At 37.8% G+C, this 72,089-nt stretch overlaps 3 protein-coding genes across 4 annotated transcripts; 1 reads left to right on the forward strand and 2 right to left on the reverse strand.

Moving 5' to 3' along the window:
* Positions 1-5,819: 5,819 nt before the first annotated feature.
* Positions 5,820-16,163, reverse strand: LOC132155354 (uncharacterized). Its single transcript, XM_059564233.1, has 9 exons — positions 15,894-16,163; positions 15,435-15,486; positions 15,007-15,168; positions 13,820-14,005; positions 13,033-13,287; positions 11,966-12,068; positions 11,849-11,893; positions 8,664-10,955; positions 5,820-5,965 (listed from the first exon to the last, which is right to left on the reverse strand). Exons 1-9 carry the CDS (start codon positions 15,953-15,955, stop codon positions 5,820-5,822), a joined length of 3,303 nt encoding a protein of 1,100 aa, XP_059420216.1. The 5' UTR covers positions 15,956-16,163.
* A 4,563-nt stretch (positions 16,164-20,726) lies between these two features.
* LOC132154323 (desmoglein-2-like protein) lies at positions 20,727-53,924 on the reverse strand. Of its 2 annotated transcripts, none has more exons than XM_059562872.1 (14): positions 53,785-53,924; positions 52,526-52,648; positions 52,037-52,192; positions 50,437-50,575; positions 40,265-40,425; positions 39,188-39,322; positions 38,810-38,992; positions 34,680-34,942; positions 34,451-34,593; positions 33,553-33,762; positions 33,112-33,333; positions 24,538-24,665; positions 23,323-23,622; positions 20,727-21,735 (listed from the first exon to the last, which is right to left on the reverse strand). In XM_059562872.1, exons 1-14 carry the CDS (start codon positions 53,830-53,832, stop codon positions 20,917-20,919), a joined length of 3,030 nt encoding a protein of 1,009 aa, XP_059418855.1. In that variant the 5' UTR covers positions 53,833-53,924; the 3' UTR covers positions 20,727-20,916. The 2 variants fall into 2 exon arrangements, with proteins under 2 accessions (XP_059418855.1, XP_059418854.1); XM_059562871.1 differs by having other exon boundaries at positions 24,526-24,665.
* Positions 53,925-60,180: 6,256 nt separating this feature from the next.
* On the forward strand, positions 60,181-68,273 carry LOC132155298 (protein SSXT-like). The gene is made up of 10 exons (XM_059564178.1): positions 60,181-60,339; positions 62,732-62,808; positions 62,965-63,049; positions 63,205-63,331; positions 64,122-64,346; positions 64,444-64,608; positions 64,685-64,762; positions 65,661-65,783; positions 67,244-67,374; positions 68,187-68,273. Exons 1-10 carry the CDS (start codon positions 60,271-60,273, stop codon positions 68,211-68,213), a joined length of 1,107 nt encoding a protein of 368 aa, XP_059420161.1. The 5' UTR covers positions 60,181-60,270; the 3' UTR covers positions 68,214-68,273.
* The last annotated feature ends 3,816 nt before the right edge of the window (positions 68,274-72,089 follow it).

Here is a 72,089-nt window from a genome sequence, read left to right on the forward strand (position 1 = left end):
AACCTCCCGCTCTCTCTCGTGAGGCCAATAAGGAAGTGACTAAAACTGCAATTCATCGACTGGCCGCTTGAGGCTGGCTGCAAAAGGGAGTCAGTCCCATAGACTCCCCATGTTAAAATGCCCAACTTTACAGCAGAAAAAAACATGTTTACAGCCTGGTTCAAAAAATGATTTTGGTCTAAATAGCTCATTTTGCCCTTCATGACAACTGTGAGGGGGGTGAATTTTTTTATAACTCATCCGTTTAAATTATATTAAGACTTAAAGTTCTGCATAATTAAGGGCGTGGCCACTTGAGTGACAGGGAGATTGCCGCTGCTGACACTGCCGTCGCGCTAGGTGGGCGTGGCTACAGCAACTAGCTCCCGCCTTTTTGCCCATTTTTGATTGTCCGGAAGAGTCGCGCGGTGACGCGCTGCCAAGATGGCGACGGCCCGCTCTACACACTTTAGGCTTCAAAAACTCTCTTCAGTAGTCTACGGGTGACGTCACGGACACTACGTCCATATTTTTATACAGTTTATGCTTTTGCCGCTGCGTTCTGTGACGATTACCAGCGCGACCAATAGGATCCAAAACAAGCACGGAAATCAAAATGAATGAACGGCTAGTACAGTACTGTGTGTGTCAGAATTTCCTGAGCTGTACGATACAAGTTTGAGGTAGTATAGGGACATCGTCAGGAAAGCTGTGTCATGTAGACATATCTCCATTCAAGGAACAACAGACTATGATAGAGTTTCCGCTAAAGTTTTTAAAACTCTGCCTACGTCATAGCGCAGCGCAGCGCAAATCGCATTGTATCTGAAGGGCAACGCTGAACCCAGCGGCAAGCGCCGCGCATACTGCGTCCTGTGTGAAAGGCCCACTCTGTAGTGGAAAACGTAGGTTTTAAGAACATGCTTAATGTAATTGAGCCCCGTTACAATATTCCTTCACGAGCCCATTTCAAACAGACCGTAATTCCTGCTTTGTTCCAAAAAACATAAGCCCTATAGAGAACCAATTGAGTAAAAACACACTCAATATAAAGAGTTATAGAGTTCCATATAAAAAGTTACATCTTTGTATTTGTTCATAACTACTACAATAATATAACATTTTCATTTTTTTATAAGGAGCTGTTTTTGTTTTATACAGTATGCTGCTAAGAAAACACTATAGAAGATGGGTAAAGAATAGCTCCATCATTGTTCAATGTAAAAAAAAAAACATTGTTAGTTTTAATAAATAAAACATTTTTTAAAAATCAAGGAAATTTATCTGCCAATTTTTTCTTTTTGCTGTATCTAAAACGTACCGAACCGAACCGTGACACCAGTGTATCGTATCGAACCGAACCGTGAATTTTGTGAACCGTTACACAAGAGTGGCGCCGATACAGGATGGCTGCCTCCGTGACGTGCTCTGCAGTTGTTTTTGTGTTTTTGTTAGTTTGTCCTGTCTTTAGTTATATTCCTGCAATCAGTTTCACCAGGGACGAATTGCTGGATATTCGGCAACACACATCTCCCGATATTTCACCGGTTTTCGACTATTCTGATGTTTTGCTGGACATTCTTGTCGGCGGAGCGGCTGCGCTGATCACACGCTTCAAGAGGACGCGCAGGCGGGGAAAGCGAGCGGGAGCGCTCGTGAGACTCAGAAAACGCGGATTTCGAACGCCGTTGCCTAGCATCCATCTGGCAAATCTCCGCTCTCTACCCAACAAAACGGACGAACTGCTTCTGCTCTCTCGGACAAATAAAGATTTCTCTCACTCTGCTGCTCTGTGTTTCACGGAAACTTGGCTGAATGACACCATACCGGACAGCGCACTCCATCTGCCGGACTTTCAGCTGTTTAGAGCGGATCGCGACGCAGAATCAACGGGGAAATCGCGCGGCGGCGGGACATGCTTTTACATCAATGAACGGTGGTGTACAGATGTAACTGTGTTAAAGAAGACGTGCTGCTCAAATCTCGAAACGCTCTTCATTAACTGCAAGCCGTTCTATTCGCCGCGGGAGTTTCATTCGTTCATTCTGGTTAGTGTTTACATCCCTCCTCAAGCGCACGTGAGCTCAGCTTTACAGAAACTCGCTGAGCAGATCACAGAGACAGAAAAACAACACCCAGACTCTGTTTTAATCATTCTTGGGGACTTTAATAAAGCCAATCTCTCCCGTGAACTGCCAAAATACAGACAGCATGTTACTTGTCCCACAAGAGACAGTAATATATTGGATCACTGTTACACCACAATAAAGGATGCATTTCACTCTGTTCCACGAGCAGCTTTGGGACGTTCTGATCACCTTCTGGTTCATCTTATACCGACCTACAGGCAGAAACTAAAATCAGCTAAACCTGTATTAAGGACCGTAAAAAGATGGACTAATGAAGCAGAGCAGGATTTACAATCTTGTTTTGACCTCACTGATTGGAGTGTTTTTGAAGCTGCTGCCACCGATCTGGACGAACTCACAGAGACCGTAACATCATATATCAGTTTCTGTGAGGATATGTGTATTCCTACCAAGACTCAACTAAATTACAACAATGACAAACCGTGGTTCACTGCAAAACTCAGACAGCTCCGTCAGGCCAAAGAAGATGCTTACAGGAAGGGGGACAATGTCTTGTATAAACAGGCTAAATACACACTGGAAAAGGAGATCAGAGTGGCAAAGAGGAATTATTCTGAAAAAATAAGGACTCAGTTCACCTCGAACGACTCAGCATCATTGTGGAAAAGTCTAAAGAAGATCACCAATTACAAGACACCACCCCCCAGCACTGTGGAGAATCAACGACTGGCAGACGATCTGAACGAGTTTTACTGCAGGTTTGAAAGAACACCCATCACCTGCCCTGAACACCTCTCCACACAACCGTTCACACCATTCACAGCTCCTGCAACCAACCCTGAATGCCTCTCCACACAACCGTTCACACCATTCACAGCTCCTGCAACCCATCCTGATCACCTCTCCAATCAACCGCTCTCACCATTCACAACTCCTGCAACCCATCCTGAACACCTCTCCAATCAACCGCTCTCACCATTCACACCTCCTGCATCCCCCCTCTCCCCCACACCTGCAATACAGATCAGCGAGGATGCGGTGCGCCAGGTCTTCCGGAAGCAGAAAAGGAAAAAAGCACCAGGCCCAGATTGTGTTACACCAGCCTGTCTGAAATCCTGTGCTGACCAGCTGGCCCCCATCTTCACAAAGATCTTCAACAGATCGCTGGAGCTGTGCGAAGTCCCTTCATGCTTCAAACGCTCCACCATCATCCCCATCCCCAAGAAACCCAAAATTACAGGACTAAATGACTACAGGCCTGTGGCTTTAACATCCGTAGTCATGAAGTCATTTGAAAAACTGGTGCTGGCTCACCTGAAGGACATCACTGGACCCTTGCTGGATCCTCTTCAGTTTGCCTACAGAGCAAACAGGTCTGTGGACGATGCAGTAAACATCGCACTGCATTATGTTCTGCAACACCTAGACAGACCGGGGACCTATGTGAGGATCCTGTTTGTGGACTTCAGCTCTGCCTTTAACACGATCATCCCAAACCTCCTCCTGCCCAAACTAACTCAGCTCTCCGTGCCCACCTCTGTCTGTCAGTGGATCAACAGCTTCCTGACAGACAGGCAGCAGCTAGTGAGGCTGGGAAAATACACATCCAGCACCCGTACAATCAGCACCGGAGCTCCCCAGGGCTGTGTTCTCTCCCCACTGCTCTTCTCCCTGTACACTAATGACTGCACATCTAAGGACCCCTCTGTCAAGCTCCTGAAGTTTGCAGATGACACCACACTCATCGGCCTCATTCAGGACGGTGACGAGTCTGCTTACAGGCAGGAGGTTAAAGAGCTGGCTGTCTGGTGCACTCTCAACAACCTGGAGCTTAACACGCTCAAAACAGTGGAGATGATCGTGGACTTAAGGAGAAACCCCCCTGCACTCCCCCCACTCACCATCATGAACAGCACTGTGACTGCAGTGGAGTCATTCAGGTTCCTGGGCACCACTATCTTTCAGGACCTGAAGTGGGACATTCACATTGACTCCATTGTGAAAAAGGCCCAGCAGAGGTTGTACTTCCTTCGCCAGCTGAGGAAGTTTAACCTGCCACAGGATCTGCTGAAACAGTTCTACTCCACCATCATCGAATCCATCCTCTGCACTTCAGTAACTGTCTGGTTCAGCTCAGCTTCTAAATCGGACCTCAGAAGACTACAGAGGGTAGTCCGGACTGCTGATCGAATCATCGGTTCAACTCTCCCATCAATTCAAGAACTGTACTTATCCAGAGTGAGCAAAAGGGCTGTTAAAATCACTCTGGACTCCTCACATCCAGCACACTCCCTCTTTGAACTGTTGCCATCTGGTCGACGCTACAGAGCACTGAGCACCAGAACGACCAGACACAGGAACAGTTTCTTCCCTCAGGCAATCCATCTTATGAACAGCTGATACACACTGAACACACTACACTTTATATTTATATACACATACACTTAATTTATCTAACACACATACTTAGTATACACTTAAGTTTTGCACATAATATACATGTACATACATAACTGCATTTTTGTAATATACCTGCCTACAATTGTAAATTTGTATATTGTCATTCCTTATCTACTTATTTGTATTTTTTGTATTTTTATATTCTTTTATTATGTGTTTTATGTTCTGTCGCTGTCATTCTGTTGTACTGCGGAGCTTCTGCTTCTGTCACGAAAACAAATTCCTCGTATGTGTAAACATACCTGGCAATAAAGCTCATTCTGATTCTGATTCTGATTCTGATTCTGATTACACCCCTAATATATATATAAGGCAAGGTGACCAGATTTTCAGAATATTTTTTATTTTCTAGTTCAAATCACACCAGTAAAATCTCATTGTTATTAGGCCTACAGTATATGTGACAATATATTTTTTCTTTGTTTTAGTTTTCATATTCTCATGGGTTCCATATACTTATATTATAAATAATAATTATCTTGACGTTTGTGGTCAAACTGAACATGGTTTTAATACAATTCACCAAAAATCACATTGTGGAAAAAAAAGTAGATAGCAACTATTGCAAATAGCAAACTGATCACAACAGTATTATAACAAACTTATGATTTCACAAAAAACAATATGAGAAATATACGAGTATGTATTTTCTGCAAATGTAATTGTTTTATCTTTTATTTTTTATTATTCATTCACATCAGAGTATATGTATATATATATATATATATAGCAGGAGTCTGATAACATCTGTTACTGTCTTAATGTTTTGAAGTGTTTGGCAAATCAGTTGTTCCTAATGGAGCAAGGTATAACTAGTAGTTAAATCAGAGATTGGTTGTCTAGCTTGCTATAGTCTTGATCACTCACTATACTCACATATAGGCAAAATTTGGTGCAGTAAAAGAATGAGTACACAATGAATAAAAAACATCAAAGAACAAGACAAATCTACATATTAAAAGCCAAGAACAAAAAAAAGATGCATTCTGAGACGGTATTTGATAAAGTGGAAGCCTTTCTAATGTGATTTGGTAGGTTATTAATAAAGAGTTGGAGCAGCCACAAAAACTGCTGGTTTTTAGGTGAGTTCTTTGGATCTGGAGGAGAAATTTGCCCTTCGATCTTAAGTTTGTCAAATAAGAAGGTGCTTGATTAATGATTTGTAGACAAGTAGCAAGATTTTAAACTTGATTCTATTGCGAATCAGGCAGCCAATGTAAGGATCTCAAAAGGGGATTGACATGATCAAATTTTTTACATCCCTTCAGAAATCTAGCTGCTCATTTTGAACTACTTGTAGCCGAGAGATTTGGGTGATGCTGTAATAGAGAAGGTGGCAATGATCCAGCTGAGATGTAAGGAACTGAGAGGCTTAAGGTCAAGTTGATTACTTGTCCTGGAGTCTGAGGGGCCGAAGACAATAACTTCCATATTATCTGTTCAAAAAGAGAACATTTTTGTAAAGCCATGACTTGACATCATCAAGACACGCTGAAAGGGTTTTAAAAAGGCACACTTATTTTTCCTAGTCACAGGCAAGTGAAATTGTATATCATTGGCATAACTGAAATACGAAATACCATGTTTCATAAAGATAGACCCCAGGGGAACAGATCAAGAGAGAAAAGGGCAGGTACTAAAACAGAACCCTGAGGCACACCGCAGTTTTAATTGCCTAAACATGAGATAAAGCTTCATATTTGGCACAAACAATTGGATATGTGCCTAATAGCACACATTTTTAGGTTAAACACAACATTGTGATATGTTTAAAGTGTTTTATATCTATAGATTTAAATTTTGGCAAGTCGAGATGATTTGAGAAATATAACCACATTGTCATTAAAAACAAAACACTTTGCACACTCTTTCATTGCTCTTTGTATATTTTCCCCTTTATAGTTAAAACAATTGTGATAAATCTGTAAACACTTAGAAAAACTGTTTCTTATCTTGTGTGTGTTAAGCGAGCAGTTATTCGTTTGGGGCTAATTGAAAATACACCATGTGCATTTGATGACATGACAAAGTACAGTTTTGTTCGTTGTGTTTGGACAAATGGTACCTAAGAAACTTTAATTAATGCTGTCACGTATAACAAATCTGCTTCAGAATAAAAATAATTGCTACTATACTCATGACACTGAAAAATACAAATCCTGTACGAAATGTTACGTATTAGAACTTGTATGTCTTTTTGCTCACTAGGCTGTTTCCTTGATCTTAATTATATGATGTCTAGCTGCCAGACAATCACTGCCTTGCTGATCATGGTTTCCAATGAACGTCAACACACAGTAATCAGACAACTTCATCCAGATATTTTAATCCAATCCACTAACTTGTTCGAAGAACCAATTTAGCCAGAGATCAACTATCACAATTAAAAATATGGCATCTGTCAAATAATCTCAGATGTATTAAGCGAGGTTTGAAGAATGGATCATATTTTCAACTCATCAGTTTTAGTAGAAACTTCAAGACCTCAGATGAGAGGGACAACCATATTGTGTTGGCCTACTGGTAAGATTTCTACATGACCAGGCAGAGGAGGGAAGCACTGGAGCTGAGTTTATGTTGGCATTAGAAAATCCGCTTGCGTAACCAAAATACAAAGACTTTCCAAAACAGAAACAGACAGCAGGGTAAAACAAAAGTAAACAATGGCAGTGTTTTTACAAGACGGAGAAATATAATGGAATGTTTGAGTTTCTTTATGACAGGTTAGCTAAACTTCAAGTTAAAAGTATTCATAATATGTTGGAGCTTTTAATTAAAGTAGCCTTCTTTTACCTGTTGAGACATGCCGTCGCTTTATAGGCCAGTGAGAGCTGTTCGTAATGTTTGAGTTGGGATAGACATGATGTGCATGTTTGCCAAGTTTCTTTGAAAACATGCCTTGTTTTTGTAGTTCTGCTAAATGAAACTGCCTACCCTAGCTTTTATGCACACAGTAATGTCATTTATACTACTGTATAGTGCATAATGTGTAGTTATTTTCGTAAAATGTTGTTTCTGTATAACTGAATTTAAGGGTGACCTTTTGAGTAAACTCATGGTAAAGTCTGTTTAGCGCACTATAAATGGCAAATTATGGCTTGGACAGTTCCCTGACCTCTATCTTAAGCATAACATTTGATGAAACTCCATGTTTGATGAACTGTTTGGAGGTTAGTAATACTGTAAGATTTTTAATATCATTATTAATATATTTTTAATAATGCAGTGATGTCTCTTCATGTGTTTTGGGGAAAATCATCTTTTGGTGCAGTTGCTTGAGAAAAATAGAAATATATCTATGAAATATTAACATAAAATCTAAGCCACGTAATAAGTAAATACATAACTTGGAAGTCTTGTTTTGTTCCACATCTGTTCATTTACTTAAAATTATTTTGTTGATAAATATCACTTATCTGTAAACACATAATATACATGCACTGCATTGTAATAATATTTCTTCTGAATGCATTTAGTGAAAATAATCTCAGCATTCATGTTGAAAGGACATAACTCCTTAATCCAGCAGAGGAAGTTTAAATGTTACATTTTTATTATGCTACATATCAGCAGTTAGTATTTGGCTATAATTGACATTTAAAAATAAATAAGTGAAAGTGAAGTGACATTCAGCCAAGTATGGTGACCCATACTCAGAATTCGTGCTCTGCATTTAACCCATCCGAAGTGCACACACACAGAGCAGTGAACACACACACACACACTGTGAGCACACACCCGGAGCAGTGGGCAGCCATTTATGCTGCGGCGCCTGGGGAGCAGTTGGGGGTTCGATGCCTTGCTCAAGGGCACCTAAGTCGTGGTATTGAAGGTGGAGAGAGTACTGTACATGCCGGCCCGGGACTCAAACTCACAACCTTTCGATTGGGAGTCCGACTCTCTAACCATTAGGCCACGACTTCCCCATAAATACATTTATGGAAACACTACATAACTAAACAACAATTAGAAATGCATCTACAAAAGTGAGTCACATGAAGTTTAGAAACTTTGACATTTACAATCGTTTACTCTTTGACACTTATTTTTTAGCCATATAACAATGGAAAAGTCATGAAAATGCAACTGTTATTTAATGAGACCAATTAAAACACAATGGGTGTGAAAACTAACAACTGTGTTGCGGCTTTTCAAAATTCCAGGGGTAAAAGCTTGAGGTGTTTGGATCAGCGCCGAATAACATCTCGGCAACACTCTGTTGAACAAAATCAGATGAACTTGAAGATACCATTTTACTGAGCTCAGAACAGAAATAGTCAATTTCAGTCAGGTCGGTGTTTTTCAGTACTTTTCCAGCAACATGTGTATTCTCTTCAACTTGTTGGTTTACATCGGACACAAATGAGCCAACATCCATTGTATTAAAATCAAAAATGTTGTTTTTCATTGGGTCGAGCATTTCAGAGTCTGGAAAGCTCGTTTCAGAGGTTCCCCACACCGAGCCACAGTGAAATACTTGAGAGGAATCACTAGCATTTGACACTATAGAGCTAGGTTTGGATTCTCGTGAAGCATCAGATCCTTCTTGGTTTGGTTCAATGATTTTTTCTTCACTACCATAAGCATAACTCTCTTCATTAGATGGGCAAGAACCAAATGGGTAACAATCACTGAGATGATCACTTAGGATGTCACAGGACACAGATATCTGCTTCTCCTCCAGATGATTTAAATCTGTGTAAAGTGGTTGAGGATTTATGAGTTGACATGTCGTAAACATATTACCAGACTCACAGTTTTCTGTTTCCGAGTCAAATATCCATGTATCGACTGATTCAGGGCTAAATGGATCAGGGACTAGGATTTCAGAGTTGCTCTGCTTTCTGGCTTCCAAACCTGGGCTTTGAAGATCAATGCTACATTTGGTTTTGTCAGCAGGTTCTGGACTTAAAGGAGAAGGAGTACCAACTTCATGATAACCAGAATCTAGTCTTGGAGCTTCATGACAAAACGAGTTAACAGCGTTCATTTCTTCTAAATCAGACATGCCTTTGACTGGCTCAGCAGGTGTGGGACTAAACGGGTCAAAATACTGGAGTTCAAGTTTACTCATGACCAAGCATTCAGAGGATGATGGTTTGATGGTTTTATTGGCATAAAACTGGTCAGTAGCTGATCTCTCTGTGTTACTGAACAGACAAAAGAGGTCTTGAGATGTAGAATTAGGCGGGTTGCTTTCTGTGTTTGGGATGGATGAATCGGGAACAGGTTCAGCTACATCTGGACTTGCCATGCATTGGTCATTCCACTCTGAATCAAGCACATTTTGACAAGCATTTGAATCCTCAAATTTAAGACTTGGAATATCTAAAACCACCTTTTCACAATCAGGCACTAATATTTCCTCATGTTTAGGAGGGTTACTGCTTGTCACGATCTCCAGCTCCACAGTGTCCTGGTCATTGGTGATAGGGTTGTGTTGTTCTGTATCTTCAGGCTTTGGACTGGAACATTCAAATTCATCTATATCATTGAAATCAGGGCTCAAAGAGGCGTCCTTCCAATGCTTTTTGCCATGGGACTCATCTTTGGGCTCAGGATAAGCCGGACTTTGATTATGTAGTTCAGGGCTACCAGGATCTAATCTCACAGTGAAGAAGAACATATCTCCATATTTGTAGTCATATTCGTCTGAAGCAGAAGGTTGAGTTGGAGAAATGGAAGGAGAGCTAGAAGGATTACTATTTATATCATGCAGCTGTTCACACAGAGGACCTGGACTGTTGTCTAGAGATAAACTTTCAGTATTTCCGAGTTCTTTGGCATTTGTAGCATTTTTTTCAGAAGTGTTAATATGATGTTCAAAGGTCTTCTGGAAATGGCCTGGGAGTGGATCAGGGTCACATGGACTTAGATGAAAATCAGTATAAGACCCTGCAATGATGCTCTGTAGACCACACAGTGAGTTAGCTCTTTTAATTAAACCAGATCCAGTCTGAAAGTCAACCCTGTCCTCCTCTTCAGCAAATACATTGGAATCAGCATCAATGGAATTAAACACTATTGAACTGTGACTCGAGTCTGATTCATGGACCCACTCTTCATCCAACTGAGGACTGACAGCTTCAGCTAATAGATCTGGTTTCACAGCGTCACAATTTTGGTCTGGTGTGGCGTTTGTCCCAAACTCAGAATTTACATCGCTGCCAGATTTGAGACTCCTGCTTTCAGTGGACATGGACACACCACTATCACGCTTTCCAGTGGACTTTGGCCCGTTGATGGGAGTGTTAAAAGTTCCGTAGTCTTTAACGACAGACTGGAGAGGGTAGTGTACAGTTTCTGGAAGACTGTTCTCTGCAGGGATGAAGTCAACCTGACAATGCGTTTCTTCTGACATGTTAACCAAGAGAGCATCAGAGCCAAAAGGGTCTGTGCCTCTAAAGGGGTCCCTGGGTAATTGCTCTGAGAGAAAACAGCACCATATTAGTAACGGTCTTTCAATAGATCGATTCTTTTGTTTTCCTAATCTAGTGCATTTCTGTGTTGGGAATGGCTAAGTAAAGAAGAGTTTTAGCCAAACCATGGTCCTTGGTAATAAATAAAATGCAAGTCAGTGGCCTGATGTGCTTTTTCTGACTCTAAAAGTGACTATATAAATTTTAGGGTAAAAAAATCACAGTATATTGAGATCAATCTACAAGTCTACAAGTTATTCAGTCACTTTCAGACACCTGCAGTCACTCCAACTGGAAATGAGCCAAAATAAGAATATAAACAGTTCAAGAAACAGTTAAGACTCTAATTAAAGAACTGAGGAGCTGATGATAAGCACGTGTGTGATCGTTTCGCTTCATAAAACCTCAATATACAGTATATCGTCATTCGCCACAGGTATTAATTTTGTGTTCCCTGATATGCTTTTTTTAGACACTCAAAAATGCTTGTAGCCACTGACTTGCATTTTATGAATCACCAATCACCACATTATCAGCTAAAAATCTTCTTTACTGTTCTACTGAAGAAAAAATCACCTGTATCATGGATGGCCTGAGTATAAGTAAATTAACAGCAAATTTTCATTTTTAAGTGAACTTCCCCTTTAATCTGGGGTCAATATAAACCACAGGTTAACATAACTCTGGGTTATTTTTGATTAACAATGTTCCCTTGGTTAGAAACGAATCTTGGGTTTTTAGGTTTCAAAATTCCACATAGTAAAAAATAAGGTTTTTATTTGCATATTTGACAAACACTGCATGCAACCTGTTTTAGTTTAAAGTTCATTTAATGTTCAAGAATGTTTAGACACCATTACAGGCTAAATAAGGTAAGGTTTTAAACAGAAATTTACCAACCTGTCACATCAACCTTTGGAAAATGGTCATCTCCAAATACATCACCTGGAAATTAGTGAAACAATAAGTTACATGTAAATGTACAATCCAAACACTATCATGCCATAAGTCACTCACCATCAGTGAAGGGGTTTGGATGGAAGAAGTCGAACTGTCTGTTTGTCACCTGACTGGGTTGAATGATCTCAAAGTCTTCCTTCTCCATGTCAGAAGAGTCAGACTGCTTGAAGAAAGGAAAAATAAGCAATTGTGTGCACAGTGTTTGTAGGAAACTCAACGCTGCATAATGAAACAATAGGATCACATCAGTGCTCAGGAGGTCTCAAGCCCGCTGTGGGAATGCAGACTACAGTTTGATCAAATTAAGAGGCTGAAATTGGTACTGCAGTCCAAATGAACCATATTGGAGAGAGATGTTTCTCCTGCCCCTCCTCCTTAGACTCGACAGTCACGTGGTTTGCCAGATGAGCACAGCTGACAATGGAAGGCAATGAGCCTGACAGCATCTCCCGACCGTGCTGAGTTGATTTATCAACTTTTAAAATGTCTATAGAGCTGAATGCTGAGGCTTTTTAAGTCGGGTTTAATCTAAAATCACTGACCCAGTTCATTTGCTGTCTTCCATGGTCTTCTGCTAACTGGCGAATCAGGGTCTCAAAATACCATTGGGTAGACTGGCAGTGGGTAGAGTCACATGGACAAAAACAGACATTCCGACAAGGAACGCACATTTCGAAGTAGAATAACTGGCTTTTTTTTGTAGAAACAAGTATGTGAACTTAGCATGTTTCCTAAATAACTGCAGTACAAACATATGGTAATTTACAGTCATGAAATATATGGTATTTTATGCTTTAGTTCAGTCAAAAAATAACTTGCAGCACCTTTTAAAAAGCACTGCAGTTTTTAGGCAATCAACAGAGCTGAATATGAGTAAGCACTATAGAGTCATTTAAATAGCTATACATAAAAATGACTGAAGACATCCCAAAACAATAAAAAAACGACATGCGTGTCCTACCTGTGGAGTGGTTGATCCGAACATAACATCCTCCCCTTTGACCTCTGTCAGTGTGATCTCAGTGAAAGATGACGAGCCACTGTTCTTCTGTAACCAGTAATGCATCGTGAGTTTAACAAACTAGTAACAAATTATATATTCATGTGAATGCTAACGGACATACCAAGTTCTCCATTGAACACTGCATTTTATCAAGCTCCTCTACAGTGTTCTCCTGCTCAACATCATTCACTACTTCTCCTTCCAGTTTGGACATGATCTTCTCACTGTGGACATGATCACACTCACTTTCTACAACATCCACATATCTTTCCAACTCCTGGCTCAAAACGACACCAGGAGCTTCTTCTGTCATCTCAGCCACTGAACTTTCACCAGTTAGAAGGCCAGCGACCAGCTCAGCCAGCTTGTTTTTAACCTGGTCAATAAAGGAAAAAACCATCACATTATATTTACACAGCGTAAGCAAGTTTGCAGATTGCACATGAAGAATCATGAGTAATATTAATGGTGGGTTAATCGGATCACAAGTGGCCCAATAGAGGTTGAATGACCATTTCTAGTTTTCCAATGAGTAGCCCAAAGTATATGTATTGCAAATCCACTATTTTTGTACACTTCGTGCACAAAACAAAAAACGCAAAGCAATGTATTATTATTATTTAACATACCCTAGGTTTTTACAGAAAGTATGCAGATGTAACCTCCTAGGTGATCAACATTTTCATAAGTAACTAATTTAATGAAAAAAAAAATTCAGTAACTAACGGATTACAGTTATATTAAATTACGTAATGTGCAACTAGTTACTCCCTCAAACTGATTAGAGGTCAATGGAATGTTTACACTTTTTCAGTGAAAGCTTTCACCTCTTCACGGGATCAGAAATATTACAAAACATTTTGGGGGAATTGGTAGAGAGACAGACACAAAGGTGACTGAACTGTGACCTGTATCATCTCCTCGAATAAGTCCTGCAGCGGAGTGATGCGTAGATGCAGGCTCTCTGCGTGTGCTTTGGTGTAAGCCACTTCCTGCTGGAGCTGCAGGAGATCTTCAGCCGCGGCGCGCAGCTCCACATCATACTGCTGCACGGTCTGCTCCAGCTCCTGCTGCTCCTCCTGCAGCGACTGCAGCTGCACACACACACAGATGGCATCACACAAATATTATACTATATGCTGTCTGCACCCGGGGGCACATAATGACAATCTGAGCCTTAGACAGATCCTCTACAATCCTATTCAATCTTCCAAACTGTATATGGTTCACTCTCAGAAAAAAAGGTACTAAAGTTGTCACTGGCACAATACCTTTTCAAAAGGTACACTTTTCTCATTTTTAAGTACTAATATGTACCTTTAAGGTACCACTATGTACTCTTTAGGTACAAGGGTACATCAGTGACATCTTTTCTAAGAGTGTCTGTCGTTCCTCCAGAGAAGCTTTAAACTCCTTTAGTTTTGCATCTACAGTAGATACATGTTGTTAGTCCATTCAAAAGCCAGTAAGTCTCCTTTCTTCTACAACTCCATCAAAAATGTCTTCAAGTCCTAAGCCACTCTTGTCTGCATTTATTTAGCCTACCTTTCACCACGTGAGTTATAAAGTTTAGGCTTAATCATTTCTGTGACATTCTGTACTTTAGCATAATTTGAACAATGCATTAAATAAAGTTATTCTCCCGTGTACACTGCTGTTTCTTGTTGAACGCACAGTGCTCTAATGCTGTTTGTAATCTACTTGACACCCAACACATTTAGAAAAGTGTCTCAGTTGTGCAATCTCTAATCGTGTAGCTTCAGCAAACTTGGAATCTCTGTATAAGAGGAAACATTAAATATAAAGAAACATAAAAGGCACAGACTGAGTGGCTCTTTCAACTAATTTCTTGGCATTCAAGTCTAACTGCTGCAGTGCTCTTTTGGGCTGGCCGTCCCGTCAGCTTGACTTTGTCAGTGATTCAGAGCACAGCCTTGTATTCAATCAGACAGAGAGAGCTGGCAACCTGTAGCTGCCCGCATCAAATTCAAAGCTTGAAGACACTGGCAATGGAAATATATCACCCTTTAATTAACCAGGAATAACAGCAGAATTCCTGTTGCTGGAATCTTTGGTATCTTTAGCATTTGATTACCACTTCCCTCTCCTGTTTCTGGAGGTCATAGATCATCTCCAGCTCTTCCCTCAGCTCCGTCTTCCTCTCTTTCAGCATCTCCACGGTCTCCTGCGTGGTACGGCACAAGACCTTGACCGTCTGAAGAGTCTCCTGTTCCACGTGCACCTCATCCTGCAGACCCTGAGGATATATTCATGAGTATGATGTCCTTACAAACCTAAATCAAATTTTCTTAAAAATCGGATGCACCCAGAGTCTTGTGCAAAACAAGCTGATATTTTTCCTCATTAGATCTGGCTAAAATGTGCTGTGCGAATCAGGAGTTGTGCAACCCATTTGAATTTGACATGATTTTATTTAATAGTCGACTAACTAACATGACGTTCTTGTGCCACTTTAGTTTTCTCTGTGCATATAAACAACAGGCGTAGAAAATAACACAGTACCTTTATTTCATTGTCTTCTGAAGTGTTGACCCGAGCCTCAAGCTCTGTGTCCCTGAAACAGTATAAAATGTAAAGGAAATATATCATGTAGGCTATATATATATATATATATATATATATATATATATATATATATATATATATATATATATATATATATATATATATCAATGTAGGCTATCGCATAAAGAAGCAAACTGAAATGCCCATACTTCTGCAAGATTTCAGCACGATTCTCTCAATCAAGTGCATGCAAACACGAGATTACTGTAAAATGTGTACAGTCAAATGATGTCAGGATGATGAGTCACACAGTGCATGCAGATATTATGGCATTACTTCACTGCACGAATAACCCCGACGTGAAAGGTGATGATGTTTTTGAAGGATGTAGGTTAAATGGCATTTCGACGGCATGCAGCTACTTGCGTAAAGATAACGCCGCGCGCATTGGTGTACCTCGTCGCGGCTGCAGCGCGCGCTCGTGCCGGCCGCAGGCAGTCCAGAATAAAGCGCAGCATATTCACGCGTGACACGTCATCTGCAGCACACGAGCGCGTTAACACACAGCTTTTGAAATTATTTTCCCACTCTCTATGAAATGCATGCTTTCAAATAAAGATGCGCGAATGAGACGTTCTCCTTGAGTCGCTCTCCTTCAGCTGCGGCGCGAATCACGTGATCACGGACACCGCACGACACGCGACCGGGATCGGAACCGGCTCAACACACCGCCAGTGGACTGCCTCTGTAATATGCACGGACAATAACATCATACTGTAGGCTTATTAGTTGGAAAGATGCAAACTTTATTCCCAATTGCCCAAGAATACATTCAGAGTCAGTTTCATACGCCGAGTTAATAAGACACAGCCTGCCTAATCTTGAGTGTCTGGAGGAGATTCACTGTGTGATGTTTCTTCAGGACAGTGAAGCCTATTTGCTGACCACCGGAAGTCTCTCTCGGACAGCAGGGCATCACAGGAGTGTGAGTGAGAGGATCTGCTTCTGAACCCGACAGCATTATAAAATAAAAAATAATAATAATTCTAAAGAGAATAATTTAGTTGTAGGCCTATCAGTATTATTATCAATAATAATACAGAAAACTCTATTTTCTAGACTGGTATGTTTTATTCCTGATTTTTTTTTTTAAGTGTAAACAAATGTTTAATAAAGAAATGGCATATTTAAATGTTTGACGTTATTTGATAAATACCAATAAGTGAATTTAAAATATCTGAATGATTGTTTGAAAACATGTAAATACTGATTGACTTGTTTTGACCTCTGTGACACAAGCAGAGGTCCGTTTCAGAAAGCAGGTAAGGGGGAAACTCTGAGTATGTTGACCATGTAATGAGGGAAACTCTGGGTTTTCTGTTTCAGAATGCGAGGTTTGTCAAACCAGAGAAAGCAGGGTAAATCAAGCCCGTTTCTGAGGAGAATAAAAATCATGTCTATGAACACATAAAACATGGAAACCCAATGTTTGTGTGTGTGTGTGTGTGTGTGTGTGTGTGTGACATAATATTTGCAGTGTATGACATGATAATAATAGTGTTCAGGTAAATATGACCAAACACAGTGTAGCTATATTCAGCAAATAAAAACAAACCCATAATAAACTTAAATCCAAACCCATTATCTTTGAAATACATTACCAAATATAGTGACCTGCATCTGCCTACTTTATTCTGGATCGAGTTATGAGCCAAGCCCTCTCTGATGACGTTTAAAGTTGTCATATGATGCTTTATTCAAGATCATTATTTTGTGTATTTGGTGTAACAGAATATGTTTACATGCTTTAATGTAAAAAAAAAACATTATTTTTCAAATACTGTACATTATTGTAGGTCATTTATGCCCCGCCCCTCTCAAACAGGTCATTTTCTACAAAGTCCCTCCTTCTAACAAGCACAGTCTGCTCTGATTGGACAACTGACCCAGTGCATTGTGATTGGCCGAACACAGCACTCTCGGAAATGTAACACCCCTTTCCATAATCATAAGCTTCATCTTTCAAAATAAATGTAAAGACAGTTAATAATGTTAACTAAATGTTAAATAATGAACCATCAGTTCAAGACTGAAAGAGTAACAGAGATGTGACAGACACAGTGATGAAGCTTGTATGTGTTTGCAGTACACAAGCCACGGACGGTTAAGAGAGCACTGTGTGACCCTCTCTCTCTCTCTCTCTTTCACAGATGCGCACACACACACACACACACGCACGCGTGATGTGCAAAACTCCACATTTGAACCCTAACCCTAGCAAACACTTAAACTAATAAAAAACATACATACAGTTGCTGATTCAGAAGCACCAGATTGTCATAGCAAAGTTAAAATCGCCTCCTCTCCTAGGCTCACGAAACGGTTGTCCATTAAATGTGTTGCTGTTCTGTTGTGAGAAATGTTAAAGATTCATAAATGCATCAACTTTCGGAAGAACAAATAAAGTGCTTCTGCTTTAACCTAGAAAACACACACATCTCCCTGACATAACTGCTTCAACACTAACTGTGTTACTGAAACACACTTCTTTCTTTGCATCAACATTTGGGATGCATTACGCAAATATTTCCACACAGTGACGTATATGTGGGGGTGTGTTTGAATGAGGCGTTTTAGGGGGGCGTGGCAGAGTCTTAATTTTTTATAAAGAATATCTCTTTGGGTTTGAGACTTTAGTCTTTGCAACTTTACAGATCTTTTTTATGCACCAAGAGATTCTAAAAATTTAAATTGCATCACATGAGCCCTTTAATAAACGCTCACAATAACTGGGTGTGGCATCCCTAAAAATAGCACGCTCTGCAAATCAACTTTCTGTCCGTAAACTGAAGAATGATACCTAGAAGATACAGCAGAACTTTGCAATGGTTATGGCACCAATCGTCGCAGCTTCGAGTGAGTTCAGTTACATGCAGGAAATGATCATTTAGGGAATTCACTTCATATTTAAATACGGATCTCCCTTGTGGTGTGTACATGGCCTTTGTCTCTGATAAGTTTATATTTTTATATATGGTGACTTTTAATAATAATTCTGGAGGCGATGTTGGTAATTATTCAATGTTATAATACTTACTGGCAGGTTAATGTGCAGAGACAAGACATTTGTAGATCGATTCCCTCCAAACCAAAGGCACGATCACTTTAGCGAAAATTATACATACTGTTGTTCGGATCTGTCAGTTTAATTGAACCATTATACTTCAGTGATACAATACAATAAACATAAAGTCTTCCTTAAAGATTATTTTCAATAGAGAAAACCTGCTTTTTCTGGTCCTTGTGGAAAGGCAGCAGCTGAGCTCAACTGCCCATGCAATAGAAGAATGCAAAAAACATTACTACATCAATACTTGGGGAAAACTACAGTGCAATTGATCATTTATACGGTCTCTGTCATATACAGTTAAATATTTAGGCTACTCCTTTTTCTGTTCATTCTCATTTTGGACAAATGAGTTTGATTCCCATTCATGCATGCCATTGGTAAATGTGTTTAAACCAATAAATGTGGTTCAAATGTTAACCGTAAGGATATTTACAGTAGACTATTAGTTCGCCAACATCAGATCATCAAAAGCAGTGATAAAAAGTCAAATCTTTGTGATTTTAATCCATAAAAAAATTATGAACAATTAGATCAAAATCTTCACAAACATTCTGATGCCATTTGTGTAGGAGTACAGTACATTGTTGAATGATGACCATTACAGCATTTATGTTACAACATATACTTTTATCCAAAGTAACTTACAAATGAACAAAAACACCAGCAACTTCAGACTTAATGAAAAATATTTTAAAAGTTTATGCAGTGCCACAATGTGTAAGCCAGAGAAGCACACAGCTAAAGAAGCAATGTAAATGCAAAACTAAATGCAAAAGTACAATTTAAATTCTATACATTTTTGATTTATTGCTAATAAGGAATGTTAACTTGTGGTTATGGATCAAGTGCTCATACAAGAGGAGTGTGTGATGAAGGTTTGCTGCAAGCTCAAAAATCATTTCACCACAGTGGGACAGAGTGAAAAGGTTCTACATTTACATTTAGACATTTACCAGAAGCTTTTATCCAAAGTGACTTACAAATGAGGACAGTGGAAACAATCAAAATCAACAAAAGAGCAATGATGTGCAAGTGCTATAGCAAGTCCCAGTTAGCTTAACGCAGCACACGTAGCAAGGTTGTTGTTTTTTTTCCATTTTTTATTATATCATAAAAAAGGAAACAGATAGAATAGAAAAAGAATAAAGCAAGCTAATGAGAGAGGCCTTTTTGCTTTTGTTAATTGTATAATAAATAAAAAGAAACCACTGCTGAAGCTTATTTGCGAGCGAGGCCAATTTCTTATTATTTGAACAGGCAGGAATAAAATCCTTATAAATCAAGAGCAAGTGGAGGTGGGTTCGCAGAGATAGGAGGAAATTATCAATCTTAGATTATGGCTTTATAAAACTGCTAACCAGGGATGCACCGATGTCTCAGCCAATAAATCCTCTGCATTATCGGTAATTCAGTCATTTAAATCAGCCATAATCAGGTCCAAATGTGTCAGACTAAAAATGCCTCTAAGGTAGACTAGGGCTGTTGATAATAATGCATTAACACAATCTTATTTAAAAAATAAAGCAAATTCAAGCCGGCGTGGCCTGCTCCACGCTATTTCAACATCATTTGTAGCCCATCTGGATTGTGAGTCTCTTCCACTTTAATACAAGTTACAGAACAAAATAACAAAATAAACATGAATGAACATCAGGAGGCTTACTCAAATGTGTCATGTATCATGTAATATCTCAATCAGCATTTCAACTAAAAGAAAGACGTCAGATAAAAAAGTTTGTGAACAATATGTCACTTAATGTTCCATTTACATCAGGAAAGCTATCCAGTGTCCACGATTCATTAGTTAGCTATAAAAACACTAGAGGGAGCTTAATAACTGTTAATTATATATGTATGTTGGATTTGAGTACAATTGTTATATCTTAAAATAAAAAAGTTGCGATCATTAGTTGTAAACTGTAATATTATAATGTATCAATTGATAGGATTCCCTGTTTACTTTACAGGATTAGTTGGGAGAGATTTTTTTTCTCCCTTAAAAGTCCCCATGAAATCAAAATAGATTTTTTTTCTTGCTTTTCTGAATAGCTTTAAGTTTATCTATAAGCTAGTGTGCTCCAAAACAATGACATAATTTGCATTTAGAACATATAAGCATTCAAAACTTCCCATCTCTCATAAACAGAATGCTATTGGCTGTTTAAAAAAGGGGGCGGAGCTGCTCAATATGTCCCACCATATCTTCCTGTTTCAGTTGAAATTATGTCAACACAAAGAATAACTCTGCACATTTCAAAGCACTTCAGTGGACCTTTAAACATTGGTATCGGCAGACGGCATTCTGAATAATCGGTTATCGGTATCAGCTGTGAAATTTAGCATCGGTGCTTACAGACGCTGAGGAACCCTCATATCCAACGAAGCTAAAACGTCCGTCTCTCTGACCGCTCCTGTCATTATCCCTCTGGACGGATGGATGGATCGTCTAAAATCATGAGACTCCGTAGACTGCATTATTTCAGTGTTTACGATCTGGGCCGCTCCAGAGACACTGCTTTGGGTTTGCATAGACCCTTTTGTTGGCTGCTTCTCAAACATAACTACACTCTGGTAGTGCTGTGTTTCACGTGTGGCATTTCCATGTTGGGAAGCACCAGAGCCCTTCCGCTCCTCCACTAACATGTTCTCCTGATGGCCTAGGACTGGGCTGGGTGTCACCAACATAGTACGCTGGGCATCCACCACATAAATGGGGGTGGTGTGGGTGTAGTACATCCCAGGTTGCTGGGCTAACAGGGTTTGGTTAGGAACCACCACCTTCTCCTGGACATAGACTCCTGCTGAAGACATGCTGCTGGTCTGCTGCGCTCCTGCGGTGTGTATGATGGAGGATAACTTTGCTTTCTCTTGAGACTGTGAATTAATAATTGTCCTTTGTACGCTGACATCTTCGTGTGTGGTGGTCAGGACTGGTTTAGAGGTAACAGGGACGCTTGTGCTGATTTCAGCCTTTATTGTAGAACCACTGCAGATCTCAGCCAGGGTCTTGAACTTCAAGTTAATGTCATCAAGAAAAGAAAAGTCGTTGTCTTCGTGTAGGAGATCGCAGATGTCCTCAAATGAGCCCTTGAATGATTCCTGACCCTCATAGTCATAGACCTTCAGATAGTCTCTCTTATCTTGCTTCTTGGCTAAATGACTTGCTTTCTGTAGTAACACAAAAATAATGGTGCATTAATTGATTTATAAACCCTTAAGCCATTCATATACACCAATGACCCAAAAACACATTTATGAAATGCATAGTTCTGACTAATCATACTTTATTAAAAAATGTTGTGTTATAATGTTTCTTCAAGTTTAGAAACCCTGTGATGTCACATGCTGTGATTTTTCAATTAAAACCATATTGAACTTTTAATTAATGAGTGAATGTGATAATGTTATTACCATGTTATTACATGTATTGTAAACTTCATACAGTGATATATATTCAAATCAATATTGAATATATATATATATATATATATATATATATATATATATATATATACAGTACAGTTTGGAAAAATTACTATTTTTAATGTTTTTGAAAGAAGTTTCTTCTGCTCATCAAGCCTGCATTTATTTGATCAAAAATACAGAAAAAAATGTAATATTGTGATTTATATTATTACAATTTAAATTAATTGTTTTTAAATGTATTATACTTTAAATTATCATTTATTTCTGTGATGCAAAGCTGAATTTTTAGGATCATTATCAAATGATCCTTTAGAAATCATTCTAATATGATGATTCATTATCAAAGTTGGAAACAGTTCTGCTGCTTAATATTTTTTCAGAACATGTGATACTTCTTTAGGATACTTTGATGAATAACAAGTAAAAAAAAAAAAAAAGAAGCTATGTTTTTAAAATATAAATATTTTGTAATAACAATATACACAACTGGTCAGTAATTTGGGGTCAGTAATTTTTTTTTCTTTCTTTTTTTACATAAAATCAATACTTTTATTCAGCAAGGATGTGTTAAATTGATAAAAACTGTATATATATATATATATGTACCTTCAAAGATTATTTTACAAAAAGTATAATGGTAGTGTGACGATCGTGTTCAGTGAGACACAGGAGAGAGTAGATCCAATTGCAGATGTTTATTATTAAAGGGTAATCCAAAATCGTGGTCAAAAACAACCCAAGGTCCAAACCAATCAATCAGTCCAAAACAAACAAAGGAAAGGGACAGGAAAGGGAACTCGGAAAACGAGGGATCTCGGAGGACGAGAAGGCTGATAACACTAAGGGTAAGGACTCCAGACAACATGAAAAGACAGGTAGTTATTGGGAGGCTAATGACAATTAAGTGAATGCACCTGGTGCAATTAGCAGGAGTGCAATTACTGTGATGACAGGACCAGACTAGAGGAATACTAGTGCCTACGGGGAAGTGAGCCGACTAGTGGACACCCAGGGAAACAGAGACTAGACAGCGTGACAGGTAGTCCATACAAACCCTGACCAAAAATGACCCGAATACAAAACGGAAAACATTTTTAAATGGTTATCTCTCTTAAGAAAGAAAAAAAGAAAGAAAAAATGACTGAAATAACTGAAACCTAGCCATTTTATAGACATTTTTACATCTCTTCTTACACATCTCAGAATACACCCAAATACGTTATGAGGGTTAAAGTTTAATGCAAATCTTTTATTGCATGCCATGCATAAGAATAAATGAACTGTTATTTTGAATTAGGAAGACTTAAGATGTATAAAACTGATACTTACTTGAGAATAGTAGTTGCCTAAGAAAGCATCAGACAGTGCAAGCCCATCAAAAGTGTAGTCTTCAAATCTGCTGTGTTCATCTTTTCTTTGTCCAAACATGTACTGTCCATCAGTCTGATTCCTGTGGTGATAATGTGCACTCTCATGCTGGTCATATTGGCAGAAAGAGCTCCCGTGTGAGTTTTCTGCTCCAAATCCACCATCTTTTACTCCACCCCACATCCAAGCCCCTCCTACAGCATCCACCTGACTGTACTTTCTTTTACCCAGCTGCCTTGACATCTGTAAGTGAGCCATTGCCTGTGGGACAGAGTACAGCATGTTTTTATCTCAGATTTTTAAGCCAAATTTGTGTTCTCTTCAGCAAGTAGATAATTTAACTTGATAAGCAAACACAACATAATATATTAGAGAGATAGTTTGACCTATGTGGATTCAAATGACATTCATGATTTAAATTTTTATCACCTTTTATACATGAAGAGATTTAGATCACCAAAAGAAACTGTTTTTATTTAAAAAGTCGATGAACTTAGACATTTCGTTAATTATCCTCGAGATAAATTGTTAATTATCCTTGAATTGAATTGTTACATTTAAAATACATTCGAACTAAAAACTATTTGCATAATTATTATTTGTAGCAATAGCCAAAAATACATTGTATGGGTCAAAATGATCGATTTGTTATGCCAAAAATCATTAGGATAGAAAGCAAAGATCATGTTCCATGATGATATTTTGTAATTGTTTTCTACTTTAAATATATCAAAACTTAATTTTTGATTATAAATGTGCATTAATAAGAACTTCATTTTGTCAAATGAATTTTCCCAATACATAAATATATATATATAAATTTTGTTTTCACCCTCAGGTTCCAGATGTTGTATCTCAACCAAAAATTTGTCCTAACAAACCATACATCAATGAAAACCTTTTTTGTTCAGATTTTGGATGACATATAAAGCTCAATTTCGAAAAAAAAATAACCTTATTACTGGTTTTGTTATCCAGGGTCACATGTACAAAACAAGAAACTCACAAAACGTAGTGTTGGTTGTCATTTGGCACCATCATGGCTGCTTGTGACAAAAACTCACAAGTAGAATAACTTGAAATAACTATAAAAATAATTTATATCGCCTTTCTCCATTGTGGTACTTGTTTGGCATGTTTAACAGTCTGCCCTGTGTCACATACCATGTTACATACCATGTCCTCCCCCTGTCCTTCAGTATTATAACAGATAAGGTAGTCTTTAGTTTCAAACGGAATAGTCTTGAAATCTCCAACAGCTTCTACGCCGCCACAGAGACAGAAGAGCAGAAGAAGTGGCACCACTGCAAACATAGTCAACATCAGTCATCAGTGTTCAGCGCTACATCTATTAATATCTTCCACAACCTCACACAATGCATTCATATGGAGCCATGCAACAACACCAGTCAACAGCTAACAAGACAACTACCAGAGGTGGAAAGTAACGAATTACATTTACTCGCGTTACTGTAATTGAGTAGCTTTTTTGTGTACTAATACTTTTTAAAGTAATTTTTTAAATCTGTAATTTTACTTTTACTTAAGTATATTTTGTTTAAAGTATTGTACTTCGCTACATTTTAAAACACATTAATTACTGAGTAAAAAAAAAAAAAAAAAATCGCTCCCTGGAAACTACGTCAGTAAATAATGGGCAGGAGGGCAAACTGGCGCTAAAATCACGAGAAAGATGCAGACGGACAAAACAGGCATTAGTCAAAACACCGCTGAAAACGAAACCCCATCATATTCTGAAGTTGAACTCGAAGGAAATGAAGTGAACCCCTGGCCATATGTATGCTATATTATGCAGTGTAAGCTGTACTTGCCTAGGAAGACCAAACTAGCAGCTTATAAAATCTCGACAAGACATCAACCCTTCGCAAGAATGTAGAGGTAAGCTAAATAATTGCATCGGTGCATTGGTGGTTAAAATGAAGCTTTGACATTTTAGCAAGAGGTTTTGCACAAATTAGCCAAAAAGACAGTGGCGAGGAGTGTGCTATATATATCATCTGCGATAATATCATGTTTTTTGTTTTAATGATGTGCGCGCGCATTTATAGTGCGTTCTTTCACTGTGATTCAGTCTCCTAAAATGCATTTAGAATGATCACAAAATTGAAGATATAGGGGCAGAAAATTCACATATTTATGTAATTTCATATATTAAATCAAAATCACACAAAGAAGGCCGTCTTTTCCTCCAAAAATCATCATGAATATATACATACATATATATAACAGTTCAGTAAACAAGTTAATTAAGAGACTTGCGTTTTAGACACCATATTGCCTTTTTTAGCTTTATTTCTACAACAGAAAATAATTCCAAACACAGCCACCAAAGCACAGTTTTGCGTCTCTGAGCAACGTGACAGTGTTTCGTTCCTGAATGAATCAACCGTTTAAATGATTCGGTTCAGTCGCAATGACTCACTTATTAACAGTGACTTACTGACACATACTGGCCATTTTAATTTCACATTTAAAGTATCTTTTGATTTTTTTAAATAATTAATTTCTTATCATTTCAAATGAGTATTCAACATTTTATGTCTTGTATATCAAAACATTATTCATGCATTGGTAACTGCAGGTTAAATGCATTCTTGTCCTGCACTAAACAGTGTAATACATCTAAATGCCACTTCCAATGAATCTTCTTCATTTCCTCTGCATTAAAAGATGAGTTTGTTGATACTGATTTGCCTGGTAACAGCCCAAATGTTTTATTATTCTAAATAACTGATTCCTTTAATTAAAAACAACTAGTTTGAGATGAATAGACCTATCCCAGGGGTGTCAAACTCAGTTCCTGGAGGGCCGTAGCCCTGCAGAGTTTAGTTCTAACCCTGCTCCAGCACACATATCATGTAGTTTTCAAATAAACCTAAATGATTAGATTAGCTGGATCAGGTGTGTTTAATTAGGGTTATATCTAAACTGTGCAGGACTGTGGCCCTCCAGGAACTGAGTTTGACAACCTTGGTCTGTCCCATTTTTGACTCCCTCCCACTGGTTAAAATGTAACTAAGTAATTTTTACTCTGAGTAAATTTTAAATGAGCTACTTTTTACTTTTACTTGAGTAGATTTTTAGACTGGTACTTTTACTTGTACTTGAGTAAAATTTCATTAATGTAATGGTACTTTTACTTGAGTAGAATATTTTTGTACTCTTTCCACCTCTGACAACTACATTAACATGTTCTACACATATGCATTAGTGCAGTGGTTCCCAACCTTTTTCAACTCGCGGCCCACACATCAAAACATATATGTTTGCGCGGCCCACTGCAAAAAAAATAAATAATAATAACTGACCCCGCTATTGTACGGTTAATAACTTAGTACTCAAAAGCTAGATTGTTAACTGTATTTATTGAAAGAACTAGGGCTGTGCGATATGGGGGAAAAAAACATCGCGATTTCTTTGATCAATTTTGATATGTCGATTTTAATCACAATTTTGATGCACAAGTATATGCTTTACAGTCATAAATGCATTCAGGATGAATTTGAAACATATTTCCAAAAGAAAACCAATTAGAGCTTTATCAAAAAGTTGTAACGTCTCTAGAACAGACATAAGTCAAAATAATCACTAAAGGTGTAACAACATTTATAGACATATGGCAAAAAATAAATAAAATATAAATATATACAGTTATGTGTGCGGTGCAGAAGCAGCAGAGAGAGTGCATTATTGTAACGCGAAAGCACATTAAAATAATGCACGAGAGCGAATCTCTCCGCTCGCACGCAGATTTCCTTTTGCCCTGTCACAAAACCAGACGAGATTGCTCAGATACACGCTGCTCTCACCCGGAGAGAGTGTGCGCAATTAAAACGTTTCTCATCACACTTAAACTGTGTCCTGTGCACTCACAACTCTCTCTTTGCTCATGTGCTAGATATTAATTTTCGCACGTTTTTATTTAAAGCCTTTTACCTCGTGCAGTGTGAATGCTCTGATCCGTTAACATGGGGTCGGAAAAAAGGCGCATCGCAGACAGTGTGTGAACCTGGAGTTAGGCATATGCCCAGTCTGTTCTGTTCTCGCAGTAGGCGCTGCATTCTGATTGATCAGATAGCATAATGCGGGAGGTCAGAGCCGCGAAAAAATCTTGCTATAAAGCGATTTAGAAATCGCGCAGGCTCAAATCGTTATTTTATGACGATTTCTATTAATCGCACAGCCCTAGAATGAACTGGCAATGAACAGAAAATAACTCGGACTGGCACCGCTCAGCAAAACGGGAAAACCAGATCCAGGCAGAGCTCGGCAGCGGGTAGACACTAGACAGTCAGCGGAGCAAGCAGTCAGGGAACATGTTGACAGCAGTTATGCATGTTTGAATGTGTTGTTCTGTAGGCCTAGCATATGCAGCAAAAATATCTAAGATAAATTGGCGGTTTATTCTTAAACCAATCAGCAAGCTCCAATAGTGGAAGCATAGTTAAAGTTTAATATTTATTTTTTGTTATTTAATTATATATATGAAATATATTATTATTTATTTTATTAGTAATTGGCGGCCCACCTACAATACCACAGGTTGAAAACCACTGCATTAGTGCATTAGCACTAGTCTGAGACTACAGCAAAAAATTTAATTCTGGTAAAAGTTTTTCGTAAAAATGTTGTAAACAATAAAGTTAAATTAAATATATTTTTGAGAATATTTTCAATCTTTAAATACCAAAATATATTTCAAATGTATTTCAGGGTTAAGAAAGTACATTTCCAATCTTACAATAGCCTACATTTTGTCTAAAATGCAAATGTGGATGGAATAGCCTTTTAGAGATCACAACGTCTCGGTTACGTATGTAACCCTCGTTCCCTGAAGGAGGGAACGCAGACGTTACGTCAGAAAGAGACTGGCGAATGGGATCTCGCCCGAGAGCCCAATCATCTTCGAGTGGTTACAAAACGAGCCAATGGTACACAGAGTACCTTGGTCTGTGGAATTTGCATCGCGAGCTCCGCCCTGCAGAGCGGGTATATAAGGAGCAGCGTGAGCAACTTGCATTCAAGTCTTCGCTGAGGAGCCAAGCCCAGAGACCCAGCCATTCAGCAGAACAGCGATGTGGCAAGGGGACGTAACGTCTCCGTTCCCTCCTTCAGGGAACGAGGGTAACATACGTAACCGAGACGTTCCCTTTCAGTCGGTCACATTCTACGTTACGTCAGAAAGAGACTGACGAATGGGATCCCTTACAAAACGCCACATGGCTGTCTTTCAGTGACCCGTGAGAGTGATAGCACCCTGTCGTGAGGCCTGCACAAGTGAGGGCCTATAGCTAAGACAGAATACACTGGGTAGCATATTCCAGCTGGACATATGCTAGCAGGCTGCCTGCTCATGGAGGACTTACAAAGGCAGGTATCAAGCAAAGTTGGTGATACACATGAACTCTGAGGTACCCAGCCCTTAGGGAGGAAGTTTCAACGACAGAGCTGGCAAGGTGCTTGGCAAGGGAAAGACACATGCTATGAAGAGACTTACTGTGGAAATAAACATTTGGGATTGCCCAGAAGGGGAATCACAACACATGGAGGCACCTAGTCCCACACAGGGCAGACCAAAGGGGCATGTACGCAAGTGCTGGACATCAACAGGGCTGGCAGACCGTGGAGTGGAATGCCGCAGCAAGCAGATTGACACCGAGCAGGTTCTTACTGGCCAGAAGGGGCGAGTACCTGGGAGGACACGGGCTCTACACGGAGATTATAAAATCTTGCAAATGTGTTTTTAGCCCGCAGCTATACAGATGTCTGTTAGCGAAGCGCCATGCGCCAGTGCCCAGGAGGAAGCTACACTCTTAGTTGAGTGAGCTCTCACCCCTAGGGGACATGGCAGGTCTTGAGCCTGATAAGCCAGGACAATAGCATCCACTATCCAGTGGGATAACCTCTGCTTGGAGACAGCAACAAACAAAAGAGCTGGTCTGAAGGCACTGAGTTCTGTCTACATAAGTGTGGAGCGCATGTACTGGACAGAGCAGTGCCAGGGCTGGGTCTGCCTCCTCCAGGGGCAGCGCTTGCAAGTTCATCACCTGTTTTCTTGGGTACTATGAAGTAGGGCTGTAGCTATCGAATATTTAAGTAATCGAGTATTCTACCAAAAATTCCATCGATTAATCGAGTAATCGGATAAAATGTGTTTTTGCTTAATTATATTGACGCGGTATTGAAAATCTGACGGGTAGGATAATGTCAGGACACCAGACTTTTATTTTGATGGGTTGACGTACCTTTACAGTTCTGTGTTTGTGATGTGACGCTAGTTTTACTTAAATCAAATGGTCAAATGCTCATGAAGTGACTGTCAGAGCAGTTCTGGAGATGTTGTTCATGTGTTCACGTCCTTATTTAGAGAGACAGCAGATGCTGAAATCACCGCGAGCATCACGCACGCTTCAGTGTGTGTGATAAAGGAAGACGCGCTTCTGCTCCATTCATTAACACAGACACACAGAACATGCAGGATTCATATTTAAATAGACTGTTCTGGCTTAATATTTACAGATATTTGATGTAAGTGCAATGACCTATTTTTGATTAATTCATTCAAAATTTGCCAAATTCCATGCAATTCCGCCTTAAACTGTAAAATCCGTTTTTATGACTGGATTCCACGATTCCCTCCGCGTTTTCTGCATCGCAGAAATCATAGGGCCCTAGTTGTGGTATGCCACAACTAGCAATGGACACATGCTTGCAATGGACACATGCCACGACGTTCTCTTTACGTTTGCCCACGCCCTCAAATCAAAACACTGCTGACTCCTTGCAGTATGCGATTTCGGACGCAGTGCTTGTGTCTCCTTCCGCTTTGTGGGTGATGTAAACGCGTTGTGTCACATTTTAAAAAAATCATTGCGAAAGAACCTCACGTGAGATTTAAAATAAATTAAAAAAGGGCTTCAAGGCAGAGGAATTTGCCTCGATATTTTTTTGTAATGGAGTTACTCAAGTTACTCGAGAAATAGTTTCAGCCCTACTATGAAGTAAGGGCTGTAAAAGCCTGACTTCATGTCGGTTGGAGGGACCGGCTCTATTGCGCCCTTTGCCAGCACGTGCATGACAGGAGCATCTTTGCCCACCATCATCGCGCGAACTCCCAGAAACCTGGGGGGACGCCGGACGAACTGAATCGCATAGCCGAGCCTGATCGTTCGGATGAGCCAGCAGGATGGCCTGGGGAGCTCTAGCCAGGCTCCCAGAAACTGATCCAGTGGGGTCAAGGGAACTACAGGCGTAACAACAGTGGGGCAGTGAGGTGGAGCAGACAGCCCCAGCATGGGAGGCGTAGCATCCCTTAGCGGGGGCGGAGTGCAGGTACTCGTCTGACTCCAAGTAGCAGAGAAGGCAATGAGTTCTTGAGCGGGCTTTGCATGGAAAATAGGAAGGGAAGAGGAAAATGAGAGCAGCGAGGAAGCACGTCGCCAACTGTTGTTCATGGCCACTTGGGACCCGGAGGTAGAGGAAACAGCTCTTTTAGTGAAGGTTTGGGTACCACTGGCTGCGGTGCCAGTGGAGGAACAGAAAGAAAACGAGAACAAAGGATTCTCCCTCGGCCCTCCTCCGGGGGAAGGAGTGGTACTGCTGCCATCTCCTGATGAGCTGACGTCTCCAACTCTGGGATGCCGTTTCAGGAACGCCACTTGGCCTGACGTTTGGCAGGTTTAGGGGCAGAGATGGGGTGCGCCGCCCTTCTGCGGCCATCTCCTCGCTGCCGCTGGGGTGAAGGCTGCTGCTGTGGCCGAGAGGGAGTGGAGGAGGCTGCAGGTGGGCGCCCTCGGTGACGAACAGGCTGAGGCGGCTGCACCGGCGGCAGAGTAGAGGCAGCAGTGGGCCGCCTGGGCAGGATGTGTCTAATGGCTGTGCAAAACTCTCTACAGCGCCGTCGAAGAGGCCATCCTGGGAGACCGGGGAGTTGAGGAGCTGAGCCCGATCAGACTCCCTCATGTCTGCCAGGTTCAGCCATAGGTGGTGCTCCTGGACCATCAAAGTGGACATCACTTGACCCAAGGAGCGCGCAGTGACTTCCGTCGCCTGGAGAGCAAGGTCGGTAGCAGTGCGCCCCTCCTGCACAACCCCTGGGTCAGCACTGCCCCCGTGCAGCTCTTTGAGCACCTTGACCTGGTAGACCTGAAGGGTGGCCATGGCGTGCAGGGCAGAGGCGGCCTGAACCACAGCTCTGTAAGCCTTGGCCACAAGTGTGGATGAGAACTTACAGGCCTTGGAGGGCAGCTTGGGACCACCACACCATGCGTAGGCGCTCTGTGGACACAGTTGCATCGCAACAGAACACTCCACTGGGGAAACCCAGCATACCCATTGGCCGCTCCGCCATCGAGGGCAGTGAAGGCAGAGGAAGTACCAGAACGGTCTCGGGCAGTTAAAGGTGCCTTCCATGAACTGGTCACTTCCTGGTGCATTTCCAGAAAGAAAGGAACCAGCGGGGGGTGCTGGCGATCAGCACGAGCAGCCCTCAGGAACCAATCATCCAGCCTCGAGTGCTCAGGACAGGGTGGAGGATTCCACTCAGGCCCGATGCTCTCAGCTGCCCGGGAAGATTTCATAATCTGAGAAGAGGAGCTAGAATGGGGTGTGGCAGAGGGGACTCTATACCTTTTAAGGTAATCGAGTCTCGATCTTAATGCCGAGATGGTCATGTCCCCGCAGTGAGAACACGAGCCATCCACAAATGCAGTCTCAGCATGCTGAAAGCCTAGACACGTGACACAGCGATTGTGGCCATCAAGAGGAGCGAAATATCAACCGCACCCAGAAACACACGTGCGAAATGACATCTTTAAAAAGACGCAAATTCAGCCCGGTCATTCTTTTAGCTCAATAGAAAAAGTTCTTTTAGTGGTGCTGAAGTGCTCAGAGGAACGCAGGAGCTGACGCAGGAAACCCAGACGAACCGCTGAATTGCACGTCACACCAACACCAGTTGATTCGTCTTGAAACACTCCGGTGAAAGCAGCAAGCGATGTGAAAGCTTGAATGCGAGTTGCCCGCGTTGCTCCTTATTTTTGTATTTAAAATATATTTTGAGAAAAAAATACTGTATGGGTAGAGCTGCAATAAAAATATCATACTCAATAATAAAAAAAATTTATCATGAACATAACAGACGATGGTGATTAGTTGAGCACATCAGCCAGTAACACTACTTTAAAGTAGTGAAAAATGCATTTCTAGAAAAACATACATATTTTACATTCATAATGCAAGCATTTCTATTTGTGATCTTGGAGCACAAAAGCAGTCTGAAGTCTCTGGGGTATATTTGTAGAAACAGCCAAAAATATATTGTATGGGTCAAAATTATAGATTTTTCTTTTATGCCAAAAATCATTAGGGTATTAAATAAAGATCATGTTAAGATCATGTTCCATGAAGATATTTTGTAAATTTCCTACTGTAAATAAATCAAAAAATGTATCATCATCAGAAATATGCATTGCTAAGAACTTCATTTGGATAACTTAAAAGACAATTTTCTCAATATTTAGATTTTTTTTTTTTGCACCCTCAGATTCCAGATTGTCAAATAGTTTTGTATCTCTGCCAAATATTGCCCTATCCTAACAAACCATACATCAATGGAAAGCTTACTTATTCAGCTTTCAGAAATTTTCTTGGTTTTGATGTGGTCCAGGGTCACATTTTGTCAAACAGCACATCCTTACAGCGAGGGAGAGATTCAGTGTTTTTACTCACAGAGCAGCAGCAGCAGTCCCAGCAGCATCAGAAGAACACCAGATGCTCCAAACGTAGAGACGTTTTTTCTGGGCAGGCAAACTTTAGTAGCGTCACACATGCAGACGTTTACCTGAAGTTCCTGACCAGCACAGATCTTCCCCTGCTGGTCCTTCACGTCTACAAACACATGGTACACGCCAGGCCACAGGGTTTGTGGAGATCTGAATATCACTGTAGTGTCTGAAAATATAACGTTAAAGATGATGACATGATGTGTGATGAAGGACCTGTTCAGACCTTTCAATATCGATGTGTCTCAAGTTCCCCAATTCTTTGGAGCAGATGTTGGTAAAAAAAGTGACCCCAGAAAACGAAATGAGAGGAATAAAATGGCTTCATCAGTCTATGCCATTCCCACAAGTTTATATGATGTGGCCACAAGAAGTTACAATTACTCACCATTGAGAGGTTCGATGTTCCATTCCTTTGTGGTTATGTTGAAAACAAATGGCGAACTATTGGGGAACTGATCTTCGTCCACAGCCGTGACATAAACTACGTGATCCTCATAACACAGTGTTTGAGACTGATGGCTCAGCACAGGACAGTGGTCATTAAAGTCCTTTACTTGAATGGCAATGGTTCCTGTTGCAGTTTTAGACGGAGAATCTGTAACAGAAGTGAGATATTCCTCCCTTAACTTTAAATCCAACTGCAATACATAAAACTATATATTTTTTATAAGTGCTCATAATAATAAACTTTGCAAATTCTAATCATCAGTTCTGGGTAGATTACTCCGTTACTGATTACAATAAACATGACGAAAACTGTAGTTAGTAACATAATCTGAATTACACCTATGTAGTCTAACTATTTTTTGATTACTTGACTCATTTACACAGACTTCAATGTAATTGTTGTGTACCAAGTTGATTAAAAAGAGAGAGAGATAGAGAGAGAAATAAAATCAATGTAAGTGTTTTTTTTGTCATGTAAATAATTTCCTGGCCAAGCAAAGAAACCTATACCTATATTTGAAAAATGTCAAATATCGGCCGATATAGCGGCCTTGGCAATATATATCGGTCGACCACTAGTAAATGCCAAAAGACTTCCAGGTTTTAAATATTTTTGTGCAGACTTCTGATATTAATAATTAGTGAAGATATGATGAAGACAAAGTTTTTCACAGCTATGCATTGGCAGTGTTTAGTAACTTGCATAAATATTAGTCTCGTGTATATAAGAGATTTAAAAGAAAAAGAACAAGTACAAGTACAAGTACTAATTACAAGTACTTAATTTTTGGAATCTGATTCCAGTACTGTATGTCCTAAAATGTAGACTCACTTACCATTAGTGATGCAGATTATTTTAGCATAATATGTGCCATTGATCAGAAACTTGGACTCATAATCTGGTATTTTATTGAGTTTTATATCACCCGTCAACTCATTTATATTCAGCCAGTTGTCAACATCTTGTCCTTTTGCATACCTAAAATAAACAAATATGTTATTACAAGATCTGATCAAAACCACATTTTTGTTTCACAAAAGTTTGTATAGTTTATATAGTCTTACTTCACGTTTTTAGCAGGTAATAGCGTGTCGCTGTCTATAGCTGCGTAATTTGTTATCACTTCTTTTAAAGTAATGCTGGAGCTTTCTTCAGAGATGGTGATGACTTTGACGGCGGGTTTGAAGCGAGGGCCCTCAGGCTGGTTGATCACCCTGATGTGGATGATGTACATCTGTCTCTCTGTTTTGACTGAAGGGTGATACTCTGCCAGGTTAGCAACAGACACTTCTATGTGGATTTCCTTCAGCTCTTCATAGTCCAGCTCCTGTAAAAAGAAAACAAAGGGTGAAACGCAGGAATGTAGGAGACTGAAGTTTGGTGTTCGGGTCATTTTGGACCCGATTATGTATGGAATACCATTAGGTGTCAAAATACTTTTTGTAAAAGGATCTATGGAGTTACGTTAGTATCAAAAACTTTAGTAAAATATATTTAGGCTTTTCCCCATAACTCACACACTTCTAGGACTAAATTTTGTTGATATACATGAATATGTATACTGTTGAACCACTGCAACATGACAAACTGATGACTTTTATCATCTGTCTGGTCTATCTATCTATCATTCAAAACAAACAAAAAATCACATTCACTCATTAATAAGAAGTTGTTGATCAGATACAATATGGTTTTAGATGGTAAAATATTAAGTTATGAATGTTTTATAAAATAACATTTCTTGGGGTCCAAGTGAGCCTGGAATGAGAAAATAATACACAGGTTTTGAATACATCATGTGAAAATGAATGAAAAAATGTCTGTTCGCAGAATTACACTGCATCAGATTGCTTTTTACATTCAAATTATATATATATATATATATATAAATGTACAAAATGCAAAAAATGTAAAACAAACAAACAAACAAAAAGCCCTTTAATGGAAAAGTACATTTCTGACCCTTCTGAACACACATGGCCCAGACAGATTTAAAATTCTGAATTAACTGAATGAATTAACTTTAATAATTTACTCACTCTCAAGTGAAAAAAATTTAAATCCAAAAAATGTCAAAAGTCCAAAAAAAAGTCATTGGCTAACGTCAACTGTTTGGTTACTAACATTCTTCAAAATATATTCTTTAGTGTTCATCAAACTCATAGCATTTAAAACAAGTGGAGGGTGAGAAAATGTTAATTTTTTGGGTGAACTGTCGCTTTAACTCCTGTGAAGGTGATGTTGTTTCCCTCAAACGAACACAGACAATATTAAGTTAAAAATCAGGGTTTCCTGCTTGGTCAGATACCCGTATAGTTCTTTCAGTGCCTGGTACACAGCTGTGATAAAGATGCTGTGAATCCCCTCTCTAGGCAGAATACCCAACACAGTAGCATTAGATATTCCTGATCAGGGGAGCAAAACGACATGACAGAATGTGCCCAGTGTGCATGGAGAACCACAGCAGGTTCCTCCCCAAGTTTCTCTGAAGCAGATTTATTTTGGCTGAAACAAGACCAGCGTCCTCAGCTTGCAGAGATTGTTGTCCAGTGACTGAACGTTTGCCTGCAGAGTATTTGGACCCATAAACATATACAGTATTTGAAGTATTGCACAAGCTGAGTGACTGGCACTGAGATAAATGCTAACGGAGTTAAATATGGAGGTATTATAAACACTCTTTATCTAATTTTAGAAAACAGCAGCTAAAGTTAATTTTCAAAAATATTTCTGACCATTTCAGTCTGATTTTAAGATTCTGAGCATCCAATTTGTAAATGGGTTCAGGTGTGCATTGCAGACAATAAATCAGATATTAAATTGAAAGAGATGTACTTTAGTTTCTACACACATGCAATAACAAAAATCAACAATTGTCCTTTCTCATAAGATAATAGATGTTACTCTTTTCCCTTGAACTGTCTCAAGCTGAATAATTAACAACATTGTTTCCTTTTGTAGAGCTGCTTACTGCTGAATTGAACTAGTTTCAACTTGATAAAGTTCACACTGCATGAATCGAACCAACGTTGAACTGACTTGAGCTAAATAACGACACTATTCTCATAACTTATGTTTCCATAACTGATTCTGTCATTTCCTGTTTTTCACTGTGAAGCTACAAAGAGTACTAATATGTACCTTTATGGTACTAAAACACACCATTTAGGTGTAAATAAAGAACAAAAGTGTATATTTTGAAAAGGTACTGCCTCAGATTCATATTATTGATAATATTCATTTAAAATTAACAAAAAACCTAGTTTCAGACCATTCCTGAAACCAATTTCTCTTACTTTAACTCAGTGTGGCCTTAATCACATATGTTCAAATGACAAATAACAAGATGAAGAAATAAAAAAATAAAAAAGAGAACTAATGAGAAAACACATAGAGAGCAAAGAAAAGGAAGGACTTAAAAGTCCCATGATGTGGATTATTTTCTTTTTTGTAAGGTTTTTTTTAATGTTTCCTGAGGTGTACTTATATTGTTAGTAAGACTTTTACATTTAAAATTTAGCAATAAAAGGCATTTTTATATCCTGATTTTAGTCCTATGGCTTGAATGCTTTGTTTGAAGGGCGTGTCTGCTGTGAGACTCTGTTGTGATTGGCTGACATCTTTGCATTCGAAATGCGTATTACATCTCTAACCCCTCTAAAATACTTTTACTATGTTTTTTTTTACTATTACCGCTGTTGAGATTAACAAATCGTGGAAGTGTTGATTACAGCATTATTGTTTTGATCTTTTCCCATCACATGAAAGGCTGCAGTGATGAGCATTGAGTAAACAGTCTGTTTATCGCGTGAATGCAGTGATCTCATCATTGCAACGCGTTTTCTCTCACAAAATGCTTTCACCACAACTAACAGCAAACACAATATCGACATGAACACAGTAAGAGCTTTGTTGTGCAGCATAACAGCGTCATTGATTATAACGGCAGTTTTGGCAAGTGTGCAGATATACTCAATGTCTGATTGACAGCTCTGAACATTGTAAAGGGAGCTTCTTTAATCGCACTCTGTAATTTAATCACAATTTAAATAACAGATTTGTTTCATGCTATGCTACTAAGAGAAATAATGTGAAGTTGATCGTTTAGACACTGGTTTCATTCACTGATGCATAAACAATATTAAACGATTTAGAAATAAAGTCTGTGTGAACTTGAATAATCTACACATCAGAAATCACTGATCAGAGATCAGGCATTAATGAACACTGTTACCCACTGTTTGTGGCAGTGCTGTTGAATACACATCGTAAAAGTCTGTTTGTAATGCCTGTGCTGACATTGCAACTGAATTAAATGTAAATGTCTGGACAGGCAAAGCAGAGAAAGGGGAGGTAACCTTTCCCCTTATGACGTCATAAGAAGATTTCAGATCGGCCGTCTGAGCTCTCGTTTTCTCAAAGGCAGAGCAGGACACCCAGAGCTTGGTTTACACCTATTGAAATTTATGGGGGACCATAGGCTAGGGGAACTAGTATTAATGTTAAAAAACCTCATTAAGTGAAATTTAATGTAGAGAAATTAATGATTAACTCGCTGATGCAGGAGACAAGAGTGTGGAAAGTAATCCACAACTGAAGTACAGTATGTATTAACAAATTCACAGTCAAAAGTTGTAAATTAAAAAAAAAAGAAAAGAAAAGGAAAATATTTGATTGAGTTCCAACCTTTACATTTCACGTATACCTTAAACACATACAAAAAAAAATAAATCTTTATAAAAAATGAATATGAACAGAAATAGAATTCAACAAAATTAATACAACTTTAACTAAAGTTAACATGAATTGTATAAATGTATAAAATAAAAGTATAAAAATAAATTAATTTTTAAATATTAACAAAAACAATCATATTATCTCAATGATACTAATATAACACTTTTTTCTTTTACTTTTTACTCTCTCTTGTTCTCACACAGTGTAAATCGTGTGTGTTAATAGGAAAACAACTTTCTGCTATGAACACACTGCACATTTTTTTTTTTTTTTAACTGTCAGAATGTAATGCAGGTTTAGCAAAGACGCTGTTGAAGGATATTGCTGTCAGTCTATTGAAGTTTATTGAAAGATGGTGCAGCTGAGACTACAGTCAGCCTGACAGCAGGTGTGCAAGAGAAAACAAGGCACTGTTTGTAAAGGCGAAAGAGAAGAAATGACAGACTGATCGGCCTACCTTATTGAGAATCAGGATGCCTTCATTGGTCTTGTTGTCTGTGCTTATGGAGAAATAACCGGCTTCGTTTCCTGACTCGATTGTAAAGACGGCCAGTCGATTTTCAGGAGATAGATCATCGTCCTCCACTGGAATTCTCACCACTTCCACGTTTCGAGTGTTTTCCTCCACACTGTACTCATGCTAAACCAAACAAAGGGATTTCAAACTTAATTGACTATTTTCTTACAAAACATTTCATATCCATTGAATGTGTAATATCAAATATAATACACGTGTTTTACAAATATGTACATAAAAATGTTCCCAACAACTCATAATAAACTATAAATGAATATTTTTAAGTCCATTGGTTTTTTTGGTATAATGAAATCTTACAGAGTTTTCCTTCAAAGTAGGGATGTTGTCATTGACATCAAGAATCTTGATGATAGCTGTCCCTGTCCCTGTATTTCCATTCACAGCTCCGTTCATATCAGTCCCTTTAATAACCAATGTGTATGTGTCATGTTTCTGTGATGAGAAAAGCACAAATCAGTCACAGGTGGAAGTAAATCTGCAATACAGTTAGGATTGGTAACACTTTAATTTAACTTTTATTTACAATACTAGCATATTGGCTGCTTATTAGTACTTATAAAACGCATATTAATGCATTCTGTATGACCATATTTTAGATCTGTAACACTACCCAGTACCTAAACTTAACAGCTACCTTACTATTAATAAGCAGCATATTATGGGTTTATTGAAGCTAAAGTTGTAGTTAAAGTGTTAGTTCACCCGAGAATGAAAATTTGTCCATCTTCTACTCACCCTTGAAGAATCCTAGGTGTGTGTGACTTTCATCTTTCAGAATAATTCAATCAAAGTTATATAAAAAATTGTGCTTGCTCTTCCAAGTTTTTCAATGGGGGTAAGCGGGTGTTTGTGTTCAAAAGTTCAGAAGATGTGAAATAAAGTGCGTGCATCTGTAATCCCTCACATGGCTATGGGGGGTGAACAAAGGGACATTTCATTACAGATGCACGCACTTTATTTCACATCTTCTGAACTGTTTACAACAAACTCTCACTTACTTCCATTGGAGTTAAGTCTTGGAAGTGCAAGCAATATAACACTTATTCACCATTAACTTAATCAATAAATTCCTAATTGGCTGCTTATTTATAGTAAGTATGGTAATTGTTACGTTTAGGTATTGTTTAGGATTAGGGATATAGAATAAAGTAATGTAGAATAAGGCATTAATATGTGCTTATTTAGTACTAATAAATGACTAATATTCTTGTAATATGCGTGCTAATAAGCAACTAGTGAAGAGACCCTAAAATAAAATGTTACAAAATAAACTATAAAACAAAAATTAGTCTGTACATTAAGCGATTCAAGCTAAATTAATTACAAATGGCAAATGCAGCATCAATTTAAAGGTGAATTTATTAAACCGCATACCTCTCTGTCAAGCGTGTCGTGCATGACGTATATCCCACCGGTCTCTCGATCGATGTAGAACATGTCTTCGGGATCCTGTTTAACAATGCTGTAGGCGATTTTTGAATGCAGAGTTTCTTCCTGATCTGCATCTGTTGCTGTGATCTTCACTGCAAACGTGTCTGAAAAATCAAGGACGACACAGTAGCACATCTCAAATACAAACACACTTCATGAAACATTTAACTCTAGGCTATACAATACATAAATTATAAAAGCTTGTTGGAAAAACACGTCTCTACATGCAAAACTCAAACAATAACAATTATGCCTTTTCACATAAATTATGATAACAGGAGAGATTATTATTGGCTTATTTCATTGCACAATGCTAGGTTTGGACCTCAGAACACTTATACTTCAGTGCGTGGTTTTAATACACTTTGACATCACATAAACAGCTCCATTTGTCTGTTCTTTGTCTGTATTAATCTTGCTCTTCTTGTTCATCAGCACTGATGTGGAACGTTCAGGTACGAGTCACAATAAAAGAGCTCAAAGACTTGTCAAAGCAAGCTAAAGTGGCATGTTTGCTTTAGCAAAGCGCTTTTATCTCGTTTGTTTTTAATTAACATTATAGGTTTAGTGTAGATGTATTGTTTTCAGATGCAACAGACCATTAACCTTTAAGAGCCACTCATCTAACATTTAATTTTCAAAAGAGCCACAACACATCAACAAAATCGTTGGTACGTTAGTTTAATCAGTTTGAGATCAAACTGAACATGCTTTTGGCACCACTGACTAGACACTAGACAAAACACGCAACTTAAAGCAAAACATTGTACATTTTAGCGCTCTAGCAGTTAACAAACAGAACTGCTTGCATTAAAGTATTTTAAAACAGAAAACCATTATTTTAAATGACTATAATATTTTACAATATTAGTGGTTTTTTTTTTTTTTTTGGTCAAATAAATGTACCCTTGATGAACAAAAGATTCATCTTTAAAACACATTAAAAATCCTACTGATACCAGACTTTTGAACAGCAGTGTAAAATGTGTACATTTTCATGCATGTCAGGTCACATACTGTATTTATACTGTCTCTTTGATTTTTTAGACTATATTTATACATACACATTGCCATATGAAAACCTTTAAGTGAACTCACTTGTCCAGTGAAAAAGCACAGGGGACAAATTGACATTTTATTAAAAGTGCTCCACATTTCTACACTCATAAGACCACTACACACTTTTAAGAACCCTCTAAATCTGTGACTGACAAAACATATTAAAATATAATGAAATATTTATAATTCATATGTTGCTTGCAAATGAATTATTTCAGTAGACTTGAGTTCCTACTCTGTAATATGCTGTTTGTTTTGACACATCAGCGCTTGCACGCAGCACTAACCTGCGATCAGATTTCAACAGGACGGTCTCTGGTTTCGTGACTGCATGCATCACGCAATATGTAATGTATTACTGTGCCAAAAGAAAATAATGTGTGGAACAACTGCAGCTGCATCCAAATATAGGTCTATTTTAATCTGAAACTGTCAGTTAATTTATTAGCGTGCACATAATAACAGAACTTCAGATATGATCCGTGGACGTCTTGTAAATGTACTGTACGTATGTGTTTCTCAAGGATGGGTTTTTAGAGCTGAATAGTGAAATCCTTATTTTAAGTAGTGGTTAACTGACAGGACTGTACACTATTGCAATGTGGTCAGATGGATTATAGACCACTTCTGAAAGTGGTTTAAAGTTTTGGACCCTTGATTCAACCAGACTGGATCAAGCAATGAATTGGAATGCTCTGCTTATGCATCCGTTGTGAAAAGAGCAATAGAATGAAAGTGCCATCAGAGCATGAAAATGTGGGCTTTATCTGTGTGACTGTCCTTACATGCCCAAAGCATGACAATTCCTGCCTTTACAACCTCGGAAATCAGTTATTCATTGTTTCGTAAATGCATGTTTATAAATGCAATTATTGTTGAACATGAGCAGGATCTGATGTGCTTCTGTTTAACTCTCGTGTTTGTGTTTCCATCATTTTGACTCCGAGATGATTGTCTTTTCTCCAGAGAATGCAAGTTATTGTCGTCACATTGATTTCCCCCCACCTTATTACACTTGTTGTGCTCCTGGTCAAAAATTACACAAAATAGCTTATACATTTCTTATTTTGCTATACTGGATTCAATCTTTTCAACTTGTTTTCTTTTTAATGTACACAGGTTTTAAATGTATTTTTGTAACTGGCCTCACTGATCTGAACTTGTACACCTAAGTTGTGAAGTGAACATTGCCAAAATTCACAAATAATTCACTAATAAATAATGCTTTTTTGCACAGAGATTTTGGTCTATATTACGATAGCATCACGTAGTTGCTGCAGATTTGTTGGCTGCACATCCATGATGCGAATCTCCCGTTCCACCACATCCCAAAGCTGCTCTATTGGATTGAGATCTGGTGACTGTGGAGGCCGTTTGAGTAAAGTGAACTCATTGTCATCAAGAAACCAGTCTGAGATGATTTGAGCTTTGTGACATGGTGCATTATCCTGCTGGAAGTAGCCATCAGAAGACGGGTACACTGTAGTCATAAAGGGATGGACATGGTCAGCAACAATACTCAGGTAGGCTGTGGCATTTAAACAATGCTCAGTTGGTACTAAGGGGCCCAAAGTGCCAAGAGAATATACCCCACACCATTACACAACTACCAACCTGAAAGCAGGATGGATACATGATTTCATATTCTTTACACCAAATTCTGACCCTACCATCTGAATGTCACAGCAGAAATCGAAACTCATAAGACAAGGCAATGTTTTTCTAATCTTCTATTGTCCAGTTTCGGTGAGCCTGTGTGAAGTGTAGCCTCTGTTTCCTGTTCTTATCTGACAGCTCATCTGTTTCAGGGTTTGGTGTGTTGTGTGTTCAGAGATGGTCTTCTGCATACCTTGGCTGTAACGAGTGGTTATTGGTTACTGTTGACTTTCTATCATCTCTAACCAGTCTGCCCATTTGTCCACACAAACTGCTGCTCACTGGATGTTTTCTCTTTTTCTGACCATTCTCTGTAAACCCTAGAGATGGTTGTGCGTGAAAATCCCAGTAGATCAGCAGTTTATGAAATACTCAGACCAGTCCATCTTTCACAAACAACCATTCCACATTCAAAGTCACTTAAATCCCCTTTCTTCTCCATTCTGATGCTCGGTTTAAACTTCAGCAAGTCGTCTCTACCACATCTAGATGCCTAAATGAATTGAGTTGCTGCCATGTGATTGGCTGATTAGCAATTGTGTTACCAAGCAATTGAACAGGTGTATCTAATAAAGTGGCCGGTGAGTGTATGTGTGTGCCTGGATGATATCTCCAACAGCCCCATCCTTACCACATCACAGAAAAACTGTCTGAAACTCTCTCGCTCTCTCTTTGTTTTGTTTGCGATTTGAAGTGTACTACACACAGGTGAGTGTGCCTGTACAAACCACCTGTAGTAACACACTCTCCTCTATGCACACTAGACACCTTTCTCACACACTGTGGTGTGTACATAATCCCACAGAAGAATCTTGCACTGTTCCCAAGTCAGCTGCTTGACTTATGATGTTTCTCTTTGCACATGTACAGTACTATGTGAAGCACTCATATAGTTTGTATTTTTTAGTTTGTGTATAGGTAAACATGTATATATCATATATTTATAGTCAAAATCTGTCAGTAGGTTAATTGTGTATAGGTTTATACTGTGTTACTAAATTGTTGTATGTAGCACCATGGTCCTGTGAGGCACGACGTTTCCTTCCACTGTGTGTCCACACATGACAATAAAGCTCAACTTGACTTAACTTGACTAGAGTGAGTTTCACATCTCATCTGTTTCATTACTTGGCTTTGTCATGTCAACAAAAATAATGGTTTATCGATAAGATCAGTGTCAGGAATATCAAGCTCTGAGCAAAATTAAGCTGGTGCAACCAACAAGTTTGCACTCGAATTAAATGTTTCTTCTTAAAGGTACTTTGGGTCATGTCTAATCAATGCTTTTCTCTGTTAACACCACCATGCCTTTAAATTATCTTTTGTAGAGAAACTTATCAGCCAAAATTGATGTGTGATTAATTTGCAATTAATTAGATTAGTTAATAGGCACAATGAGTAATTAGAATAGAACTTTTATTTATGTTTTTATTGTTGTCCGAGACAACAAAATGTCAAAAAATGACAAATCATTAAAGCATTTAGCAAAAACATCTATAACCTTCACACCCCAGTTGTATGGTCTTTTAAACCCAATACTCTTTACGATTACGACTTCATAAAGAATGCATGGCAAGAGTTTATCAGCAAAGGAGAATAGTAGGCGGAAACCTAAATATTCCCCTTGAAGAACCTGTTTGCACAAAAACCGACCACAGAACTTCAAAAGAACTTCACAAAGACAACATCCATGAAAGAGCTAAAACTGCTAAAACTGTTAACACAGACAATGCAGAAAATATGGTGACATGTTTATGAAACCTGGACAGATGGAGCACAAAGATGAACTTTAATATCTGCCCTGATCAGCTCAGTCTCCTGACTTGTATACCGTATTGTGGATATTTTTAAAGACAAGAGTAGAGCAGATTTTGTATTGCCAGTTGCTGTGTTTGTGAGTTGTGAGTTATGTGTGTGAAAGTGAGTAAAATAAATAAATAACTGGGTCACCTGAAGCACAACAGTATTACACCTCAAAGCAATGTCTATACAAGCCTATAATCATAATGAGAAATATTATTTTAACAATTATACAAGGCATATTTGTTCAGTGATAAATATGAAGAGAAAAGATAAGCTGTAAAACCAAAGACATACAGTTTTCTCAAGTAATTGTACAGACTTCTGGGAAAAGCCTTGCACTATTTCCAGTTTTATTCAGATATGGATATCTGATATGGATCAGATATGGATAATCTCAAATAAACGAATAACCAAAAACTTGTACTTTACCATTTCTTTGCAAGACATTAAGTAATCATTCACAGTAAAGGCTGGAGAAAGTAAGTGAACCATTATGAATACAAATTCTCCAGAATTGAAACAAATAAAAGGAAATGAGGGTGGAATTACGGGTTTGACAGGTCCGTCGCCTTTTAAATCAAATAAAAAAATTAAGACATTTTACTGAAAAATGTTTGAAGAACAGCCCACAAACTCAACTTTAGGATCAGCTAGGTGATACAACAAGACAATGAATAAAAGCCTTGATTTTACCCTGGTTGAAATGCTTAACATGACTGAACTGAAACGACATAATACTGTCCCATCATTAATGAATAACTGCAAATGAACAAATGAGTAAAACAATACTAATATTCTAGTTAATACTATTTACTAACAAAAAAATTTAATTATTAGTTAATTAGCCATTAGAAAATAATATCACTCAGTTGAATGCGATAGTTCACTATTAGCTAGAAAACTGAGAAACTATACAGTTACACAATTAAAGTGAAACTAATTTAGAACTATAACAGGTTAAATAAACTTTAACATTTTAGCCACTACTTTAACATTTAATCACTTACTTAATCCAATAATATTAGACTTATGACTGTGGTAAGCTTCACATTATTGTTATATTTCTAGTCAGCAGCCATCCACAATTCTAAGGAAATTACTACGCAAACCTAAGAAGCTTACAGGAACTCTAGTCAGTACTAGAGAGTCACCATGTATTGTCTGTGTTCAATGATTATTAGTTTCGGTAGCACTTTATTTTACAGTCCTGTTCTTCTGAAGGATTTGGTAACACTTGAGTCATAACTAGTGGGTAACCATGATCATCACTTTAAAATGATTTATGCAAACTAGGAGAAATTAGTCTAAAATATGATAACATTACAGGTGTAATGTGACATATTACGTGACTATCAGGTGGCATATTGTACCTGGTTCATACGACCCTTTGGTTAGATTAGTTAAGCAGATTTTGATATTGTTGGTCCCATTATACTGACTTTGAAGTTTTAAAACACCAGTAGTTCCAGTGAGCTTTAAGGATGCTATTGTACAGTGGATCCAAGTGTTTTATCTAATTCCTGTCCTATTTCTAAATTACCCGTTTTATCCAAAATGCTAGAAAAGGTCACTTTAAGCCAAATTAGCCAATTGCACATTTGTATAGTTCAAATTCAAAATTAAAACTGAAACATTTCAGTCATGGTTAAAAGCAAATCATAGCACAGAAATGTCATTGTTGAAGGTTTTAAATGATATTTTGATTTCGATTGATTTATGAAGCTCTGCATTTAAAACCATTGATTGTCTCTTGTCTAGAAAAGACAGTGGGATTATTGGGGCATGACACTTGAATTCTTCCTTTTTAATAGAACTTTCTCAATTTATTTGACATGTTTTTACAATGTTTTTATTTGACATGTTTTTATTACATAAGCTGCCCTTAGGTTCTGTATTTTATAAGCATGGATTATCTTTTTATTGCGATGCAGATGACGCTCAGGTGTGCCTGCCTTTGGGAAAAGAAGATAATTAGCTGATGAGGTGTTTACATGAAGTTAAATCTTGCATGTTACACATTTTTCTGAATTTAAATGAACGCAAAAATAAAATAAACTGGTCTTGGCATCCCAGCACCCAGAATATGTTTTGTCTTGGGCAATTTGGCCACCTTTTTATAAATCTGTAGTAAAGAATTCACTACCAACCTGTCCTCCAACCAATACGCTCTGTCCAAATCCCTGAAATACGACCCATCAGAGCTAGGGGTGTAACGATTCACTCGTTTTCTCGATGCATCGATTACAAACCCTGACGATTCATATGCATCAATTTGAAACATGATTTTTGAATCGTGAATCGCCGATCACGGACAGTAATCAATTTAAAACACTAAGAATCGAATGAATCGCGAATTCTATAGTGATTCAGTGCTTTCAAAATATATACACATTAAATGACTACACGCAAAATTAATGGAGACCTTGAAGAGTGTGAATCGTGCCTCTAATCTGTCCTTCACACGCTCCACTGTTTACCTGTGACTGTCACAGGACTCTGTTCCTCTCTGACGCAGCAGACGTGCGATCTATAGGACTCATGGACCGTAATACTAAAGTCAAGTAGTTTCACTTTTCTGTAGTTTGTTAATGGCTCTCTGCATAGGCTACTGACGACATTACCTGAGCAGTCGAAAGCTGCGTATTTATTGCATGGACGGAGCAGAAGGTGTCTAAATCATATGCACAGTTCCTTTGAATGATAAATGTGTTTTAACAATGCTGATGAACCGAAAATATGAGGGAAACACTTAAAATAACCACATCATTAACAAGAGCGCAAGGTTTATTTGATAATCAGAGGCATGAAAGTAGCGTTTGTTGCTATAGAAACAGACATCATTGGATGATGGAGAGGAAAAGTTACAACAGCTGCTATACCATTTTATTCTGTATAAATGAGATAAAGAAGTTTACACACTGAAAGAGAAGTTATCTCGCTCTCATAGACGTGCCAGGCTATATCTGCAGCTAAACTGAATAAAAGCAGAATTAAGAAAAAAACACCACAATAAATAAAATTTATGAATGATGCAGTGCTAATTTACATATCATTTATTACAGTACAGAAACTATAAAGTATATTTTCTGTGCAGAAAATTAAAATAATACGTAGATAAATGTAGTAGCCTATATAAAACAATCATAAAATTGCAATAAGGAAAAAATGATCGATTACAAAGTATTATTGTCGAGCAGTGTATTTGATTTCTTACAGCAAATTAAAAGTGATAAAAAAAGAAGAGAATTCATTTAAAAATAAAATAAAATTATGAAAATACATAGGCTACATACATAAAATGATTTTATTTGACATTTTTCACTTCAGAAATGATGGCTGCGCCCCTGGTGTGACAACATGTTAGTTGATACATAATACTTTTAAAGCTCTTTTTTTAAATCTTGGCTTACATACATTTTTACTTATGCCATGTCATAGCACCATTAAACTAGCATTTAACAATGGACAAAAGTTTTTTGTTTTTTTTAAGGCTGCTGTGTAATTTGCCCCCTGACTAAGCATTTAAAGAATTTAGGGGAAGCATTGAAATAATCCTGTGAATGCACTTAAAGAACGCAGAATCCAATCGTTATAATCGAGTCGAATTTAATTTAATTGTGAATCCAATCGAATTTAATCGTTCTAAATTTGCAAAAATGGTTCTTGAATCGAATTCTATGAATAGTGAATAGAATCGAATCGCTGCCTACCCAAAGATTCACAGCCCTAATCGAAATAGAATTTGCATGGTGGGGAAACCGATTTCATAGGGCCCTGCTTACCATTTTGTTAATCATTGTTTCTTGTTAGTTAAAGAATGTTCCAAAATTCCTACTCAGTATTGTGCAAGTCTTATTTTTCTCACACACACCTATTTTCACGTTAGAAGATTAGTTGCAGTTTCTCAATTCTAAGAATGCAAAGAACGGAGTGACTGTGTTTCCGCCCACTGAGCGGCAAAATGACTGCATGGAAGCATTGGTTTTCAGCATGAATGCTTCGAAAAAACACACAAAATACATCTAAAACACAAAAGAGTTCTGTGATTGACTGTAAAAATAGATTTAACAAGAAATCAGAGGTACATTTTTCATTCAAGCTGCTGAAAGCTACAGAAGAGAGAAGCAAGTGAATCACTGCAATTCACAAAAACAAATGACATCAGGAAGCGAAACACAGATTTGCAGTTATCGTCTTTCGTCAATATGTTGAATTTTGTGGTTAAATATAAGGCTGCCCCCTAATAGTCAACAAATCATTAGTCGACCAGAAGACTTGGTCAACCAAAATGTTATTAGTCGAAATAAAAAATAAATCCACGGGCGAAGTCACAGAGTCTGAAACGGACAGATCGTTAATGGCTAGTCTTTGTTAATACAGTACATCGAGGGGCAGGACATCCAAATGCTCAACTATCATTCATCGACCTCTCAAATATGGCGTATCATATGAAATATGTAAGTATTAGCAACTTTACATGGCCGCTCAATCTAATGTTAACCAACAGAAATGTGTGCTCTTCAAGTGTTTGTGTAGAAACTGAACAGTAGCTCACTTGCTCTTAAAATACAAAGTTTTGGTCATACAGATAGGATTAATACAGTACAACTTTCAAATCTTTAAAGACTCTACATCTATTTGTCTGCACTCACAATACCGTGCTTTTGTAAAATAATGAAAGCAAGTTTAATGTGCTTTCTGCCGTCTCGGGTCTCTGTGAACTTGAGCTCGAAACTCAGTGTATATCTTTGCCTTACAGACATTACAAATATACTTTCAAATGAACCAATTCAAATGGAAAACAAATAATCAGATTATGTAATCCATATGAAATATGAATACAGCAGTCAGTGTCGCCCACTTCATCTCTTAATCCGAAAACAAAAAAAGCACTAGTTTAACAAATTATTAAAATATTGATGCAGTCTCCTTACTGTTTTTCTCTGAAACATTCATAATCATTACTTCTAATGATAGGTAAAAATTGATAGCCTGAATGCACTGTAAGTCGCTTTGGATAAAAGCGTCTGCTAAATGCATAAATTTAATTTAATTTAATTTACTTCTGCCGGTGCACTGTGGCAAGCTTTATGCATGTACTTGACCTCTTATTAGGCTTAGTATGCAATAAAAGGCTCATTATAATGATTTAAATGTTTCTTTATTTATTTTCATTTGCAATGTACAAGAACAGCTTGACATTTAAATGAATTTTGTCTTTAATTAGATGAGAATATGGCTATTAAATATACTATTTGTGTAATTTTGATGATTAAGTTAGAGGTTTGTTTATTTTTAGACAGAATTTTTTAGGAATATTTTTTAAAGGGGAACAGAGTCAGGCACAGCTGCAATACATTCAGTGTTTTACTGCCTCCAATGTTCTTCTTAAATGGAAACTGCAGCAATTTTTTAGATATGTTTTTTTGGTTTTGCAGAAATTTAGGTAGAGACATGTATTTCCCATGAGTCTGGGTAACTTAGCCACTACTAATAAAATACAGCTGTTCATTTAGTAAGCTAATTCAGCTATATAACACTACAAACACTGTGAACAAAGACTTGATCATCTCAAGCATCATGTATGATTGCAGTACCTCTTTCTCTCCGCTCATACACAGCTCCGGTTGTCAGGTTAAACACAGGAGCATTATCGTTCTCATCCTCCACCACGATTTTCAAATCAATATCAGTCTCAGCCTTTCCTCCATCCAGAAACGTGGCCACCCCTCGAAGCTGCAGGGAAATCACCAAACATTTCACTAAATCAAATTAAAAGTTTAATTCAATGGAAACATTTTTTTAGGGGTTTGACGAGACACTTAGCTCATGAGATGAGACACAATTATTATGCATTTTTATTACACACAATTTTAAGAAATCCTCAGTGGCAAAATTCAGTACATGACTGGAAAAGTAGCCTGCAGGTGCATTTTTAAATGTTTTAACTAATCGTCTTGTAACAAATGCCATTCCAGCTCTATAACATATATAACAAAAATGTAAATTGGATATATTCTCACCATTAACTTTTTATGTCATCAGCCATTTCAGTAGAAATGATCACTCACAGCATAGATTTAAATATGTATTAGGCTATTTCATCTGTATTTTATGACATTCATGATTCCCCTCCCTAAGCCTTTCATTCTTCTCTCACATCCCTTCATTTTCTCCTTTTCCTGTTTTCTAAAATAGTACATGAAACACCCGTTCAACTAAACACAAAAGAGATGTGAAAAGTACTCCTGATAAGTGAGAATAAGCAAATATCATGAAACCCATGTCAGAAATCCTCTGAGCGACTCACGAGACGCTGGTTTTCGGGCTCGGTCGAAGCATGTGAGCGCTCATCAACAAGCACAAACTCATTCTATTCATTCATATTAGCTTGCTACACTGTTTTTAAAGTTAAAGTTATTTGTTGTCTAGTGATGACTCATGTTCATGCAAACCTGATCTGTGCAGATGATAAGCAAATTTTTCTCACAGCTTAAACTACAAAAAACTATTTTTCATTTCATCACTTGCTCAGCACCGTATATGCTCTGTAGTGAATGGGTGCCGTCAGAATGAGAGTCCAAACAGCTCATAAATACATCACAATAATCCACAGCACTCCAGTCCATCAGTTAACATCTGGAGAAGACAAACACTGAAACAAATCCAGCATTAAAACATTTTAAACTTTAAACCATTGCTTCCAGCTAAAATACAAGCCCATAATAACGCTTCCTCTGGTGAAAAAGTGGTCTGATCTGAATCAGGTGAGAAATCTGCACAGATAAAGATCGGTTTACAAGCCAAAACCGCTTTAAACAAATATGTGGCTGGATTCTGATGTGAGAAACAACAGGAGATGCACTTTTTCACCGGAGGAAGTGTTATTATGGATTATAGGCTTGTATTTTAGCCGGAAGCAATGGTTTGCAGTTAAAACGTCTTAATGCTGGATGTGTTTCATCTTTTGTCTTCTCCAGATGTGAACTGATGGACTGGAGTGCTGTGGATTATTGTGATGTTTTTATCAGCTGATTGGACTCTCATTCTGACGGCACCCATTCACTGCAGAGCATCCATTGATAAGACACTGTTTTTGGTTTTTAGTATGAGCTGCACTGCATTTAGTGATCTGGTCATTCAGATGCACGCAATACATGTTTATAATCGTGTTTAAGAGATGAGAGGGCTGCTCACGTAATAAACAGGAGTTTTCTCTCTGTCCAAGACTCCGCGGATCTTGACCAAGCCGGTGTTTTTATCAACAATGAACAAGTCGACGGGTGGCTGGTCAGCACCTGATCCAGTCAGTGAATAATATATCCTTGTCTTGGTCTCCTCATCTGAACGAATCTGAAAACAAATCCATTTCACACTTGAGTGCGGTTTAAAAAGAAACATCTGTTACTTTGCCTTTTTTAACCATTCAGTGATACAAAACTAGAGTTTATTCATCCTAGACATCGTAACTGAACATTCATGGAAGAACATTTGGAGTTTTTTCCTATATTTTGTCATTGTGGAGAGTTTTTACCCATTTATTTTCTGATGCTCTATTTAACTTACAATGCAACTGTTCATCAAAACATCATGTTTGGAAAGCTACTGTTCTGTGTTAAAAAAATTAAAATAAAAAATCCCCAAGAAACACTGCGGAGGAATTAAAAATAATAATGAAGATCTTACTTTGGCTACATATTCCTTATCCATATAATTTTTATTTTCCATCAGTTTGTGTGCTGGGATAATCCAATTTCTCTTCTGTATGATTTTGCTCTGTTGTCCTTCAGATGCTGAAGTGTTCAGGATCTACACAAACACAAAAACACATATTTCACCTAATAATGTGAGAAACTATAAAATAAACACATATAAAATCATAATACATCTCTACTCCTGTACATACACATTTTGTCTAATTTTGTTATTTATTTTGTCTGAATAGCAGTGTTAATAAAGCTTGTGTTTCATATAAATAATTATAATTCCCACCCATATGCTCTCTTCCTCTGGCAAACCGGTCATGCAGTAATTTAACTGATAATATCTATCTCTGTGAAAAACTCAGCATTAGGTGACATCTAGCCTGTATCCTATATACAGTTCTTTAATTAATATCTTCCCATAGTTCATTAATAAACTAATATAATCTCTCTGAGAATGAGCAGCAGCGCAGACACACACACACACACACACACACACACACACACACACACTTACACTTAATCCTGGGTGAGAAGATTAAAGGAAAACCGCAGTTTACACACGTAAATCATATAAAAAATATAATTATTTATACACATACTTAAAAAATAAAATAAAATGCTGGGTTGTTGGACAAAAACACTTCTCTTTCGCCAAGCATTTGAATAATGCATCTCATAATTCGTGACTACAGTATCTGATCAAATGTGCATTCTTATTCTTTATCTTTATCTTTTGGGTTTTAATTTGTTGGAACAGCAATTACGCTGATTACGTCTCTATTTGTTTCTCTGTTTTGGGATTTACACATTGCTGTTAATAATGTTCATCGTCTGGCTGACTATGTCTTGAATACATTTTTCTGAAAATTCCTGTCGTTTGCACACAAACTGATCACCACTTATAAGCTACTACTAAATATTGCAGAAACGTAATTTTTCTGTAAAGTTGCTTTGTAATGATTTGTATCGTAAAAAGCGCTATACAAATAAACTTGAATTGAATTTAATTGAATTTAATTGAATTGAAACCCAGCTGTTGGGATAAATTGTTAAATAAAAATGTTAACCAAAAAGTTGGGTTAGTCCATAATTATTTAATATAGGCCTATATATATATATATATATATATATATATATATATATATATACACACACACACACACACACACATGCAGACAGAAGAGTTAAGATTATATTCGAGTAACATGCACACTAGAAACCATGCAGTATTTCGCTCACCGCCAGAAACAGCGCGATGAAGAGTGAAGTGCCGCAGATGTTCGCCATGACGCGCCGCTGCTGCTGCTGCTGACGCGCGCCGCTTTGACGCGGATTGAAGAGCGGTCAGCGGTGGGCGGAGCTTCAGCACACACACCCTGACAACACTGATGACAACACAAACCATAATGATTCTAAACAATAGCATGCTAGAAATATGAAATATTTGATTAGTATTTGAAAAAAACTAAATAAAATGCATTGTCTGGTCTTGATTTAAATGCATTATCAGCTAACAATGAACGATCTCAGTAGGCTCGCTAACGTTCTGGCAAGGGGGCAAGGTTCTCTTAAAGTTATAAATAGACGTTATTTGTTTTGTTTAGTTTTTTAATAGAACATTCAGTCAGTTATCCGGCTTTGCTGATGTTTGCTATGATTTAGAATCCTCGGAGAATATTCAAAAGTAGCATTCCCATAAAATATAAAATGGAATGTTCACTTAATGTTCACAAGTAAACATTCACATCACACATTTTTTGTTTGCTGCATGCAGCATTGATTTTAAACTTCTTTTAAACTTCAAGGACTTTTACACACACACACACACACACACACACACACACACATACACACACACACACAACCAGTCAAAAGTTTGGGCTCAGAACGATTTTGAATGTTTTTTTTACAAGGACTTTCTTCTGCTCATCAGGGCTGCATTTGATCAGAAATATAGGTGATGTAGGTTAATATTGTGAGATATTATTATGATGTAAAATAATGTTTTTCTATTTTAATATACTTTCAAATCTATTTTATTTTCACTGATATATATATATATATATATATATATATATATATATATATATATATATATATATATATATATGCTATAAAATATTATAGAGAAAATGTAATAATTTACCTTTATTTGTCATTCTAAAGTCATGATAAAGTCTTATATTTTAAATACTTAAAAAAACAGCATTTTATAGCCATATAAGAATATTAGATAAACATTTTCATTAAATAATTTTTTTTTTAGAACTTTTCACAAAAAATATTATAAAAAAATCTATGATTTGCTTTTTTATTTTTATTTTTTACAAAACCACAGACTGCATGCCAACTCAAAGAATAGGTCTGTCCTTGACATTCTGAATTATATTGCAAATATAAAATTGAAAATTAACTCACACAGACTTAAAATGAACATTTCCCCAGTGTTTATAAGAGAATCAGCATTAATGTGTTGAATCAGTTTGCTTGTTTTACATCAACACTCAAATCATGTAACAGATGCAATAACAGAAGCCTTGACATGGATAAAAAAATAATAATAATCAAATAAATAAATACAAATAAAATTCTGTCAACATTTACTCACCCTCTTGTTTTTCCAAACCTGAATGAATTTCTTTCTTCTGTTGAACACAAAAATTATGGGGGCAAAAAAATACAATGGAACTCAATGGGTACCGTCAAACGGTTTGGCTACCAACATTTTTCAAAGTATCTTCTTTTGTGTGCAAAAGTACAAAGAAACTCTGTAACACTTTAGGGAGCAACTCTCTCTCTCTCTCTCTTTCTCACTCTATTTAGTGCTTATAAAGCCCTTATTCTGGAGCATGTTCTACATCCCTAAACTTAACAACGACCTTACTAACGCTTTCAACAGCTCTGTTTCTACTCATCTTGACATTGAAATTGTTACAGTTGACAAAAGTGTCATTTGTTCATGCAGATTACAGATTGAATACTAAACCTTCACTGAGCAGACCGATCCTAGTCAGTTGAGGGCTTCATGAATCCAGAGGTTTTAGTGAAGGGAATACAGCAGAGTGGATGAGACGACAGCAGACAGATCACATGATAATGATCAGTAGTCATGAACAGCTGTGTTCTGTGGAAAGGTGGGAACTCGGCTTGGAAATATTTTGACCCTTTCGTCTCTATGCATGACTGTGACATATGAGTCAGTGCATGAGAAGCCAGTTCACTCTCGTCAATGTCAAAGACAGAAAACTCTGACGGGTTTAGAAGCTGGTCACATGAGTGTGTTTTGGTTTAAGAAGAAGAGCGATGCCATTTTTCCAGATTTTATTTGTATATTTAAATAATTTGTGAGTGTTACATCAAAGTTACTTTGGACTTGCTTTCAAACTATTTTTAGAGTTTGCCAAATTTCACAAATAATCACACACACACACACACACACACACACACACAAAGTTACAAGTTGAACTGAAAATAGTGTTTTTTTTGTAAAATGTACTACAATTATCTTAGTTTTTTTTTTTTTACAACTTTGATATAGGACCATGGTATCCCTGTTCTTAAATGGCCAGCAAACTCACCTGACCTTAACCCAATAGACAGTCTATCTGGTATTGTGAAGAGGAAGATGCGATATGCCAGACCCAAGAATGCAGAAGAGCTGAAGGCCAATATCAGAGCAACCTGGGCTCTCATAACACCTGAGCAGGGCCACAGACTGATCGACTCCATGCCACGCCGCATTGCTGCAGTAATTCAGGCAAAAGGAGCTACAACTCAGTATTGAGTGCTGTACATGCTCATACTTTTCATGTTCATACTTTTCAGTTGGCCAAGATTTCTAAAAAAAACCTTTCTTTGTATTGGTCTTAAGTTATATTCTAATTTTCTGAGATACTGAATTTGGGATTTTCCTTAGTTGTCATTTATAGTCATCAAAATTAAAAGAAATAATTGAAATATATCAGTCTGTGTGTAATTAATGAATATAATATACAAGTTTCACTTTTTGAATGGAATTAGTGAAATAAATCAATAAATCTTTTTGATGATATTCTAATTATATGACCAGCACCGGTATATATAAAATATTAGAGACTTATTCATTTTGATCATCAATTTATTTGTAACCATTAAAGAAAGAAAGAAAGAAATAAAGAAAGAAAGAAAGAAAGAAAGAAAGAAAGAAAGAAGAAAAGAAAAGAACAGAACAGAACAGAAAAGAAAAGAAAAGAAAACTGCTGGCAGCTGTTTCCACTTCAAAGTAAAAATAATAATAAACAATAAAGAGTTGTGAATTTTTAAAATAAATAATTGTGAGATGTAAAGTTGCATTTTTTAAGATATAATGCTGTAATTGCAAGAAATGAAATGACATTGCTTGCAACATTTCTTCATAATTGCACCTGTATGAAACATGTGGAGACGATTTACTGTAACACTGACAAAGACTCAGAGTAACAGGGTTATTCATTTGTGTGACTTTAGGATACTACAGTATACATACATATAGAGCATAGATGGTAGTTAACTCAATTCTGAATGTACAGTTGACAGATGCAGCAGTTAACACACATATATATATATATTTTTTTTTTTTTTTTTTTTTGTCAAAGTGGATTGCGAAATAAAATTCCTGAAGTGCATTATTGCCATCTGCTGTCAGGTCGGTGCAGAAAGACTATATTTTTCTCCGTCTGTCAGCATCAGTGGAGATACTCCATGTTCAGCTTCACTAGGGCTAAAACCAGCACTATCAGTGTTGTGTAGTGCATTATAATAACAGAGCAGAGAAGACAAAGACAACTGTCTGCTAGGCTATATATTTGCTTCTTATTTATTAAATACGGGCAACTGACTGATAAAACATTGATCAAAATTAAGATACAATTTATACAAAACGACAATCTTTAAAAAAGAGTTTTCTATAAAACAAAACTTAATGAAGTCGTCAAAATCATGTTTTACCAAAAACAGGCTGTTGCTCGTGCAGTCTTCTTTACCGCCTCCATCTCTACATGCAGACTGAGCTCGTGCGTCATCTTCATGCCAGTTATTCAGCCAATAAAGTGTAGCCTATGCCTATGTATTTAAAAAATGTGTCTAGTACTATATAAATGACACAGGTTTAATTGGCATTTTTATTTCAAAGGACCCGACCGACCGCGACCCGAATATCATTAAAAATGTTTTTGGATGACTCGTAACCGCGGGCGACCGCAGGCACCCGCTCATTTTGGATCAACCCGCACATCACTGACGGATCATGCGCGCTCCTGCTTTCCCTCAAGTTCTATGGATTATGGAAGCAGTGCATTCTTATTAGCATGAAATAAAGATTGAATGAACATCCGATCCATGCTGAAAGATACACAACTTACTGAATGTAGGCTATAGTGTATCATGTAATCAGTCGATGAGTGTTTCAACCAAAGACAGCAGCTAAAACAGTTTACAGCAGAAAATCCACTCAGTGTCCATTAGTTAGAGTATAGAGAATTTAGCTAAAATTACATTTATATATTTACTCTTAATTGCTCTTTTTATTACAATTAATACAAATGCATTTATTTGATCCAGAAGACAGCAAGTAATATTGTGAAATATTTTTCTATTTAAAACTGATTTCTATTTGAATATATTTTAAAATGTCATTTATACCTGTGATTTCAAAGCTGAATTTTTAAAGCATCATTGTTTCAGGTTTCTTTGATGAATAGAAAGTTCAGAAGAATAGCACTTATTTGAAATAGAAATCTTTTGTAACATTATAAATGTCTTACATAATTTTTTATCAATTTAAATTAAAACGTATTAATTTATTTAATCCCCCCACCCCCACCCCTACCGAAAATAAATAAAAATACTGACTACAAGCTTTTAAATGATATGGTGTATAATGTTAGTAAAGCTTTTTATTTCAGATAAATGCTGATCTTTGGATCTTTCTATTCAAAAATGTAACTATTTTAAATAATAATAATAAATATAATAATAATTATAATAATAATCGTGTGACTGGAGTAATAATGCCAAAAATTCAGCTTTTAACAGGAATAAATTAAATGTTAAAATATATTCAAATAGAAAGCCGTTATATTAAATAGTAAACATAGGCCAATTTCACATTATTACTGCTTTTGTTGTATTTTGGATCAAATAAATTGCAGGCTTGGTGAGCAGAAGAGTATTCTTTAAAAAAAAACATTATAAATTTACTGCTCAAAACATTTGACTGATAGTGTACTTAATTGCAGGCTTGTTAATTATTCCTGAATAATTCACCTCACTCCAGGCTGAACTCAAAAGCTGGCAGCCCTGTTTGAAGTAATTTAAAGTTTTAGGCTCCCTGAACAACATTTATAAAATACACTGTAGCCTACAAGTTAATTATAGATATTTTGCTCCAACCACTGGTTAATGAGATAATATAATACGTTTCAGTAAACTAACATTTGAAGTTACGGTATAAATGTATAGCTAATGTGTGAAGTAATCAGCAATCGTAGGATTCATTAATGCTTTTTTTATGCCTGGTTGGAGTTACATACTGATTTTCTGTCTTGGTCTACGAGCCCCTGAATTAGCCTTGGCCACCCCATCTATAAAACTCTAGCTTCACCACTGAGTAGCAGGTGAACCCTGAAGATATTGGGTGGCTATTGATAGACGGCAGACCTCCAAGAATAACAAGCAGTGCTCAGCAAAATAGGTTCTCACATCTCAAATAGGCCTAGCTAATGTTTCAAAACATGCATTTTCTGTTATTATAATGTGTGTATTACAATGGGAAGTAGAATTATTCTGAGACCCTGGAAGACAGGTGCAATGGTAGAATTCGCATCTAATGAATCCATGCTTAAATCGGATAAATGGTGTTAGAGAAGATGGGTTGACTTCCTGAGAAGAGTTATGAACATAGATTACAGTAAGGTCTAAAAATTAATAGACAACTATTTTGTCTTTTGTCTTGCACTGTATTTTATTCCATGGCCAAAATGTGCATGTAAAAATGTGTAGGCTATCCTACTGTAATGTTGTACTTTTGTTGCCCATCCGCCTAAAAACAAATACATTCTTAAAAACGCAATAATCTGTGGACATTTTTTTAAAGACAATGTAAAGGAAATCTTGATCTTCTCATGCTGCACAAACAACACACACACAAAGCATTGCAGACATAGGATATGCTTTTAATGTTGCTATTTATAATATAAGCAGTTTAAATTGAAATTTAACGCTAGTAAATACTGGGTCAGTAAAATGTCAAATTACATCGGCTAACTGAATTAGAATTCTCATTTTGTACCAAATGGTGAACATATGGATATGAGAAATGTAAATTCAAGGATGCTATTGCTCTGCACATCTGATTTTAACCAAGGCTGCGCAAACTGCATTTGGAGTTCCCCCTTCGTGACCCTCTGGAACAAACCATCACTGTTAAACAGAGGGGTGACGGTGCTATCATAGTGCGAATATTTTGTGTTAATAGTGACATTGTGATTTACATGCCAAGTTTTGGATGAGGAACAATCATAACTATTTTTCAAGTGTTGATTCTTGACTCAGTCTTGTCGGATGTTCTGTTTTGAGTGCGATGAGATGACGCGACGCCCCCCTCTGTTCCGTGAGCAATGGTTGGTTCTGGTTCCGCGCGTCCGTTCGCGATCAGTGTGTGTGTATTGACTGAACGGTAACGGTGATCTCAAATCACGGTTCAATAACATGTCTGTGGCTTTCGCTCCGCACCGGCAGCGCGCCAAGGGCGATATAACACCTGCCGGGATACAGAAGGTAATTTCACTGAATCATTTTTCCAAGCAGAATGAATCCGAGGGTAACGTTAAGTGCGTTTGCGTTAGTGGGCTCGGCTAACGTTAATTAGCTGTAACATCTCTCTCGCCGGTGCACGCGAAACACCACAAACGAACGATTTAGAGAGGTGTTTGTCATAGGATTTACCAGACTCTACCGAATAAACCCCACGCAGGACGCGGAGCTGATGTCGAGTCGTTTTGAAGTCGTTGAGATCTCGCGGTGTCTTTGTTAGCCGCTAACGCTACACGATCGGCTCTCTCTCGAGAATCACAGAACAGGATTGTGTTAAAGCATCGCAGTTTAAACGAAAAGAACTGTGCCAGTAATCACGCATTAATAATCTCGTTATTGTACACCTGATTTTATTGTTCTGTTACAAGCACGTACGCTGATTGCCGATTTCTCCTGATCGATTACGCGGGTCTGATTTGATCAGCCCGCCTTTTCGTTACTTATGTCTGATTTGATAATTTCAACATTTTTGATAGCTGTTTTTCCGGGTTTTATTCTTCATGTATTATTTGATTTGATCAGTCGAGCGTTATGATTCAGTTTTAATGATTCGAGTCTGATTTGGTCAGTTAAGCTTTTCGATTTTCTTTTACTCATGTCTGTTGATTTGTAATCCCTTAGAGGTGTATTATGATTTTTATTTACGTTTATGCTATTTAGAATTGCCTTTACACAAAGATATGATCACAACATGACTGTTAGACGATATTAGCTTGTCACAATATTAAAATTAAAAGTGAAGTGCACAATCATAAATCCTCATGAGAACCAAAAAAAAAAAAAACGTTTTGTGAATTGTGTTGTCATTAAATTGGTTGGAGCATAACAAAACAAATTATGAGCCGAAATTATGTCCGAACGCCAGGACTAAGTTATTAAAAAAATAATAGATATGAAAAAGCGTTTTTTCTTTCTTTTTCTTTAACCAGTTTTTAGATTTCAGGTTATATTTAGCCAAATGTTGTACAAAGACGATTCCCAATTATGTGATGAAATGTATAACGTTGTTTGATTTGATTTTATATACTGCTGTACTACTGAAATATGTGTAAAATGTCCATAAATTGGTATTTTCCTTCAATACGATGTATCCATACACTGCATCTAATTTGCATATTAATGTCTTCTTAAATATTGATCTATAATTCATTCCCCTGTTGACTTCTCGTGTCTGATTATCATGCAGTTCGTCCTGGTGTCCTCTACAGAAGACGCGTATGAAATTTATGCTTTTGTTTCGTAACAAAAAAAGTCATATTCCGAATTGAAAATTTTTAAGAGATATTTATTTACGATAAACAATTTGAAAACCAGCCAGATTTAAATGATCATTGCGAAACATTATCTTACTTCCCTATGAGTACTAAATCTGATCATGTGTCAATATCAGTCATATCAGAAGACCAAGGTGTGTTTATGATTAAATCTCCTAAAAAGCCCTGAGTGTGCTCTGTACAGGACATCCAGACTCTGTGACATGTCTCGGAGAGATATAATGTCCTCTGTAGAGGACAGGAGTCTATGTTTGTGTCTCAGGAGGATATATAACGCAGCCAGACAAGCGTTTCATTGCTTTTAGCTGTGCTCTCTCAAAATCACTGCTTTCAGTCCTGATCCTGCAAACTGCACATTTAAGTCTCTCTTAACTAAAATCAGTTGATTCAGTTCAGTTCATGGAGCTGCTTCTGAATCAGTATATGTGATATGTATATACACATGCATGCATTATATGATTTTTTGTCTTGATGATAATTGTTTTACTCTAAAACTAAAATGGCATGTAATTTTTTTTTGTCCCTAAGGAAATAATGAAAGTTGATCAGATCTACTGGCTGCTGCTGAACAACTCTGAAAGCTTGGCAAAGATTAGGTGTTTGTCTCGTTTCAAAGCCATCGAGCCGTTGCTTCATGCTACTTGAATTAGAGTTTAGGTTTTAATTTAATATTTAGTATTGAAGGTTAAGTTATGTGTCATTTGGCAAGATATAGCACTGATTTGCTTGCACTTATTGACTAAAAATCTGTCGCTTGCTGAATTTGCTCATGCTTGTTTCATAAATCAGTCCCAAAGTGGTGAAAATAGGCATGAAATACATGCTTGATCCTGGGATATGATATCAGCATTGTTTAAACGGCTCACTTTCTCCATGTATTTCTTATATAGACCTCTTTGGTTGTGTTTTTGATGCGCTGTGTGCTTCTTTTACCAGTTTTCCATTACTCAGGTCTGATTTAATCAGCTAAGCTTTTAATTAATTAAATTAAACAAAGGATTTGGCTTTTAGTCATTTTCCCGCATTATTTTGTTCTTTTTCTATCTTCATGTTTAATTAACTTTGTGATATTTCATCTGCAGTTATTGGATGAAAACAATCACTTGATTCAGTGCATCATGGACTTCCAGAGTAAAGGAAAAACAGCTGAATGTTCACAGTAAGTTCTCTGTTACAGTCATGATGCTTGCATTAATAGCTTTATTTGCTACCTTACAGGTAGTGTTTAAATTGCACATTAGCATTCTCAAATATTGTAGGATTCTGCATGATTCTTCTCCTAATTTAAAGCATGTTTCTCATTGCTGCCTTGCAGCTATCAGCAGATGCTGCACAGAAATCTAGTGTATCTGGCCACAATAGCAGACTCCAATCAGAACATGCAGTCTCTGCTGCCCGCCGTGAGTATTTATCCCAGTTCCCCATCTGACACGAATGGCTTTAGCTAACAATGAATTAAATATTAATTTTGCATGGTTGATATGTGCTGTATGATGTGTCACAGCACAGGTTTGAACTGAATTTGATGTAAGTGTCTCTCTGTGTTTCTCAATAGCCTCCCAGTCAGAACATGGCCATCAATCAGAGTGGAGCAAGTCCACAGCTGCCCCACGGTCACAGTATGCCATCAGACGGGCCGCCCGCAGCACACATGCAGAGCCAGATGAACGGACAGATGCCAGGTACATGCATACACAGCAGTGAGGAACCCAGATCCACACACTTCTGAAGAAATGCTCTCAAGTGGGAATGTTTTCAAAAACAAACCAACAAAATTTGGCTTTAAAACAGCTTATTTCCAGGTAGACTTGCTCCCAGTTTGCAGGTTGTTTGGTCCATGCATCTTGGAGGTGGTGCCTTTTTATTTTTTAATTTTTTTAATAATTTTTTTTTCTTGGGTTGATTATTTTAAATTGTTGGGGTGAGAGAAAAAAATCAGTTCTCTGATGTATCGCTATTTTGTTTTCTAAATATAAATACATTTAAAAATGGTGCAAAGGTCAAAAGTTCTAATAAAAAAAAACATTTAATAAAGTTTTTTGACAAAGTTTAATATTGTAACAAAACCATGAACATTTATTAAAATATTTAATTTAATAAATGTACTAACATATGATGTGATGCCTGTCCTGTTTTACAGGCAGGAGACATGAAGTGGTTGTAGTAGGCTTTCATACACACTTTGAGAAGATATAGTCTTGATATTATCATGAGCTGACATTCAATTAATAAAAAACAGACATAAGTTATTCTAGTTAGGCCCAAAAATGTACCTTTCACATCTGAGTTGTACTTTTATAACGGTTGTGGACCTTTAAATGTTTGTGAAGCATCTAACATGTTCACGTCTCATTGTGTGCTCTTGGCCATGCGCTTCGTGTGGTTTTTGAATGCTTCAATGATTAAGTTTTTATCAGGTGTCACATTAATTGTGAAAGGGTTTGTGTTGTTGATCACCGTCTGCTTCTGCAGGTCCAAACCACATGTCGATGCAGGGCCCGGGGCCCAACCAGACCCCCAGCATACCCAGCGGCTCCATGAACATGACACCCAGCAGCCACGGCTCCATGGGGGCGTATAACCACACAGTGCCCTCCTCGCAGGGAATACAGTCACAGGGGCAGATGAACATGAGCCAGGGCCAGCCCATGGGCAACTACGGCCCTCGGCCCAACATGAGCATGCAGCCCAATCAGGGTACTGCTGCCCTCTCCTCTCAAAGCAGTGTTTGAACAATAATATGAGTCACATAATTAAAAAGCGGTTTGCTCTGAATGCTTGTGTTTTGCTCCAGGGCCGATGATGCACCAGCAGGCTCCTTCCCAACAGTACAGCATGCCCCCCTCTGGAGGCAGCGGGCAGCATTACCAGGGGCAGCAGAACCCCATGGGCATGATGGGGCAAGGCAATCACGTGATCGCACAGAGGCCCATGCCCCCCTACAGGCCGCCACATCAAGGTACGCTCGAATCTCTTGATAAAACATCGGTTCACTCAGATTTTGGTTGTTTTAATGGCCGCTCTGTGTGTTTTAGGACCTCCTCAGCAGTATCCTGGTCAAGAGGAATACTACACGGAGCAATACAGCCACGCAGGACAGGGAGCGTCAGAGGGTAGAGAACATGCTTTATTATAGCACAGTTAATCTTTATCAAATCATTCCTGTGTTCGGTGGAAAAGGTTATGTCCAGTTTGAGATCATATGATCTGCACCCACTCCTGACAAAAACCAATCAAGTGTTTGTTAATGGCTAAAGATAATGATTTTTCTCCCTTACGCCAGAGTTCATTATCTCTGAAGCATATTTTAATGCACTTGTAGTTGATTATTATGAAAAGACTTTTAGTGAAGTGAGACCAGATTTAGTTTTTGATTTCTTAAAGAAAATAAAATCAAAAACGTTTTTATTTACATTGTTGTTTTAAATCGTTTTTTAAATGCATTTACTTTTTCTATTTTTCTCTTGTTTCTCGCAGTAAATGTAGCCGTGGGAGCTGCATGGTGCTAAATTGTAAAAAATCAGTCACTCATTTTTAATGTTTGCCTCAATTCAGATGTTCATTTCTTAAAAACATTCCTCAAAGCCTTCTTTCATAACTGTTATAAAAAAACAAAATATACATATACATATATATATATATATATATTACGCAATCTGAAATGAGTTTGTTTTGATAATGTACAGTGTGTAGCGCTGGGTTACCTGATACTGAAGGATTTTTGTTGAACCAATAAAGATCGACCTTTTACTCTTGGCTATTTTCTATTGATGTGTGAACAGCACATTACTAAACATTATTTGTAGCACACCTGCCGTCCATTTTTTTTCTTTTGAAGTCTTAGCTTTCAGGTATTGTCAATTGTATCACAACATTCAAATAAAACTGAAGTCCATACCAGCAGCAGAAGCTCAGGTGATCATTAAGATTCAGACTCTTAGCAGGAGTTGCTGTTCACCGAGCGGGTAGCTCTGCTGATGTTTCATGATTCGTTTGGTCCTCTTCCTGTAGGAAGTGCACAGTACGGTCAGCAGCAAGAGGCGTATCCGCAGGCCCCCCCGCAGCAGCAGACGTACCCCCCGCAGCAGCAGTACACGGGACAGCAGGCTTACCCCGGACAGCAGCAGGCCTATGGTATGAATCCTCCCCGCAGATTCATGTCTGAGACATCAAAAGACTCTGTTGGTTAATGTGGATCCAGAAATGTTCAAGTCTTATTTTTTTAACACGCTGGTCAGATCATGTAATGAAGATGAACAGATGTAGTTGTTGATAAACCTGACAAATATTAAAGAGGTCATATGATGTGATTTCCAGTTTTCCTTTCTCTCTTGAGTGTTACAAGCTGTTCGTGAATAGATAGGATCCCTAAAGTTACAAAAACTAAAGTCTCAAAGCCAAAGAGAGATTCTTTATAAAAGTTAAGACTCGTCCATGCCCTCCTAAAACGGCTCGTTCTAACACGATTTACATAACGCCGCACAGATGTTCATGCAAAGAAAGAAGGCGTAAGTTTTAATGTCTCGGTTGCTGCCGGTGTCATGTTGTGAAGTCGCTGTGTTTCGATGTGGAAGCAACTTTGTTTGTTCTTCCAAAAGAGGACACGACTACAAACAATGTTTAAGGTGTATTTCAACACTGTTCCAGTACAGTCCAACCCAAATATTCAGATGTTTACGGAGGACTGTTTCCTGATCCTAGGAGTAGACCACATTGCTGACTCACGGGCTGTAAGAAGGTTTTCTTATGTAAAGGATTTGTCACTGATGATTCAAATTGTAGTAGCTATTCAGCCAATCACAATGCACTGGATAGCTGGCCAATCAGAGCACACCTCGCTTTTCAGACCAATGAGCTTTGTAAAAATCGTGGTGTTTCAGAAAGAGGAGAAACACTAATGTACAGTATCTGGAAAACTGCATAAACACATTTCATTACACCAAATACACCAAATAATGTTCCTTTTAGCAACGTCATATGACCTCTTTAAGGTTTCTTTTATAAAATATTATTATTGCATAATATTATTGCATAATTCGAAGCACAAATCAAGAAAAACATCAACTTGCATGGTTTGCTCACAGATTTAATCGCAGCAAATGGCAGTCGACCACATGAAAGAAAACCGATTGACTCTTTTATTTGAGGAAAAAAATCTTAACTACTTAAACGTACATGGTGTTTTCATCTCATCAGAGCGGTTTCAATTACAATTAAATGTTTTCAAAACAAATAGCCAGATGATGCTCAATTAACAGAGAAGCAGAAGCCTTTTGATCACTTTTTTTTTATCTCTGTTAACCTTCAATCTTTGTTTTCCTGGTCAGTGTGTAGTGCTAAACACAGACTTCGACTGGTATGTAAATTAATGCAGAATAGAGAAAAATGAAGAATGGATGGCATACCATGCTTTACTTGTCTCAGAGAGGACATTTTTCTGCACATGCTGTGAATAATAAAGAAAAAAGGACATGACATAACATTGTAAAGGTTGTAAAGGTCAGCGGTTTGCTTAATCGGTTAACATAAGTCTACATTCTTAGTAAGAATACGGAGAAAGAAGAAAAAAAACACCCTTTCTTTTATACCAACAGCTGCGTCTCAGGGCGCTCCGAGTCAGTACCCCAACTATCCCCAGAGTCAAGGGCAGCAGTATTCGGCCTACAGACCGCCTCAGCCCGGACCCCCACAGGGACAGCCCCAGCGCCCCTATGCTTTTGACCAGGTCAGAGACCCCCCCCCCCCCCCCCCCCCCCCCCCCAAGAGCTTTCTTTAACCTTTAGTTACGGTGTTCACAGTGTCTCTGACAGGGTTTCTGCGGGTCTTAATAAGTCTTCATTCACCCTTCCAAAAATTAAATCCGTTAAACTAAAGCATAAACTAAAGCATGCACAACAACAACAACAAAATACTCGTTTTCCAATTCAAACATCTAAACATCCATAAATCCAAGATACATTTACTTGAGATTCAAATTGAACTTATAAAGTTTTGTGTTCTGAGAAATTAAACTAAATTTAATGAGTTTATGCTTCAAACAAGAAAGAGCATCTGTCAATGGAGAATAAAATACTTGGTTTCCCTTTGAATTAAATCGATTTTCCAGTAACAGTAAAACAAGACGACTTTTGGGATTTTGCTTCCCAAGAAAATGTTTAACAGTCTTTAGATATTTGCTGTGGATAAAGTTTTTTTTTTTTTTAATTTAAATGAACTAAAAACTAACAAGTTTTCGGAAATTCCTTTTTCAAACTTTTAAACATTTATTTTATTTTAGAGACCATTGTTACATTCAGTTTATTTTCTTTACTTGGTCTTAAAAAAAGTATTTTAAATTTGACTTCATTAAAACCTGCAGAAATCACTGTGACTGTACTCATCAGCTCCTTTTCAAACATGTCTTGAAATCATTCAGTGAGACGATTAAATGTCACTTTTAATCCGTGATATTTCCATCTTTAAAGAAGCCAGTGCCAACTCTTTTAGCGTTCAGTAACACAATGTCAGACTCTGGTCACATCGTATCTTTCTTCACAGGGGCAGTATGCCAACTACCAGCAGTAGATGACGAGCTTTTGACTTCCCGACCAAGTATTTCCAGTTTGGAGCTGTGTGTGATCTGAATCTCTACACATCACCTATGAAGAGATGACTCTTCCCTTCTAATGTAGACTGAACTCTTCATTCGGCCACAAGCATTTGAACAAACCGATCAACGATTGGCTCGATCCTCAGCACAGGTGATCTAATCGTGGAACCACTATAAAACTCACTTAAGTTTTAACAGAGAAGCAATTTCACAGCAGCAATGCCTTAAGTGAAACAGCTGCCTTATTTACAGCAACTTACGAAATCAGTGAAAATACAGAAACACACACAGCAGTGGAACGCGTCTTGTTTTTCTAATAAAGTTCATTGTGCGTCGTTGTTGTGTTTGTGTTTTTCTCCTCTCCTGTAAATGTCAGAGACGCAATAATGCTGAGGTGCGAATGAAGGCTGGTGGAGAGGTGGAAAATAGTTTTACATTTCAGGTTCAAAACTATGCTATGATGTATAAATGTATTTTATGCTTTATCAAATAGAGCTCAGATTGAGCCCAGGTGTTGAACAGTAGCTCGACGTGTCGTCCCGTGTGCTTCTTGACTGTATTTGTTTTCTATTGTAAGGTGGGACACTCCGTTTTAAAATGACATGTATGTCTTGCTGATATTTGATTAAACTGATCTGGTACTGTAGTGGTTTGTATTGAATCATGGTCTGAAGCGTCTTATTCAAGTTCTCAAAGAAGCGAGTATCTTGTAGAGAGACTGGGGATGCTTTACCTTCCTGCAAAGTTGATCAAACTCAACTGAACCAACTAATCATGTATGTAGTTAGATCTCCAGGAACTCTTTACTCCATCCTGTGCAATAAACACAGCAAGACCTTATCTCCATCACATGCCTGCTGAGAAATACCGGTTCACTCTAAAAGTACTTGGATACCAACAAGCTCAGTCAAATGTGCAACAAATACCACAATAGTCTCCAGCCGTTCCCAGGAATCTGAATGACTTTCTGCAATCGGTAAAAACTGGAAACACAAAAATGAAAAGAAGAATGCAGCCTTTGATTTTGGACACAGATAAAGATAAATCATGCACAGGCAGAAGAATCATTTCTTCCTGTCTTGGGATCTTTAAAATCTCTTTTTCAGTACTATTCTTCTGTTTCTGAGAGTCCTGTGACAATCGTTCAGTTGCAAAAACGTGTGTAAATGAGAGAAATTAACAGATTGAAAAGAGTTCTATGGGATTTTTAATGAAGTCTGCATTGCAGAAATGACAACAACCAAAATAAACCCGATCGATTAAGGTGTTACTATTATAAGGTCATGTTATCTGTGATCTCTAACACTTGTCATATAGAAACACAGCTTCTGTTCATCTCACAGTTATAATTCAGAGCACCTCTCAGGGCAAGGCTCAGTGGGAAATGACTGCAATCATCGCTGAAGGCAGAATATTCTCCCTCCTTCTCTCTTCTTTGTCTTTCTCTCTTTATGATAGAGGGCTTGAGGGGGTGCAGCTCTCTGCACACTTTAATTGGAGATGTGTCATACTAAATAAATTGTGTGAAAGCAACCAGAGGATTGAACGAGCAGCCCAGGGGAAGCTGGCAGCTTTATTGGGCAGCAGCCATCGTGCCACAGATGTGGTCATGTTAACCAAATATCTGCACAACTGTAGATGCTATAACCAGAACTTAAGGCATGTTCATGTTTCTGCTCAAAAATAATAAATAATAAATGTAATGTACAGGTCCTTCTCAAAAAATTAGCATATTGTGATAAAGTTCATTATTTTCCATAATGTAATGTTAAAAATTAAACTTTCATATATTTTAGATTCATTGCACACCAACTGAAATATTTCAGGTCTTTTATTGTTTTAATACTGATGATTTTGGCATACAGCTCATGAAAACCCAAAATGCCTGTCTCAAAAAATTAGCATATTTCATCCGACCAATAAAAGAAAAGTGTTTTTAATACAAAAAAAGTCAACCTTCAAATACTTATGTTCAGTTATGCACTCAATACTTGGTCGGGAATCCTTTTGCAGAAATGACTGCTTCAATGTGGCGTGGCATGGAGGCAATCAGCCTGTGGCACTGCTGAGGTGTTATGGAGGCCCAGGATGCTTCGATAGCGGCCTTAAGCTCATCCAGAGTGTTGGGTCTTGCGTCTCTCAACTTTCTCTTCACAATATCCCACAGATTCTCTATGGGGTTCAGGTCAGGAGAGTTGGCAGGCCAATTGAGCACAGTAATACCATGGTCAGTAAAACATTTACCAGTGGTTTTGGCACTGTGATCAGGTGCCAGGTCGTGCTTAAAAACGAAATCTTCATCTCCATAAAGCTTTTCAGCAGATGAAAGCATGAAGTGCTCCAAAATCTCCTGATAACTAGCTGCATTGACCCTGCCCTTGATAAAACACAGTGGACCAACACCAGCAGCTGACATGGCACCCCACACCATCACTGACTGTGGGTACTTGACACTGGACTTCAGGCATTTTGGCATTTCCTTCTCCCCAGTCTTCCTCCAGACTCTGGCACCTTGATTTCCGAATGACATGCAAAATTTGCTTTCAACCCGAAAAAAGTACTTTGGACCACTGAGCAACAGTCCAGTGCTGCTTCTCTGTAGCCCATTTCCTGCACACCCCTGTGCACTGTGGCTCTGGATGTTTCTACTCCAGACTCAGTCCACTGCTTCCGCAGGTCCCCCAAGGTCTGGAATCGGTCCTTCTCCACAATCTTCCTCAGGGTCCGGTCACCTCTTCTCGTTGTGTAGCGTTTTTTGCCACACTTTTTCCTTCCCACAGACTTCCCACTGAGGTGCCTTGATACAACACTCTGGGAACAGCCTGTTCGTTCAGAAATTTCTTTCTGTGTCTTACCCTCTTGCTTGAGGGAGTCAATGATGGCCTTCTGGACAGCAGTCTTACCCATGATTGCGGTTTTGAGTAATGAACCAGGCTGGGAGTTTTTAAAAGCCTCAGGAATCTTTTGCAGGTGTTTAGAGTTCATTAGTTGATTCAGATGATTAGGTTAATGGTTAGAGAACCTTTTTATGATATGCTAATTTTTTGCGATAGGAATTTGGGGTTTTCATGAGCTGTATGCCAAAATCATCAGTATTAAAACAATAAAAGACCTGAAGTATTTCAGTTGGTGTGCAATGAATCTAAAATATATGAAAGTTTAATTTTTATCATTACATTATGGAAAATAATGAACTTTATCACAATATGCTAATTTTTTGAGAAGGACCTGTATATGTAAAAACAGAACATCTCAGCATCAGATCCCTCACTTTGAGTGTCCTGTAACACAGTTAGTGTCCTGTAGGGGGCGTGAGAGAACTTCAAACAAACTGGACACACATTACAAGAGAACTGGAAAAAAAATCTTTATGATAGGGTGATGGTTAACATATCTTATTATTAAAAATAGAAATGGATAAGTTAATGATTTTGACCTCAACTTTATACACCATCATAAAAATGCAAAGTGCTCATGGCGTGAAAGAGAAAATCAGTGATACATAACACAACAGCATATTTTTTTTCATGTTCATGTTTCAATAAAGACTAACAAACTCTGATTTATGTTCAAATATGATCCATCCTTAAATGTCTGGTCAAAAGAAATCTTCTTATGGCTTGACTGCAGCAAAGCAGACAATGTTTGAACTTTTACTGTGTATTAATGCAAATAAAATGATCTAATAAAATATTGCAAAATATATTTAGAGTTTGGTTAATGATTCTGCATTATATTGTTTAGCTGGAATGCTCGGGGTTAATAATGTCCTAGAACAGTGCCAGTGCATGATCATTCACAGTAAATGTGTTATTATATACGCAGTGTTTGGAATAACGGCGTTTAAAAGA

This window comes from Carassius carassius, chromosome 12 (assembly GCF_963082965.1).
Source record: "Carassius carassius chromosome 12, fCarCar2.1, whole genome shotgun sequence".
Classification (NCBI taxonomy): Eukaryota; Metazoa; Chordata; class Actinopteri; order Cypriniformes; family Cyprinidae; genus Carassius; species Carassius carassius.

Excerpts from the sequence above, each read along its gene's own strand:
- LOC132155354 (XM_059564233.1), bottom strand. The coding sequence starts at position 15,955 with ATGCTGCGCTTTATTCTGGACTGCCTGCGGCCGGCACGAGCGCGCGCT. Across the intron at positions 15,487-15,893 it reads CGCGCTGCAGCCGCGACGAG|GGACACAGAGCTTGAGGCTC; the intron begins GTACACCAATGC and ends ATACTGTTTCAG. Across the intron at positions 5,966-8,663 it reads TGAAAAGCCGCAACACAGTT|ATAATATGGAAGTTATTGTC; the intron begins GTTAGTTTTCAC and ends CTTTTTGAACAG.
- LOC132154323 (XM_059562871.1), bottom strand. The coding sequence starts at position 53,832 with ATGGCGAACATCTGCGGCACTTCACTCTTCATCGCGCTGTTTCTGGCG. Across the intron at positions 34,594-34,679 it reads TTACCTGCTAAAAACGTGAA|GTATGCAAAAGGACAAGATG; the intron begins GTAAGACTATAT and ends TGTTTATTTTAG. Across the intron at positions 33,763-34,450 it reads AATAATCTGCATCACTAATG|ATTCTCCGTCTAAAACTGCA; the intron begins GTAAGTGAGTCT and ends CTTCTGTTACAG.
- LOC132155298 (XM_059564178.1), top strand. The coding sequence starts at position 60,271 with ATGTCTGTGGCTTTCGCTCCGCACCGGCAGCGCGCCAAGGGCGATATA. Across the intron at positions 65,784-67,243 it reads CGGACAGCAGCAGGCCTATG|CTGCGTCTCAGGGCGCTCCG; the intron begins GTATGAATCCTC and ends TTATACCAACAG. Across the intron at positions 67,375-68,186 it reads GCCCCTATGCTTTTGACCAG|GGGCAGTATGCCAACTACCA; the intron begins GTCAGAGACCCC and ends CTTTCTTCACAG.